This window comes from Macrotis lagotis, chromosome X (assembly GCF_037893015.1).
Source record: "Macrotis lagotis isolate mMagLag1 chromosome X, bilby.v1.9.chrom.fasta, whole genome shotgun sequence".
Classification (NCBI taxonomy): domain Eukaryota; kingdom Metazoa; phylum Chordata; class Mammalia; order Peramelemorphia; family Peramelidae; genus Macrotis; species Macrotis lagotis.
The window spans coordinates 98,039,143-98,111,231 of NC_133666.1; the positions used below are offsets into that span (position 1 = coordinate 98,039,143).

The window sequence follows — 72,089 nt, forward strand, 5'->3', positions numbered from 1 at the left end:
GGCTTTCAGATACTCCTTATCTTTTTTAAGGAAAGCTCCATTTATTCCTTTGCTCTCTAGTGTTTTTAATAAGAATGGGTTCTGAACTTTTTCAAAATATTTTTAGCATCTTTTGAGATAATCATATGATTTCTATTGGTTTTGTTACTGATATGACCAATAATGCTGATTGTTTTCCTAATATTCAACCATTCCTGCATTCCTGGTATAACTCATACCCAATCATAGTGTATTAAACTCATGAAAAATTGCTGCAATGTATTTGCTAATATTTTATTTTGAATTTTTGCATCTATATATCAAGGAAATTAAGCCACACTTTTCTTTCTCTATTTTGGCTGCTCCTGGTGTGATAGAAGGAATATGCCAGAACTCTATTTTTTCAAATAGTTTATATAGGATTGGAATTGATTGTTCTTTAAATGTTTGGTAGAATTGACTTGTAAATTCATCTAACCCTGGAAATTATTTTCTTAGGGAGTTCATTGATGGCCCATTCAATTTCTTTTTTTCTAAAATGGGATTATTTAAGTATGTTTATTTCCTCTTCTGGGAAATTTATATTTTTGTAGATATTCTATCATATCAATTAGATTGTCAGATTTATTACCATACAGTTGAACAAAATAATTTTGAATTATTACTTTAATTTCCTCCTCATGAATGATGAGTTCATTCTTTTTATTTTTGATACTTTTAATCAAATTAACCAAAGGTTTAATCTATTGTATTGGTTTCTTCATAAAACCGACTCCTAGTTTTATTAATTCAATTGTTTTCTTGTTTTCAGTTTCATTAATCTCTCCTTTGATTTTCACAATTTCCAATTTATTATTTAATTAGGGATTTTTAATTTTTTCTTTTAATATACTTTTCATTTCATACTCAATTCATTCATTTCCTCTTTCTCTATTTTATTAAAGCAAACATTTAGAAATATAAAATATTGACATCCAGCCAAGATGGCGGAGAGAAGACAGGCACAGTTCTAAAGTCTCCTGATCTTTCCTCATCTATGATAAGAAACAAACCTCTTAACAGAAATCTGACCCACAAAACCCAGAAAGAAAAGCCAGGAGAAAAAACATCTATCTCAGGATCTGTCTTCTGCAACTGTGGGTGAGTCTGGGCGCAGAGGGCGGATCAGCCTTGGATCAGCCTGATAAAGGACTGGATTGGAGCCTGAGTGCCAGGCCTGCTCGATCAGTGGCAGGGCTAGACCGTGGGGGCTTGGGTCTATTAGGGAGCAAAGGCATTGGTGTTGGTGCTGACCCTTTGGAGCTTGCCAGTGCAAAAGAGCTGCGGACACCATCCCTGGGCTCCTCGGGTCTGAGGAAATCTGAGTCCATGCCTCCATTGGCTGAGGCCTTTTCCCAGAACAAACACAATTACAGATTACTTCTTCCCCAGGCACAGGTGTGTGAGCACAAGAACCATCCCAGCTGACAATAGGGAGAGGGTTGACCTCATCCCAGGGTAAAGCCCACCATTGATTGAAGGCAAAAGTATTTAACAGATTCAATCACTCCTTCAGGTTAAGGGAGTAGGCATCAATCTAGGTCACAGACACTCCAGAAATTATACTCAATGAGTAAAGCCTCTAGGGATCCCAACACCAAGCTTCTGTGAACCAGCTCTTCCCCAAACTCAGGGTCTTAGCAAAATGAAGAAAGGTCAAGACTCTAATTCAGAGAGACCTAGAACCTCTGAGGAGAATATTATCAGGTCTTCAGCACAGAAAGACTTCCTTGAAGAAATAGGGAAGGAGTTTAAAAATCAATTGGAAAATTTGGAAAAAGAAACCCAAGAGAAGATTAACACCTTGCAACAAGAAAACAAATCATTGGTAAATACAATTGGACAAATACAAAATGAGAATAATTCTCTCAGATCTTCAATTGGACAAATGCAAAATGAGACTAAGTCTCTCAGATCCTCAATTGGGCAGATGGAAAGCTCTTTCAAAAGTAGAATTGACCAAGTGGAAAAGGAGTTGCCAAGGTAAATGAAGAAAACTCTTCCTTAAAAAAGAATGGAGTCTGTGGAAACTAATGACTCCATGAGACAGCAAGAGCCTGTTAAACAAAATCAAAAATAGAAAAAATAGAAATATAAAATATTCCCTAATGATCTCTTTGGCTGAATCCCACAAGTTTTGGTATGCTGTCTCATTATTGTCATTGTCCTAGAAGAAATGATTGATTCTATGATTTGTTGTTTGACTCATTCATTCTTTAAAATTAGGTTATTTAGTTTCCAGTTAATTTTAAGTCTATTACTTTATAGCATTTAATTGCTTCACTTAGCTGTTATGGGATATTCTCCAAATCTGAGGAGTACCACCTTCAAGGAACCAGGCACAGAGTCTGTATTCAGTAAATGTGTTGATCATTGAAACACCTGAGTTAAACTTAAGATTCATATTGTTGGGATTTCTGGACCAAATAGTAAAAATAATAGTATTAATATGTGTAATTGACTTTACATATAACATCCTCATAAAATCCCTTGGGAATTATGTGCTATCTTTGTTCCCATTTTACAGGTGTGAAAACTGAGCTCAGTAGTGATCAAATAACTTGCCCAGGGCCACACAAGCTAATAATCATCTGAGGCGAGTTTTGAACTCAGTTTTTTCCAGATTTCAGGTCCAGCATGCTACCCATTTTTTAACATGATTTTCTCTTGATAGTATGTTAGTGATGTGCCATCACAGTAATAAATAAAATACCCATATATGTAAAAAACACATATATAATATGTATATATGTTTATACATATATACTTATATATACATATATATGTATGTATATATGTATATATATATATATCAATTTATATGAATAGAGCAACGCAAACAGAGTAAGCAAAAATATGGTCAGGTAGCTAGAACAATGAACCTGGTGTCAGAAAAGCCTGAGTTCAAATGCAATATCAGATACTTATCAGCTGTAAAGTGGAGATAATAGTTATAACTTAGCTCCCCAGTTCTTGTGAGAATAGAAGTGGATAATATTGGTAAAGTGCTAAGCACCATAGCTGGTCAATAGATACAAGTTCCTTTTCCTCTTTTCCCCTTCAATTTGTTTTGGATGAACCCTGCTAAACTGATACTGAATGCGGAAATAAGGCTACATTAAGTTAATTGAAGCATCAAATGTTTAAAGATGTAACAGGTTCCCAAGTTCTCCTCTTCCTCCTTACGTCTCCAAAAGCATTCTTACATGTAGTCAAAATAAGTAGCTACCTATGTGGTGTGATTTAAGAGGTTTTCAAAGATTTTGTCTACCCCCAAATGGCTTCTCCATTGATTTTCCACAGTATCTATCTGAAAATCCCACCACTACTCAGCCCTTTGAATTTTCATTTTCTCTTCCAAAAAAACAAACAAAAATTCACTTTGATGAGACCATTGAAAGTTAACTGGATTGGGCACCAGAAGACTTGAGGTCTAGTACCAACCAGGCCACCTATATGATTTTAACTATATCACTTCCCCTCCCTGGAAATAGGCTTCCTCCTTTTTAAAATGTGGAGCCTGACAGCTAAGTAATCAAGAGGATTCTAGTTCTAAAATTCTAGGACCACATTAGCATGATATGAATTTTTTGATGAGTAGAAAGCAGTACTCTAGGAGTACTGAATCACTGAATCAGAGAATCAGAATTTTAGATCTGGAATGGGCCTCACATTTCATCTTGAGTAGCTCCATTTCACCATTTTCACCCAAAGTAAGATGTGAATTATCAAGAACATAATGATGTTTGTCCTTTGTTCTTAAAGAGAATCATGACATTAAAGAGGTGATGCCATGACAAGCACATGAATTGGATTTGAGTGAGGTTCTGTACCAAGTCACTTGCCTTACTTTCTCCTCCAGAGCCATCGTGGGACCAGTTGGCCAGATATGAATCAGGATGAGTGGAGATTGACCTAGATGCAAGGCAGTCAGGGATAAGTGATTTGCCCATGGTCATATAGCTCATAAGTTAATTAAGTCAGATTTGAACCCCCATCCTCCTGATTCCAAGACCAATGCTCTATCTACTGCACCACCTAGCTAAACTAAAATGCAAAGTACATATAACTGAAATAGAAAAAAGGTGAATACATTAATCATTTTGTAGGATCATAGAAAAATGCTTGAAGAATTCTCAAAAAAAGGTTAAACTAAACCTCCTTTGACCCTAGGAATATTATCATAGATAATAAATGATTTTGACAAAGATCCTAGGAGATTTAGCTAATCCAATCCATGACTGCACCTAAAATAACTCCATCATGTGGTAGAATCTATCTCTGGGAATCTTACATTCTATTCCTCAATATTCTAAAATTACACTCTATCCATGATCTCAAAGTATGTACTTGCTCATAACCTAACCAACCATTCATTTTCTATGTAGTTCCTGCCAATCTTCTCTCATAGATCTCCCAGAGAGGATTCACCCAATTCACTAAAGACCTTCCTCTAGGTCTTGGACATCCTGTAAGTAGCAGCACAGCACTCAGGCAGTACATCTGTTATCTCTCATTCTAGGGGCAGGACCACTGTCTTTAGTAATTACAGTTTCCCTGAAAGGTAACCTTTATGCCACTTTTTTAGGAATATATGGACATTGAAAATATGCTGTAACTCATTTGCACATGCCATGCTCCTTTGATCTTTGGAGCAACTGCAAAGTTTGAGCTTCAGACTCTAAGATGCACATGGATACATCCCTAGAATTTTTTTTTTTGTTTTTTGAAAGGCATTAGGGTTAAATGACTTGCCCAGCTAAGTAATTATTAGGTGTCCGAGGCTGTATTTGAACTCTGGATTCCAGGGCCAGTGCTCTATCCACTGTGCCACTTTGATGCCCCCCACTCTATCTTTTTTTATCAGCCCCCAGACATTTCATTACTAGCTGTGTGATCTAGGGCAAGTTACTTAACCCTGATTGTCCCACATCCAGGACCATCTCCAGTCATCCTGATTCATATCTGACCACTAGAACTAGATGGCTCTGCTCTGGAGGAGAAAGTGAGACTGGTGACTTAGCAAAGCACCCCCCCCCACTCAAATTCAATGGTCTTCTTTGAAAATGAAGGACAAACATTATTATTATTATTATTATATTGTATTTCAATTTTAGATACTTCTGAAGCTAGTTTGACTTTCTTGATTTAATGTTGTGTACAAATAATATCTCATTTATTCTCACAAAAATCTTGGGAATCAATACTATTACTATGTCCATTTTACAGATAAGGAAACTGAGGCATATAGAGGGTAAATGCCCAGGGTCACACAGCTAATAAGTGTTTGAAGTTGGATTTGAACTCAGATCTTCTTGACTCCAGGGCTAATTCTCTGTTCAGGGTATCATAACTGCCTCTCCACAATTATTCAGTACCCCCTTGATCACTTGAAATTACAATATTGTTTCTTCTGTATTGCTGCTCAATTTCCTCTTATCTTAGTTCTTTTGAGGTGACTGAACTCTTTGGTAAAACATGATTTACATTCACACCCCTCACTTCCCTGATTTCAGTTTTAGTCTCTAGAGATATAAAGCATCTTCAGTTGTTTTTCCAATGCTGAATTAACAGTATTAAAAAAAAACCTCCTACAACTTATTAGAACTCATTAGAGTCTATAGAATTTAGTACAAAGTACTCAGTGAGTTCAGAGTCCTCACAAGCTTTTTCTTAACTTTTAAAGTGAAGTGGGTGTATATTAAGGACACTAGTCATGATTATAAAGCTTAAAGAGCTTTAAACACCAGGAATTAGGTAAATTTTACATCTACACATTTTGCAGGGAAATCATTAAATTAAAAATCTTAATTATAATGAACCCGGGATAAAGACCTGTCTTTCTCTCTGTCTCTGTCTCTGTCTCTGTCTCTCTCTCTCTCTCTCTCTCTCTCTCTCTCTCTCTCTCTCTCTCTCAATACCTTCAAGGGATAGGACTGGTCCAATAAGCCTCAGGGTAGGGACCGTGATTTACCTCCATGAAGACTGAGGTTATACCATAGGTATAATGAGATTTGGTAGTCATAGGGCTGTATCTTTTTAAAAGCTAGAGGAGTGTGATAGTTGAACCAGTGATAAGACAAGTGCCTCTCTTGGCTTTGTGTCTAAGGTAGGAGGTACATCTTTGACATGCTTTCTGATGCTTTCTTATTTTCACCTTATGTCCAAACCAAGTCCATATGGTCTTGGTATTTGTATATAATTTTTTTGTTCAAAGAAAAGATGAGAGCAACATTCAAGTCTTTGGTCAACCAAAATTCATTCCCTCCATACACTCACACCATGACATTTAATAAAGGGCAAAATATGTAGAGAAAATGGTATTTCAAATCATAAGTAGTATTGTGATACAGGAATGGTATAAAGGAAGATTGCATGGGAGTCAAAAAAGTTTTTCTCATCCTTATTGCATTACTCAGTATCTGGGTGAATTATTTAGTTTTTCTGTATCTCAATTTATTCACCTATAAAATTAGATACTTGGACAAGTTCCTTCCTGTTCTGAAATTCTATGATTTTACCTTGAGGATATTGAGATGCAGAATAATCACATTTTATCATTTAAATCTCATAACAACTCCATGAGGTAGGTACCATACTTATTATTATTACCATTTTATAGAAGAGGAAACTGAGGCCTAGAAAGGCTAAATGACTTGCCTTTGGTGACCCAACTAGTGTCAGTGACAGAATCTGAACCCAGGTATTCCAGTACTCTTTCTACTTTGTCAAATGAAAAACAAAAGTGATGTCTCCATTTGGGAGAATGAAGCTTTTATTTACAGCAAAAATATGTCATAGATGAGTTAGGAACTAAACAGGATATTTTTAGCCCTAGCAAGTAGATTAAGCAGAAATAGCCATATAAAGAGTCCAAGTTTCTCTGAGTAGGTAGTGGCAGGGAAACCAAAATTCCGAAACCAAAGGCAAATTAAAAAAAAAAGCAACCAATAACAAAAAAATTTAATAAAAGGCTAATAATAATGAGTATATTCATAATAAACTTTTAGAACACAGTAGAGAAGCATAATCTGTTGAGGAATATTGCAACATAATTTCCATTGAGGGAATCATTCATTCATTTATTCATCACCAAACACTAATTAAGTACCTACTATGTGAAAGGTCCTGTATCATACAAAGATGAATGAAAGTACCCTTATTATATAGTTGATTGATAGTTTGGGGGATAAGACAATACAATTTAGAATACGATAAGTACATAAAGAGATGCAGATGAAATAATAAATAAAGCACTGACCTTTGAGATAGGAAGATCTTCATTTAGGTACTACTTCTGACTCATCCTAACTCTGTTACCCTGGACAAGTAACTTAACCCCTTAGTGCTAACAGGGAGTATGAATTGCAAAACAACTGTCAAACTGTATTGGTTGAGCTTCCTCACCTGAGTTCTCGCCAAAGGTGAAATAACTGGTTCTGATTCCATCCTGCTTGCTTTCCCATCCCCACCTCCCTGCCAAGAAAGTGTATAAGAAGGTTAAAATGATCTATGAAGTTTGATCAGGGAGAAATAACTCCTTATGTCCAAGAGTATTTTTTTTGCATTTCAGCCTGTTATGCTCTATTTTTCCATTCTTCTTTTGGATGAATTCATCACTCATGTATCCATCTAGACCATGGTTGTGTAGAAACAAATCTTGCTTAATTTTTATTAAGTTGCCATTGGCTCCCAAATAAGAAATCAGCAATGTCTGTGTTTGCTTCAGCAATTGTCTGTTCTTTTCCCTTCATTCAGCAACTATAAAATATCCTAACACTTGATGTTTTCTCTTCAGTTGCTATACAAAAAAATTCAAACTCTAGTCATCCAGTAGGGCAGTCTTTCAAAGGGATGGTTCATTAAAGGATCAGCTGTCTAATGACACTTTTAGCAATCTGACCGGCCAAACAAGAGTGTGCTCTTTAGTCCAAAAGACATGTAAAAGAAGATAATTTTGTTTCTCTGCCTGGACTGTACTTATGGTAATATTCTATTGATCTTTATCTTAATATGGAAAATATTTTTGTCTGTTATTCCATCTTTAATTTTTATTTGATAATTCTTTGACTTTTAAATCTATTTTACTAGCATGATTATCTTCTTGTATATAGCCCATGCATAAGAAGATATTTGGGAACTTCTCAAAACTGAATTTTCCTGATTGGAGCCCTCTCATCCCCTTGATAGAATACTTTTTTCCTATTAACTTGTCACAACTGCTCGCAAGATGTCTGTTCTCTGGCAGCTAGATGGTAACTGACCCCCAGTTCAGAAGATGAGTTCAAATCCAGCCTCAGAATCTTACTGATTGTATGACTCTCAGCAAACCACTTAACCTCAATCTGTTCCAGTTTCCCCTTTCTGAAACCTGGAGATAACAATAGCACCTACAAAATTGCCATTAGGATTAAATGAGATAAAATTCTTCATAGATGTTAATAACTGATTGAATAATTTCTCTCAGTAAAACTGGGCTCTATATCACATTATATGCATCCAACTCTTTTCTGGATCTTTTAAATATTTTTATAATGTTTGTGTTTTAAAAATCAAGCTCTAGGGGTGGCAGAGTCAAGATAGTGGAATGAAGGCAGGAATTCTCAGAAATGTGTTCCCCCCAAAATTCCAAAAGCCCCCAAATTATGACTCTAGCCAAAATTTGGAGAGGCAGAACCCACAGAAAGATTGAGTGGTACAATTTCCCAATCCAAGATAATTTAGAAGTTCCATAGGAAAGGTCTGTTCCACCAGGACTGGAGGTTGGAAAAAGCCACAGTGCAGCCACAGCTGCAGCACAGCACAGCCAGGCTGGGTGACTGGGTCCATGGCAGAGACCTATTTGCAGACCTGCGGTGAGAACCTGCTGTGGGAGCCAGGCAGAGCTACCCAACACATGCAAGGCTCTCAGCCCATAGAAGGTAGGGGGGTCAGGGGAGACTGAAGAGGTCACTCTACTCTCCCTGGGGCAGGACCCAGCTGTTTGCCCATCCAGGTTGCAGTCTGGGCCCTTACAACACCAACACAGCCAAGCAGGGACCATGCTCACAGCTCCAGGGCAGAGGGGAGGGCCTGAACACAGGCAAGAGAGCAGTCAGAGCCTCTCATAAAACCTTGGAGGAATTAAGATACCTCTGGATTGTCCCCCACCCTGACCCCTGCCCAAAGCCTTGGAAGTGTGGTAAATCAGTCACAGGCTGAGGAAATGAGCAAATAAAAGAATAAGAAGAATGTGATCATAGAAAATTACTTTGGTCCCATGGAAGACCATAATACATACTCAGATGATGACAAAATCAAAGCTTCATCCAAAACCTCCGAGAGAAATAGAAAATGGGCTCAGGTTATGGATGAACTCAAAAAAAGAGTTTGAAAAGCAATTAAGGGAGGTAGAGGAAAAATTGGGAGGGAAAAATGAGAGTGATGAAGATAAATCATGAAAACCAAATCAGCAACTTGGTGAAAGAAATACAAAAGAATACTGAAGAAAATAGCATATTAAAAACCAGTTTAGGTCCAATGGAAAAAGCAACACAAAAGGTAAATGAAGAGAAGAATCGCTTAAAAAGCAGAATTGGCCAACTGGAAAAGGAGATAAAAAAGCTCTCTGGAGAAAATAATTCCTTCAAATGCAGAATGGAACTAAAGGAAGCTTATGACTTTGTGAGAACTCAGGAAGAAATATATATATATATATATATATATATATATATATATATATATATGTATATATACATATATGTATACATATTTCTATACCAAATATATATATATATATTAGTAGTAATTTCTATAAGTAGTACCTATTTCTATACCAAATATATATATATATATATATATATATATATATATATACCAAAAAAAACAAAAATTAGAAGAAAAAATGAAATATGTCATTGGAAAACAACTGACCTTGAAAACAGATCCAGAAGAGATTATTTAAAAGTTATTGGGCTATCTGAATGTTATGACCAGGAAAAGAGTCTAGACTTCATTTTTTCAAGGAAATAATACAGCAAAATTGCCCTGAGATTCTAGAAGCAGAGGATAAAATAGAAATTGAGGGAATTCACCAATCACCTCCTGAAAGAGATCAAAAAAGAAAATCTTTCAGGACTATTATAGCCAAACTCCAAAACTCCCAAGTCAAAGAGAAAATACTAAAAACTGCCAGAAACAAGCAATTCAACTACCATGGCTCTATAGTCAGAATTACACAGGATCTGGCAGTATCTGTTTTAATGGCTCATAGTCTTAGAATAAGAAATTCTGGAAGGCAAAAGATCTTGGTTTACAACCAAGAATCAACTACTCAGTGAAACTGAACATCCTTTCAGGGGAAAAGATGGACTTTCAGGGAAACAGGGGACTTGCAAACTTTCCTATTGAAACAACCAGAGCTGAACAGAAATTCTGATCTCCAAGTACAGGACTTGGGGAAGGGGTGGATGAGAAGGACTAATTATGAGGAACTTAATGATGTTGAACTGCTTGTATTCCTGCATGGGAAGAAGATACTGATAACTCATATGAACTTTCTCACTTATAAGAGAGTCAGAAGGAGAATATAGAGACAAGGTACAGGAAGGAGCTGAATATAATGGAATAATGTAATAAAAAGATGGAGTCAATGGGTGATAAAGGCAAGTACTGGGAGGAACAGAAGGGAGAGGAAAGAAGGGACTATTTCACATAAGAGTGAAGAAAAAGCTTTTTCAATGGAGTGGAAAAGGGAAAGGCAGGGGGCATGAGTGAGCTTTTATTCTCATTAAAAATGGCTCAGAGAGGAAATAACATACATGCTTAATAGGGAATAGAAATCTATCTTATCCTAGAGAAAAATTAGAGGAAAGGGATGGGATAAGGGGGAATGAGGGAAGGGAGGAGTAGGTGATAGAAGAGAGGGAAGATTGTGGGTGAGGGTCTCAGATACAATACACTTTTGGAAAGGGACAAGCTGAAAGGAGATAGAGAATGGAATAAATGAGAGTGGGGCAGGATAGAGTGGATGGAAATACAGCTGGTGATAGCAACTGTGGGAAAACTATTGATCATGAAGATGAGTCTTTCTAACTCCAGGCCCTGAACTATATCTAGCTGCCCTTTTAACAGTAATTGATAATAAAAATACTTAAGTATTTCAATAATGCATTAGCTGTGAAGAAAGTCAGAGTCAGTTAACCAGGAACTACTAACTCTTTCACAAACACTGAAACCAAAATTCAAAAATTCAGCTCTCAAGGATAACAGTCATTTCTCAAGATTTCTTCTTCAGAGAATAAGCATTCAATTCAATTATCTTAAAATGTCTCTTCAGGCTCTTTCTTCTTTACAGTTAAGTAGAAAATTAAGTCTTCTTATTCCTTTCCCTCTGGTCTTCAAAATCTCTCTCTCTAACCAGGAATTAACTCTTTCCAGAATGATAGTGAAACTATAATTCTCCTCAAGTTACAGTTTCCTCTTTAAGATAGAGTAACAGTTTCTAGAGTATTAGTGGAGGGTTATCCATGATTTCATATAGGAATATCCTTCTACCACAAAAATTACATGTGAAAAGTAAAATAATTGTAGCTATCTCTATAGTCAGACCAAGATACTCAGAAGTATCAAACAAATTAAGTATCAAATATAAATTAATGGCAGAGTAGGACAATATCTAATATCTATCATGCTCATTCAATATCCCTTTCCCTATCACTTTCCTGACTTTGTAGAAACCACACCTACCAAGTGTCCTTGGAGAACCACTCAGCATTTTCCTTGCTACTTTCTTAAGTGTCTGCCAGCATACCTTGTGCTTGCAATTGCTCCACCTTTCTGTATCAACCAGCAATAGACCTCAGTTCTGCTTTCCTTTTTTCCCCCACCCTCCTTTCAGGAGGAGGTAGAGTTACAGAGAAGTAGAAAATACTACCTGGAAATGTAGTGCATTGTTAAAGCAGCTATCAGCCAGAGAACAAAAGAACAGAAGAAACTGGGGCAAGGCATAGCATGTATATGTGTGACTATAGCTGGCCTGAAGGAAAGAGACCTATCCCCTCAACAAATCACTTTGTATAAGGACTGAGGCTGTTGAAAACTGAATTCCCTATCATAAGAGGAGGCTAAGATGGCTTTGAAGGATCTGTCATCAAAGGGGAAGGAATCAAAAATTGAGTGATAGGGTCCTATGAGAGGGAAAAAAAACAACAAATTATCAAAGATCTCAGGAAGATGAAAACTCAATGAGCTTGAACTAATCAGATAAACCAATTTAAGAAGATATCAATAGCAGAAAATAATTTGGTCTCCAGATCATGTAAAAGACTTTAGGAAATTGTGAATATGTTTTATGAGCCAAAGGAAAATGAATCCACATCTGTTGACTTAAAGGACCCTGTGGATTTTCAAGAGAGCATGAAATTATGAATTTATAGCATAAATAATTGACAGAATAGAAAAAAAATTAGTCACAATTCTCTCCAAAGAAGTAAGAGAGAGGACAACTGATTGAGAATGCAAATATAAAGAAATGAAGGACAATCTGGAAAAAAAGCAAAAAGATTAACAGAAAACATGATCTCTATATAGTCAAAACATGGATTTTCAAGACAGGATTCACTGATATAAGGTTTTCAGGACTCCCGCAAAACAGGAAAAGCTAGAAAATCTGAATACCATGAAACAAAAACAAAATAAAAAGAAGGAAAAAACAAGAAAACTGCCCAGAATTTCTGAATACATAAAAGAAAATGTCAATCAAAAGAATCCATAAATTATCTCCTAGGAAAAAAGCACATTTGACAACCATTTGGAAACCTAAAGATTACCTCCAAGGGGGAAAAAGTATATATTAAAATTAGGTGATACTCTTTGAAAGTTGTTTTGGCTGAAAAATTCAGCATTCTGTTCTCTAAAATTTACTGGGTTGCTCTTCAGTGGACAGACATATGCTTCATCACTAAGTATCTACCCCAAACCTTTTAAGCTTGTTAGACTTCCAAAACATTCAGTCTTCCAACTGACATCCTACAATTCTTTAGCCTAGAATCTGATATTATTCTACATTTCCAATCTTATCTCACACTACTCCCCTTGATGTAAAATCCAAAATGCAAGACTTATTCCCAGGAAAATTGTAAACTAAAATATTAAAAAGATGTGAAATCTTTTAATTTCAATCACTTAACATATTTTTATTAAGCACTTCCTCCACCCTTTTTAAGAAAAGGAAGCAAAGAACCAATATGGTTTCATCAAAAACAGGTCATAACAAGGTAATATAATTTCCTTTTTTTAAACAATGTTACTATATTGATTAGAGGATATCAGTAATTAATTTGACAAAATCTCATGCTACCCTCATGGAAAATAGGTATTACTATGAAGTTAGAATTGATTTATAGACCAGACACAAAGAATAGTCATTAATGGGTCATTTGAAGGATCCTTAAATGGACTCATCCTAAAATGAATTTAGTGAACTGCAAGCTCAAAAAATGTCAATAGAGTAACATGGCAGAAAAAAGTTAAAGGCTAATATAATTTTGGGCTATATTGAGAATAGTGCCAAGAAAAAGAGAGTCTATAATTCATTCTACTGTGTCCAGAGATCATCTGTAGTATTGTGTTAAATTCTGGAGGTTGCATATGTTAGCTGAGAATGACCAGTGCAGAGTATTCCGAATGGGGAATGACATGAGATAAAGACATATAAGAGCTGATCAAAAAATTAGGGCTGGGGGCAGCTAGGTGGTGCAGTGAATAGAGGATTGGCCCTGGAGTCAGGAGTACCTGAGTTCAAATCTGGCCTCAGACACTTAATAATTACCTAGCTGTGTGGTCTGGGCAAGCCACTTAACCCTGCTTGCCTTGCAAAAAACTAAAAACAAACAAAAACAAAAATTAGGGCTGTTTGCGCAGGAAAAGACTTAGAAAGTGTCTTGATAATGGCCTTCAAATATTTCACAGGCCATCATTTGGAAGAGGGAATGGACTTGTCTTGTTTTGACTTTAGAGAGTAGAATTTGGAACAATGGATGGAAATTTTATGGAAGAATATTTTAGCAGGATGTCAGGAAAATCTTTAAAATTAATTAGGGGCAGCAAGGATGGCACAGTGGATAGAGCACCAGTCCTGGAGTGAAGAGGATCTGAGTTCAAATCTGTCCTCAAAAATTGCCTAGCTCTGTGACCTTGGGCAAGTCACTTAATCCCATGGCCTTAAATTATTTTTTTATATTTATATATTCACTTTTTGTACAAATAATTTTTTATACATTAATAAAACATTCTTGTTTAAGAGTAACAGAATACCCCCTCCCCCACAAAATACAGACTCCCTTGAGCGATAAAGTAAAGGGGAGAGAAAAAATTAAAAATAAAAAAATAATAGTAATAATTGTAGGTATGGCCAGGTGGCGCAATGGACGGAGCCCCAGCCCTGGATCCAGGAGCACCTGAGCCCATATCCAGCCCCATACACCCAACAATCACCCAGCCATGTGACATTCGAGCCACCCCAACCCTACTGCCTTGCAAAAACAAAAAAAACAAAAAAAAATAAAATAAAATAGTAATAATAGTAGGGGTGGCTGGGTGGCGGACAGAGCATTGGCCCTTGAGCCAGGAGCACCTGGGTCCAAATCCCGCCTAAGACACCCAAAGATCACCTTGCTATGTGGACCCAGGCAGGCCACCCAGCCCCATTTTCCCTGCATCCTCCTCCAAATAATAATAATAAAAAGTGTGCTTCAGTCTTTGTTCCAACACCAACAATTCTGTCATGGGTGGATCACATTCTTTATGGTAAGTCCATCACAAAAGTTACTTCCATATTTTTCCACTGTTGCCATTGCTGATCATAACTCCCTTCTTTCATATTTCTCCACTACCATGTACTATATTTCCTCTCTCCTTTCACTCTGACTCTGCTGTAGGGTATCTGAGGGGTGCAGCAGACAGATCCCTGGTCCTGGGGCCAAGAGGCCCTGAGCCCCCTTACCACCCCTTAGGCCCAACATCCACCTGGCCCTATGGTCCTGGACAGGCCATCCAATCCCAGCCCCTTGCAAGAAGTAAAAATGAAAATGTGTTATATCTGAGTACTCTCCCCCCAATGGTCCATCCTCTCCTCCATCACTCACATTCCCCCTTCCCCCTGTCCCCCCCTTTTCTTCTTACTTATAGATGCCTATACCCCATTGACTATATACGCTGTTTCCTCTCCTAGCCACCTCTGATGAGAGCGAAGATTCCCTCATTCCCCCTTGCCTTCCCCCTTCCATATCATTGCAATAGCTCATTGTAATAAAGAAAAAACTTATTATATGAGATATCTTGGTCTATTCCCCCTCTCCTTTTCCTTTCTCCCATTACATTTCCCTTTTTTTCTATTGACTCCATTTTTACACCATATTTTATCTTCGAATTCAGCTTTCTCCTGTGCTTCAACTATAAAAGCTCCCTCTACCTGCTCTATTAACTGAGAAGATTCATATGAGTATTATCAGTGTCATTTTTCTATGCAGGAATACATGCAGTTCATCATCATTAAGTCCCTCATATTCCCCCCTCTCCTCCACTCTCTCTATGCTTCACCTGAGTCCTGTATCTGAAGATCAAACCTTCTGTTCAGCTCTGGCCATTCCAACAGGAACATTTGAAATTCCCCTGGTTCATTGAAAGTCCATCTTTTTCCCTGGAAGAGGATATTCAGCCTTGCTTGGTAGTTGATTCTTGGCTGCATTCTAAGCTCTTTTGCCTTCTAGTATATTATATTCCAAGCCCTACAACCTTTTAATGTAGTTGCTGCTAGGTCCTGTGTGATCCTGACTGCAGCTGCACTATATTTGAATTGTGTCCTTCGGGCTGCTTGTAATATTTTCTCTTTGACTCTTGTTCTGGAATTTGGCTATAATATTCCTAGGAGTTGTTTTTTTGGGGATCTCTTTCTCTGGGGGATCACTGGATTCTCTCCATTTCTATTTTGCCCTCTGCTTCTAGAATTTCATGGCAATTTTCCTGTAGTAATTCTTTGAAAATGATGTCAAGGCTCTCTTCCTGATCATGACTTTCAGGTATTCCAATAATTTTTAAATTATCTTTCCTAAGTATATTTTCCATATCAGTTGTTTTTTCAATGAGATGTTTCACATTTTCTTCTAATTTTTCATTTTTTTGGTTTTGAAGTAATGAATCCTAGTTTCTTGTAAATTCATCAATTTCCCTGAGTTCTATTTTTTGTTTGAAGGATTTATTTTCCTCAGAGAGTTTTCCTATCTCTTTTTCCATCTGGCCAATTTTGCTTTTTAAAGCATTCTTCTCCTCAATAACTTTTTGAACTGTTTTATCCATTTGACCTAAGCTGTTTTTTAGCATGCTATTTTCTTCAGCATTTTTTTGGATTTCCTTGACTACGCTGCTGACTTCATTTTCATGTTTTTCCTGCATCTCTCTCATTTCTTTTCCCAGTTTTTCTTCTTACTCCTTCATTTGATTTTCAAAGTCTTTTTTGAGCTCTGTCATAGCCTGAGCCCAATTTCTGTTTTTCTTGGAGTCTTTAGATGCAGGTGCTTGTGCTTCCTCATCTTCAGACTGAGTATTTTGATCCTTCTTGGGCTCATATGCAAAATATTTCTCAATGGTGTTCCTCTTATTTCTCTGCTTGCTCATTTTCCCAGCCTGAGCCTGGTTTTGGGGTGCTTCCTGAGCTTTTGGGACACTCCCAGAAGGGTCTCAGTGTGTGAGGCTCTGTCCTCCCTCCTGGTCTGTGAATGACCATATGTGCCACCCTCTAACACGGGGCTGAGGTGGGGGGGGGGGGCTACTGTTCTATTGGGGTGGGGGCTAGACTGCGATCAGGATCTGAATGTGTTCAGAGCCCCAGAGTCCTGTTCCAGGGGCAGAGGACAGAGCTCTGCAGTCTCTCTCTCTTCACTCCCCTCCCTAGGTTCAATGGGCTCATGCCCTGGGGGCTCCTGCTTACTGGCTTTGCCTGCTTATGTTTCCTGGATCTGGAATGCTGTGGCCATGCTGCTGGCTGTGTGCCCTGAGGGCTGGGCTTCACATGCTTGCTCTGGCAGAGGTCCCCCGCTGTTCCCCCACTTTGTGCCTGGTGCTTCCCGGGGGTGTAGATCAGGAGACTCCCCTGCTGCTGTGAGCCATGGCTCCCAGCATCCTGGGGCTGCCTCCAGGAGGCTTAAGTTCTTTCACTCTGGAAGGCCACCCCTCTGGTGGGCCGCCCCTCCGACCCAGGGGAGCAGAGCCTTTCTGCTTTTTTCCAGGTTACCTTGAGTAGGAGAACTGCCTCACTGGGTCCCTTTGTGGGTTCTGTGTCTCAAAAGTTTAGTTAGAGTTCTTAGTTTCAAAGTTTTATGAGAGAGCTTCAAAAGAGATTTCCTCTCTAGTCACCATCTTGGCTCCACCCCCACCCCCCCTGCTCCCATGGCCTTAAATTAAAAAAAAAATTCAATTTAAAGCAAAATAGGCTGCCTCAGAAGGTAGTAGGTTCCATTTAACTAAAGGAGAGTCTGTGGTAAAGGGAACTTATTTAAGTACAATCAGGTGAAGTTCAACAATCTAAGGTCTCTCAATCCTGAGATTGTGTAATTCTCTTGGAGGGAGGCCAAAGAATCTCTAGAAAGAGTAAATGATAACAATTGGGGGCAGTGGATGGATTAGGAAAGAAAGATATGGATTCCATAAGGTGGAAAGGCAGAAGATTTGCTTGCTAGGCTTGATAATATTTACATTACAGAGGCAGGTGATGGGATGACCTCTACAGGAAATAGCTAGCAAGTCAGTTTGACCGGTATGGATAGTATCATAAGGGAAATAGTATGAAATAAGACTCCAGAGTTAGCGAGCCAGATTGTGGAGGACTTAAATATCCAGCTGAGAATTTTGAATTATATCCTAGAGTCTGGATCTTCTCCAGCACAGTGGTGAATACTTTTGAGAGCATCTCCCTTTTTTAAGCCTTGTTTGATATTGATTATCAGAGGGTCATCAAATCAGTGTTAATTCTGTTACATCCTCCAAAGAACCCTGAATGATTTTGATATATGGATGGGATATGTCTTGTAATAATGATGATAATGATAATGATAAAGATAATGATAATAATATGACTATAGGCAATGTTTTGCTTTATGCTTTTTATTTTTTAGATTTTTATTTATTTGATTGGATTAAAAAAGAATTTCCATAACATATAATAAAAAGATTGCATATGAGACTGCAAATCTATTATATATCACTCTGTTTCTTTTAAATATATAATAAAGTTATTATGTAAATTTCCTTCTTTCCTTATATATGTGTGTATATATATGTAGATAGATGTATAAATGCCTGAATAAAATAAAATCATTCTATATAATACTTCTATTTATCAGTTCTTGTTCTGGATACAAGAAGTATCCTTTGTAGTTAATTTGGGTATTTATATAGTCAAAATGACTTATTTGATCAAAGTTGTTCTTAAAACAACATTGCTAGGGCAGCTAGGTGGTACAGTGGATAGAGTACCAGCCCTGGAGTCAGGACAACTTGAGTTCAAATCTGGCCTCAGACACTTAATAATTACCTAGCTGTGTGACCTGTGTAACCCCATTGCCTTGAAAAAACAAAAAAAAAAAAGGAAAAAAAAACATTGCTGTTAATGTATACAATATTGTCTTGGTTCTACTCATTTTGCTTTTCATTATTTTGTATAAGTTTTTTAAGATCCTTCAGCTCTTATAGTACAGTAGTATTTCATCACAATTTTATATCACAAATTGTTCAGTCACTCCATAACTGATGGGTAGCCCTACAATTTCCAGGTCTTTGCTAGCACAAGGAGAACTGTTATAAATATTTTAGAAAATATAGGTTCTTTTCCCTTTTTCCTAACCATCTTTGGACATAATTCCAAATTACTCCATAACAATACAAGTTGTTCCCCAATTGGTAAGTGGCCAAAGGATATGAACAAGCAGTTTTTCATTAAAGAAATAAAAACAATTTGATATGTAGGGTAAGTGAGAATGAGGGAGTGAGGATGATTCTGAGGTGTGTAAATGGATGATTAGAAGATAGGACTCTCTACAGAAATAGGAAAAGTTCAGATGAAGGCTCAATTTTTGTGGACAGATCATCCTTTGGACAATGTTGAGTTTGAGATATCTATGGGACCTCAAGTTCTGAGTGCTCAATAGTTGGCTAGTGATGTGGAAGTGGAATTCAGGAAATAGTTTAAGGCTTATTTCATATATATCTTGGAGTCATTAGCATAGAAATGAGAATTAAAGTCAATGAGCAGTTGGAGTCATCAAATGAGAGTGTGGTTCAGAGTCAAGTGCATGATATAAGTAGTAATCAGATAAGTCAAAGGAGAACTCATGCTGAGACATTTAGTATCAAGTTTTCTCTGACTCAATAGCCACAGAAACCATCATTTTGAACATGGATTCCATAGCAAGGAGCTTAGAGCATGAGATCTAGAGACAGGAGTTGGGAATGGGAAGATGTGATGACCCCATTCAACTCCACTAATGAAAGAAACCCAAAAGAACCTCAAAAATTTGAAATACTTTGTTAGAATAAAACTACCAGTAACAGACCAAACTTCCTTTCTTACCAGTAAGCAGCTTGAATATTAACTAGCTGCCAGTTCTCTCTAGGTTTCCCTTAGCATGAATCAGTATCAGTCTCAGCATCTGCATTCCTCCCAATTCTTGGTCCCGCTCAACCCAGGTAAGAATCTTATAGAAACCCACCAGACTTTCCTGATTTGGGATATTCAGTTTCACCCAGGGATTTCTTTTCTTCCTTCCCTCCCTCCCTCTTTTCCTCCCTCTGTCCTTTCTTCCTTCCACCCTCTTCTTCCTTTCCTTCCCTTTCTCCTTTTTTCCTTTTCTTCTGTAAATTACTGGTCTTCTGTAGGAATATTCCTTATATTGTTTTATATCAACTACTCTTTGTGTAATCTGAGTTGGCACAGGTATGTGTTCAGTTTTTTGTGTCTCCCTCTAATTTTCCCTTTAAGTCTATGCTTTTACCTGGACTCACTAGGGACACCTTATGTGCTGCTTAGAGTGATATAAATTCCTAAATTTGTTATTGTTGTTCAGCCATTTAAGTTATGTCTGACTCTTTGTGATCCCATTTGGAATTTTCTTTGCACAAATACTGGAGTGGTTTTCTATTTTCTTCTCCAAATCATTTTACAGATGGGAAAACTGAGGCAAATAGTGTTAAGTGATTTACTCAGAGTTATACAACTAGTGTCTAAATCAAAGCAGAGAGTTCAAATCTCATTTCCAAATTATACCTTTTAAACTAGCTCTTCACTTCTCAAATTCTAATCCCAAAGATAAATCTATGCTATACTCCAAAGTCTTGAACTCACCCTTCATTTGACTGTGGAAAACTGGAGGTTCAAACTGGGATTTCCTTATCTCCTACAAGGAGAGCTTTTAGCATGAGTAGACTCATGCATAGATTCCCCTGTGTTTCAGGCACTAGAGAAGGGAAGAGTCAGGGGTTTTTCAGGCAAAAGGGAGTAAAACAGCAAGCACTAAATGAAATTATAAAATGTAGACTGAAAGAGCTGAGTCAAAGGACAGATAAGTTCATTCTCTCCTTCCTGCTGTTATTAAAATTAACTTTAATGAGTTGCTCTGTACCTTTTTCATGTGAAGACTTCTCTCCCCAAATTAGTAATATCATCTTTATTGTTGTCAGATCTATGTGTTTTTAAAAACTTTCTTCTCTCTTTTATCAGAGATCCTCTATTTTCTCAGCTATAAAAAGGGAAGACTCAACTAAATCATCTTTAAGAGTCCTTCCTGGTCCATCATTTTATCAGTCTACATGGAGAATACATTGGAAAAGAGCACTAGATTTGTAATCAAGAAACCTGGTGTTCAAATCCTGTCTCTAAGCTTCAGTTTCTTCAAGTTTAAAATATGGGAAATAATACTTTTGCCATTGAACTTGAGTTGTTGTTATAAGGAAAGTGCTTTGCAAACATTTAGATGCTATATAAATGTGATCCATTGTTACTTTCTCTTCCCCTTTTGGATTCTATCTACAGAAAGTTACAGTACCCATTTCTATATATTTTTTGCCATCATCATCATTGTACATATCTGCAGAGCTCTTAAAGGATTGTGAAGCACTTTACAGATTCATTTTATCCTCACAACAACCTGGAAAAGTTGGTACTATTATTGAACCCATTTTGAAGGTAAGGGAATCAAAGTTGACAAAGATTAACTGATTAGCTCAGGATCACAAAGCTATAAATGTCTGAGGCTTGACTTGAAATCAAAACTTCCTGTCTGTAGACTCAGGGCTTTTTATAAAAGAGGGTGGCTAGCAGCTCACCCTAATGTACCCACCATTGCCAGAAGTGCTTTGACAGAAGTGCTAGTTACATCTATAGACACTCTGATCCAGTGTCCAAGTTCAGCATGCAGCCTTTATACTACTAGAAAGCTTTGACAATTAGTCAACACCATTTGGAGGCTTTTAGTTGATTGTCACTGAGCCAAGGCTTGTGAGAGCAAATCAAGTTATTAAAGATCTCTGAAAACTTTTTGTAAGGTGAGATGTTTTAGTCACCATATCCAGAACCAGTAGCAGCTCATGTAATTACAGCTGACCCAGCAATCTGCATTGGACATGGTGGAGAGGTTTACATTCTGTTCCAAATTGCTGTCTCAAGTTGCTTGGCAGTTAAAAATTCCAGCTGTGGGGGAATTTTTGGAAACAGATAAACCTTTCCCATCTGGCTTCCTTGTCTTTCTATCCTCTATTGCCTCTCTCTCCTCCTCCTCCTCCTCCTCCTCCTCCTCCTCCTCCTCCTGCTCCCACACATCTTTTATTTTTCTCCATCCTTTCCCTATCTATTTCTCAAGAGGTTTATGAGGCTTAATTAGCTTAGAACTCTAAAGCAGATTTGAGATTCCAGAAGGAAAGAATAATGTCTTGCAACGAATAACAGTTTCTTGGAAACTCAAACCACTTGCAGCTAATTATGTTAGCTGGAGATTTTAACCCTGATAAATGAATTCATGTTGTAAACCTGTCTAGGGGTTCATGTTAAATGGAGCAATTAAGATGGACTAAAATCTATGTCATGGAGTCATAGAATGTTAGTTCTGAAAAGTACTTTAAAGAATATGCAGCCAGATGGTACAGTGGATAGAGCACCAGGCCTGGAGTCAGGAGTATCTGAATTCAAATCCGGCGTCAGACACTTAATAATTGCCTAACTGTATGACCTTGGGCAAGTCATTATTAACCCCATTGCCTTAAATAAATAAATAATTTTAAAAAATTTTAAATTTGGTGTGGCTAGGTGGAGCAGTGGATAGAGCACCAGCCCTGGAGTCAGGAGTACCTGAGTTCAAATCTGGCCTCAGATACTTAATAATTACCTAGCCGTGTGGCCTTGGGCAAGCCACTTAACCCCATTGCCTTGCAAAAAATCTAAAAAAGAATTTTTTTTTAATTTGACAAAGGAAGAAACTGAAGCTAAGAGAAGTAAAGGAAACTCATTGATTGATGATTATTATGTTTTGTATATAGTAAAAGACTAATCTGTGGATCATCCTAGATATTAGGATGTGTGTTGTGATATTTTAATCATTACTGTTTATATGATTTGCTTAGGGTCATATATCCAGAAAGTATTTGGGATCAGATTTGAACTCAGATCTTCCTGTTCCTTCTATCCACTGCACTACCTAGCTATTCCTATATCCCAGAGTGATATTCTATTCTATTTTGGGGGTTCTGGGAAAAAAAGCAAATTTTAACTGTATATGACAGTTGTTTTTAACCAACCTTCCTATTTTTGAACAAAGGGATAAGAATTCTCTCATCAGCCAAGGGATTTCATAGTTAGATGGAAGGAGCACCAAAATCCTGCAATAGAATTGGAAATTTTCCTACCTGGTTGAAGGTGAATCTGTAATTGTAGCTTAGCAATTGAGATCAATTTGAATATACCTATCTAGGTAAATCTCAAGTCATTGCAAGTGTTCTGTGGGTAAAGGCTCTATGTTATATATATACTAGAATCACAAGAGATTGTTAAGGAGGATACAGAATTCTCCAGTAGCTGGCAAGGAAGGCTTAATTTTCAAGGTTTAGAGGTCACATGTACATGGCAGAGATATAATCCCAACTACCAGACATGTTACTAGAAAAAAAGTAGCTATTTGCTCAGGGAATTGCTTGGGATTTTTGACAGTACCTACAGTTTAAAATGAGTATAAACACCAACTGGTAACTTTCCTACACCAATGCAGGAAAATATTTATAAATGATAGTTTAGAATTACTGCTAATACAATGATCTTGGAATCAAGATTGTGGTCCAAATACCACCTCTGATATGTGACCCTGGAAAATCCCTGAATATCTCTGAATATCAGTTTCCTCATTTGTGAGTTGGGAACAATAATATCTACCTTATTATTGTCAATAGAGCACTAGATCTAGAGTCAGAAAAAAAACTCATCTTCCTGAGTTCAGTTCTGGTCTCATAATTTTATGACTCTGAACCAGTCACTTCACTCTTATTTACCTCAGTTTCCTCATCAAGTAGTTGAGATGGAAAAGGAAATGGCAAACTACTGCAATATCTTTGCCAAGAAAACTTCACGAAGGGTCATGAAGAGTTGGATACAACTGAAATGAATGAACAAAAAGAACAAATAATATCTACATCACAAGGCTATCAAAAGGCCTAGATGAGATAACATATATAGTCCTTTGTAAATTTTAAAGTAACAACAAAATGTCAGTTATTATTTTAATTAAAATATATGTTGTGTACAAAGAAACTTTAATCCAAATATTTCCATTTCTCAGTGCACATAACAGCCCTGATAATATTTCAACTTGATGAACCCAGAAAGAAACTTACTACATGATACTAGAGTAGTCTGGAAGAATTAAAAATTCCCAAAGAACAATTTATCCCATGGGACAATAAAGATCAATGTATCCATAAGTTTTTTGGGTTGATTTTGGAACTTTTTGATTCCTCTTCTTTTCTGCTTCCTTATTCCTTGTCCCTGCACCCCCCCCCCCCCGCAGGCACACACACTCACTCATTCGCACATCAAACATCCTGAACACTTTATTTGGAGCATTTTTATATGACTATAAATTATTTTAATTTCTTCTTTTGAAAACTTCCTATTCATGTCCTTTGATTATTTACCAATTAGGGAAAGGTTTGTATTCTTATAAATTTGAATCAATTCTCTATATCTTTGAAAAATGAGGCTTTTGTCAGAGAAACTTTCTATAAAATTTATACCCCTCTCCCCAGTTTCTTGCTTTCTTTTAAATCTTGGCTGCATTTGGTTTAATTGGTACAAGATCTTTTTTAATTTAATGTAACCAAATTTATCCATTTTACATCCTTGTTTGGTCACGAATTCTTCCCTCATCCATAGATCTGACATGTAAAATTTTTCTTGTTCCCTTGGTTTGTTTGTTATATCATCCTTTATTTCTTTTTTCTTTTTGGATCATATTATTTTATTTTTATTTATTTATTTTTACCAACCTTTTTTGGGGCAAAAATTTTAAGTTTTACATCTTTCTCCCACCCTACTCCCTTCCCTACCCCCTCCTCCTGAAAGTAAGCAATTTGATATTGACTTTACATTTATAAGCATGCTAAACATAGATCCATATTGATCATGTTGTATTACCCTTCATTTCTAAAATACTCTTTATTTGTAAATCATGTGCCTGTTTTGATCTTACCTTGATATATAATGTGAAATGTTAGTCCTAGTTTTTGTCAAACTGCTTTCCAATTTTTCTAGAAACTTTTTTTTCAGATAGTAAATTCTGGTACTAAAACTTGACTCTTTGTGTCAATTAAAATTAGACAACTATGGTCATTTACTGAAACACCACTCTATTTCTTAGCCAGGACCATATTGTTTTGATGATTACCACCTTGTAATATAGTTTGAAATATACTACCACTTTAAAATTAAGATGCTGGAGAAGACTTGAGAGTTTCTTAGACAGTAAGAAGATTAATACCTAAAGTAAGTAAGATCAATCAATACCTAAAGAAATTAATTCAGGCATTCACTAGAAGGTCAAAATACTGAAGCTGAAGCTGAAATACTTTGGCCACATAATTAGGAGACGGGGCTTATTGGAAAAGATACAATGCTGGGAAAGACTGAAGCAAAAGAGAAAGGAGGCAAAAGAGAATGAGAAAGATGGAAAATGTCATGTAAACAATGAATATGAACTTGGACAGACTTTGAGACATAGTACAGAATAGAAGGGCCTGGTGTGCTATGGTTCATGAAGAGCTGGATCTAACTGAATGACTGAATAAGAACTAAGCTAGACCACCTTCCTTCAAATATTTTCCCCATTGATTCCCTTTAGGGTAAACTTTTAAAAATGCCATGTTTATCCTTTTTTTCTCACAGAATTTATCATTTTCCAATGACCCCCAAATCGGACCTTTCCTTATATCAATGAAGTACAGTCAAGCAAAACAATAATAACAGCAATGAAAGAAAATGACCGTGACTGGCAGCATATACCTCATCCCATGCCAATGAATCATTACTTCTCTTCATCAAGATAAGTACCTTTCATCAATCCAATGGAGTCAAGATTGTTCATAGTGTAACTCTGAGTCTTGAGATCTTTTATGATATTCTGATTATCATAGACATCTTTCTTTAGTGGCATCTGAATAGCTTGGATAGTGTGCTGGGCCTTGAGTTAGGAACATCTGAGATTAAATGCAGGCTCAGAAACTTAGTAGCTGATTCCAGGCAAGTCTCTTAACTTCTGTCTGCTTTAGTTTCCTCTACTGAAAAATGGGGGTTATTTATTTCACCTACCTTCCAACATTGTTATGAGGATAAAATAAAGCACAATAGGTGGTCTATGGTGGGTATTTAGTAAATGTTTATTTCCTTTCTCTTAATTCTTCTTACTTCATTTTGCACTTTTCTTGTATAGTAGTACAGATGAAGGTTAGGATATTTGACTAATGGTTCTGATCTTACGGCATATAAAAGTTGCTTTGGTTAAAAATTAAATCTCTGCAAGCAAAAGAACATCAAAACCAACTATCTTCTTCCCCAATTCATTCTCCAACTCAAATGCAGATTAATCTTCCTTATTAAACTCTTCAATAGTTTCTATTTCCTACGAAATAAAGATCAAAATCCTATGTCTAGCATTCAAGGGACTTCAAAATGCCATCCTGTTCTTTTTTATCCTTCCAACATTATCTCAAATTATTTCCTTCCAAGTGTGAGATAGTTCCCCCAAACTGGAGCCAAATTACCATCCTTCTTAATATCTAGTATTTTTTTTTTCTTCCTCTAATCATTGTTTTTAACACTCCATGAGTCCAGAATGTTGTCTTCATATCTTTAACTATTAGAAATCTTCCCATCAATTATATACAAAGGGCTATAAAACTGGGTATACTCTTTGATCCAGCAATGCAACTACTAGGTTTGTATTCCAAAGAACAAAAGAAAAGATAAGAACCTATACGTACAAAAATATTTATAGCTTCTGTTTTTGTGATGGCAAAAAATTGGAAATTGAGGAATGTCCATCAACTGGGGGAATGGCTAAACAAGTTGTGATATGTGAGTGTAATGGAACACCACTGTACTTTAAGAAATGAAAAGGATGATTTCAGAAAAAATCTGGAAAGACTCATATGAACTGATGCAAAGTGAAATGAATGGCACCAGGAGAGTACTGAACATGTTACAATAATGCTATACAATGATCCACTGTGAATGACTTAGCTATTCTGATCATTATGATGATGCAAGACAATTCCAAAAGAAATATGATAAAAATACTATCTACTTTCACAGAGACAACTGTTTGGATTCTGAATACAGATTGAAGCATATTTTTCCACTTTATTTTTCTTGCCTTTTTTTGTAACATAACTAATATGGAAATTTGCATGCTCATATGTATAATTGTTTTCATATTTCATGCTTTCTCAATGTGTAAGGGAGGAGCAGAAAGGAGGAAGAGAATTCAGGGCTCAACATTTTTAATGTTAATTATATTAAAAATAAATGAATAACATTTGTTTTTCTCATCCTCATATTTTCATTTTTTATCTTCATATGCCTGTGTTTCCCTACTCTCAAATCATCCCTAAATAGCTGCTACCTTGCCAAAATATTCAATTATGTCATTGAATTGTTTATGACTGTTAATAAATCATAGGGTTAGTAACAGTAATATTAATTTAAGTCTAAGAAAAGGTTTGATATTGAGAGACATGAGATAAAACTTATGAAATGAGAGGTTTCTTTAGTTTAATTATGAATAATTAATGGGAACTTGTACATGTATTTTAATCTTTAGCAAATATCAGAAAGTGGTCCATTGATTGCCTTGGAACCCAAAATAAGAATTGATAAGGTTAGTTCAAACAAAATATAATAATGATAACACAACATAATGCTACAAAATATAATATATTATTTAGTACAATACATTATAATATAAATTCAGATTATAGGCTGAGGGGTGGGAGTTTTGAATAGGGGTTCACTGGTGTATCTCCTCACATCTATATAGGTTGTACATAGAGGTTATCATTCTCTAAAACCTGTTACATTTTTATTTATGCTATTTGTATCATTGCATAAGTCAGTCAATAAGCATTCATTAAGCATCTGCTAAGTGCCAGACATGATGCCAAGCACTGAGTATGCAAAGAAAGGCAAAAGACAGACCCAGATTTCAAAGAGCTCATGGTGTAATGGGGGAAATAGTGAATTTTTCTTCTCCTTATACTCTTCATCAGTTCACACTTATGCTCTTTTTAAATTATGCGATTCACTGCTATTTTCATATAAGCTTTGCATATCTGAATACATTTTATATTCTCCCACCCAACTTCATAAGTACAAAAGGGTAGACTGTACACTCTGTACATTATATACATTTAATATTTATTTGTTGAATGAATGAATGAGTTCAGAATTCAGAAGGACAAAATACTCCCTTCAGTTAAAGAATATAAGGACAACTTTTATATTAGGCTTTTATGCACAGCCCTGAGTATGTGTGACAGGACCAGGGGACTTAGAAGACCAGCCTTGTCTTTCTTTAGACATGTCTTCAGCTCATCTCTGTTGCTGTTGTTCAATCATTTCAGGCCTGTGTGACTATCCATGACCTCACTTGGGTTTTTCTTGTCAAAGAAATGAGTGGTTTGTAATTTCATTCTCCAGTTCACTTTACAGATGAGAAACTGAGGCAATTAAGGTTAAGTGACTTGCCCAGAGTCACACACTAGATGGATTTGAATTTAGGAAAATGCATCTTCCTGATTCTAGGGCCAACACTTTAACCATTGTGATACTTAGCTGGCCAGCTCAACTCCACCCATTCATAAATACATGAGATGTACATTTGGAAAGCTTGACTGCTCTAGTCTGATGCTTCAAAGCTAGTGTATAAATGGGGGACACAATAAAATTCCTCTTTCTCTCCACTATGCTCTCTAGAAATGGGGACTATTAGGTTAAAGTAACAACTTTCCAGAATTCTCTAAGGCCCCAAGGAATATTTTACATGATGAAAATGAATAGAAAATCCTGAAATGGAATGTTCATGCCCTTCCCTTTTCTTCTGCTACAATTCAAATGCTGGTAACTTTTTTCTCTTTCTGGTAGTGTAAAAGAGTGCTAAACTAGGATTTCATGAGGATTGTACTAGTTGACTTTTGAGAGCCCTTCTAGTTCAATAGCTATTATTTTTGTCCTTGCAGCTTTAATCTATGGTTCTACATAATCATAAATCTAGGACCCCTCTGATTGGAGGGAGTGAAGAATTCCTCCAAAAGCCTCCATTTATAGAGGATACTCAAGCCAATTCATTGCCCACATGATTGCACTCCTTTAGATTTTCCCAACATGTCCCAGGACCTTCCCCCTTTCTTTTATGTGCTGTGGAACTTGTCTATCTTTTTCATATTTTTATCTTCAATGCTTAGCAGAATACCTCACACACACATACACACGTACTTAATAAATGTTCATAGATTGACACTGAAATTGTCATTACTACTTTATATCCTCTGGCATAACTGAAAGTCACTTGAGATGAGACTTGTTTTGGCTATTCATCTATTGTACAAATTGCATTGAGTCAATCTTTTCATTCTTCAGATTCTTCATCTGAACTATGAATGGAATCTCAAGAATAAAAGTATATTTGTTTTTCCCTTTTAAACTAACAATGGTTAAGCATTGTATCTTCATAAGCTTATTGTAGAAAGGATATGCTCTTCCAATCCTTTTACAGTGTATTAGTTTCAAATGTCTTCTAAACTTTTAGGATAGTTCAGTACTCCATCCCCTGTGGACAGTTTCCTTGCATACTACCAGCTAAATCACCACTGTCTTTCTGCCATTCCATTGAGTTTTAGTAGATTGTATCTATTAATATAATTGGCTAAATCTTATGAACAGATATTCCCAACACTTATAGCCATGATTCTATTTTGGGAGGAGAAAGGAAATTCATTTAAAGTATTACTTATATAATTATAATTACCAAGATTGGCCCTGGAGAAGAATTTTTTTTAAATGCACCTCCCTATTTTGTAGAGGTGGGAACTGTGAATGATAAATACTGCATACACCATTATTTGTTAGTTTTGCTAAATTGAATCTTTTCCTCTTTTATATTCTTTTAAGAAATGATTTCTCACAGGATAGGTAAGTGGGAGGAATATATTCTGATGTGAAAATTACATAATTTCATAAAAATTTTAAAGATATTAGATATGTTCTTGTCATCTCCCTGCAAGGGTAATACATTTTCATTGAATTCTATTGACTATTCTGATTCTGTTCTTGTCTCCATTTGGTTCTTTTTAGGGGACTCTATTCCCTAGAGCAGTACAGGGTTGTAGGGATCATATATTACCATCCATATACAGAACAGTCATTCTTTCCTCTATCTCTAAACATAAATATTACTTCCATAACTATGCAGGATTTTTCTTCTTACCCCTAGTCATCCTTCATCAACTCATTCTATTCCACCTTTTTCTCTACCCACATACACACACACACACACACACACACACACACACACACACACACATATATGACTAGGCATTGACCTCACTGTCTTTAAAGCATTTTGAAGTGTAAGTACTAAATAAAATTATTATACATCTTAAAAATAACATTCTAGTGCTTTCTGTTAATGTTTCTTAATAAACATTCTTTCTAGGAGCACAATGGAAAGAGCCTCAGCATTTTGACTCTCCACTGATTTGAATAATTTCTTCATGATAGTTATAAAAATATTTTTGGTTCTTTCCCATTTTTCACCTGGTTGCTAGTCTTCTAATTTCATCTTTAAACACCTTTGGAATGACTTTGCTTAGTTGAGTCTCTTGTCAGGAATTCTTTCAATTTATTTTTTAACCTTCACTGCTTCTCAATATTTTGATGATGTGATTCTGCTCACAATGTTCTACCATCTTTCTTTGTAAGAATTTTTTATAATGAGTTTATATCCTAATTCAGTGTCTTCCTTTTCTTCTTCATCTCTTTTCTTACCACTGACATCAAAAGTCTGATAGGTGATGTGGTTTCCAGACTTCTTTTGGTTATTATTGGTTTATTTCATCATGGCAATTGACTTGCATCTATTAAACTTGGATGTAAAATTTTTATTATTACTGTTGATGTACTTTCTTCCATCCATTTCTATTTGGAGAGTATCAATAATATGTTATAATAGGTCAGTTTTCTTTCTTCTTACCCTGTATTAATCTCTGTTCTGTCAAGTCTTTGTTCTGATTGAACACTGAAAATTGATTCAGCAATGGCTTCTTGTTGTTTAGTCATGTCTGACTCTTTGGGATCCTGTCCATGGAGTTTTCTTGGCAAAGATACTGGTATGGTTTGCTATTTCCTTTTCCAGTGGATTAAAGTAAATAGAAGTTAAATGACTTGTCTAGGGTCATACAGCTAATAAGTGTCTGAATATGTATTCGAATTCAGGTCTTAGTGACTCTAGAACTAGTGCTCTATCTACTGAGTCACCTAACTACTTCACAGGTTAAGTGACTTGCCCTAGGTAATATAACAATATGTATATGAGATCAAATTAAAAATTGCAACAACAAGAAAGGCACATTGTGTAGGGAAATAAAGTTGGTCTAGGAGTCAGGAAGACTAGAGTTCAAGTCCTGACTTTTATACAGATAGGCAGACAGACTGTGTGACCCTGGGCAAATCACTTCTTCAATGCCCTGGCCAAACTTTTAAGTTCACAAGATACTGATTTGCATTGAGAGAGGGAGTCTCTTACTAGGAATTCTTGGTATTGATGAAATCATAGGTTCAGTAAAAATCATATATCACTAAAAAATTAAAAATTCAAAACCAGAGATAATACCTTCTGATTACAAAAATAAAATGAGGCACAAAGAAGTAAGATGCATGAGGCTAAAAGTTGTTTGCCACCATCACGGAGAAGGTCAGAGATATTTTTCTTTGCTGATAACATTGTCCTAAGTATATCAGTTCCAAGAACAATGTAGGACTTCCTAAATGAGATCCAAAATTACCTAAAGGAGTCAGGTCAAGCTGGAAAAACTGTGGAGCACATTCATCCCTCAGTACCTAAACCTGGAATAGCTACTACAAAGAGAAAATGAGTTCAATGAGAATTTAACTTGAAGAAGAGAAAGGACTTGTACTATCAAGTAACAAGGAGATAGAGTATTCAACTTGGAGTCAGAAAATCTAAATTTGAATCTTACCTCAAGTCAACAAGTCAAAAATGATTTGTTAAATACCTACTATGTGACAGCCTTAGAACTTAGTACTTATGTAAACCTGGACAAATCACCTAACCTCGTTAAGTCTCAAATACTTCATATGCAAAATGAGGATAACAATAACACCTACCTCCCAGGGTAGTTGTTGTAAAGATTAAATGAAAATACTTTGCAAACCTTGAAGCTTCTATAGATCCTAATTATTATTAATAACTTCAAGATTCTCTTGAAACAAAGGTGAATAACAAGTTAAAAATATTATTTTTCTAATGATGTTATATGACTATTTTCTCTGATGAATGGAATTTTGAGTCCAAAAAACAATGGAGAGGTGCATTGTATACATAGGCAGACTGTAAAGATGTTACAAATGAGAAATTCTGTATAACTTGGGTCTACATTGTTATGGAAGTAGGAAACTCAAGTAAATATCCCAGAATTCATCAGTTTGATAGTGTCTCTTGGTTTTGTTGACTTCTGGGAAGAGGAAGATAGAAAAATTTTCCAACTTGCCTATTACAGAGAAAGTACTACAGAGAGAATTAAGATAGGTCTGAATTTTAGAATCAGTTAGTCTTCCCTTCCTTCCCTTTTTCACATATTCTGTCCTGGGAATTGATAGGAAGCTCACTACTAGTCCCATTTAGTTTCCTGCTTGGTTAGAGGAACAGGAGAGAAGAAGAGTCAGAGATCTAGCTCTCATTCAAAACTGAAGGATGATTGACCAGTAGTTCTTTAATACTGTCTTTATGCTATTAGACTTTTCTCACTCTTGCATTGTCTTATATGTCCTGTCAGATTATAAATAAAGCAAAGGTGTTCAATGACAATTTTTAATCTGGTATGATTAATAACAGTAATGAGTGGAAATTCAGAAAAAGATTTTGAGAGATGGGAGACCCATCTTTGCTTCAACATAGCTAAGGTGGGAGGAAGTGAGGAGAGCAGACCCTGATCCTGTAAGGAAGTCTCACAAACAAGGAAGATACCATTCCTAGATAAGCAGAGATTTATAAGAAACAGGGAGTCCTATGAGCAGCTTTACATGTACACACATATGCATACATCCATACATAAACATATACATACATATTCACTTGACTGAGTTCCCTTAAGGAAATGATGAACCAGGCTTAGAAGGGACCACTATTTTCACCACAGTGCATGGAACTGGGTATTCTTCCTATCTGTTATGCCTAGAGCAGATGCTTCTGCTACCAGTGCTGCTCCTGCCTGATACCTGCTTTGCTTCTTTATAAGTATCTACCTCTTATACATAGGATTTCCCTTTTAAGCTTCACATGTATAGCAGAAGCATGAATGGCATTATCTGAGGAGCATAATACCAGAAAGGAAAAAAAAAGATGGTCCAGTCATATGGCAAGAGTGAGGAACAACTGATTTTTTTAAGTTTGACTTAAGTGGTTATAAAGTATTAGCTATTCATTAGTAAACATCTCTCTCTCTCTCTCATCTCTCTCTCTCTCTCTCTCTCTCTCTCTCTCTCTCTCTCTCTCTCTCCTGAACCCAAAGAGTGAGTGAGACGGAGATCAAAATTTGATAAGTTTGGAGACCTTTAATTTCTCAGGGACTGCTTGGGGATGAAGAGTACCCAAATCAGACAGTACTTGAGTGTTCAGGGGATAAGGTTTCTCTAGTGTTTGGGGGGGGGGGGGCTGAGAGCAAGCAGGATACAGGAGCAAAGACAGCAGTTTTCTTTTCATACTGCTACAAACATATGTAAACATATGGGTCAGTATAGATAGGGGACTAGACAGAGTGGGAAAGGGTCAGGGTCTTTGTGTTATGTCTGAACATGTTTCCTGAGATGGAGAGAGTCACATATTCATGGGCTTCCCACAGGTTTGAGGGAGTGAAATTTACTATCTCATGGTTCCAGCCCATCTGGGGAAGGTGAGGCAGTCCTTGGAGGAAGCAGGAATTTTACAAATATAGCAAGATAATTAGGCTAACAAGGGTGCTTTGTAAATCTTAGACAAATTTATGATATATCTGTGACCCCCAGAGTCAAGCACTTGGGTCCTGTCAGATTATTTTCCGACCTTAAAGGCGCCTAACCAAAGTTGTATTTCTGAGGAGTTACTTGGGGCCCAGAAAGGTGTCAAGGACTCCTTCTATACAGGGATTACATAAATATTGATATTGTACTTCATAATTATATATGTAAATATATATACACACATGCACATATACATAAAGTTTTATATATATTTGTGGGTATTCTTTATATATTTATCTATAATTTAAGTTATATAATTATAGTATATATCTAGCATATGTAGTGTATATAAGTATATTTACTACTATATAACTATCTAATAATTTATAACCATTTATATATAGGCCTTTATATATATAGTTTACATATATATCTACATAGTTATATATATTTACTGCTAGATAACTAATAGTTTACAACCACTTAAGTTATCAGGTGGCACAGTGCATAGGACACAGGGCTTGGGAAACAGAAAATCTCCTCTTCATGGGTTCAAATCTGACCTGAAATACTTACTATCTGGCAAGTAACTTACTCCTGTTTGCCTTAGTTCTTCATCTATAAAATGAGTTGAGAGGGAAATACAAACCACTCTAGTATTTTTATTAAGAAAACCCCAAGTGGGGTCCCAAAAAGTCAGCTGTGACTGAACAATATTAAAATGTTTTATTTTTTAACCCTCTTTCCTTGATTGTAGTTTCATTCAATACATCTTGAAATTTTCCTTTTCCCCCTTTACGTCCTTTCTCCCTTAGGACTGGGCATACTTGTTTCCTTGAAACTTATATTCTTTTCTTAACTTTATCCTTTTGTTTATTTTTTCTTTTCATGATAAATGTGATTAAGCATTGCATTACTGATCTCTATGTGGTTTTGCTAAAATTCAGTATAGAGATGTCTAATGGAACGCCCACGAAGAGAGAGAATTAGATCTTAAAACAGTACAGATTTTGTCTAAGTAATTTTCTGAATGGGAGTTTGGTCCAATAGAAAAAAAATATTGATTCATATTTTTATAACTCCTATCTTGGCAGTCTGGCTAGGATGAAGCTATGATTATCCAACTTGCACTGGATGTGGGGTCATGACTATTTCCCCTCCACTCTATTACCTCCTTATTTTGAAAATAACACTACTCCTTTTGAGAGGAGGAGCCAAGGAAGTGGCTAGGGAAATAGTTGTAATCAAGAGAAGATACCAGGGTGTAGCTGGGAAGGCCTACTTCTTAATTCCACTTTTTTTTAAATTTTTGCAAGGCAATGGGCTTAAGTGACTTGCCCTAGGTCACACAGGCTAAGCAAGCATCAAATGTCTGAGGTAGAATTTGAACTCAGGACCTTCTGACTCCAGGGCCAGTGCTCTATCATCTGTACCATTGAGCTGCCCCCTTAATTCTACTTTTAAGCAGCACATCCTGTTACCACTATAGCATTGCTAAATTAAGCAGTAATGTCCTGCCTTCATCTTATATTCACCTACTTTTGTAAATTTGTCCATATTATCTCTCATATATGTGAAAGAAACTATATCCATAGCTTTGCTTATTGAAGTCTTCTTTCTGCAAAGTCCAGCTTCAATAGCAAGTCCTCTCTCCCAACTGTTGGGAGCCAGGGTCTCTAAACTCCTTGACACAGTCACGGCAAGAAGACTCAAGGCGGTCACACTGCCTGATGGAACAACATTTCCTTCTTCAATATACATAGGGATTCCATGCATACCAATATCTATAGGTCTATTATTGATTGCAATACTTATTCACCCTAATAGTGGAATGACTATAAAGGAAGGATTTCAGAGAAATTCCTTGAATAAAATACTTTGTAAACTCTGTCCAAATTTAACAGGACTGCCTCTCCCTGAGGCATACAAAAGGCTTCAACATTATGTAATCCCTGGAAAACCCAACACTGGGAACACTAACAGCCTTAGTTTCTTGGGAACAAATAAAAACATCACAGAAACCATGGTTTCTACCAACAAGGCCTGAAAGGAAAATTGGTTATTGTAAGAGTTAACGGATGGGTGGACAAGCATAAAGACCCTCACTGTAGATTGTTAAGGGAGTGTATCAAAAAACATTACTTACACAGAAAATATAAAAAACTTTCCATTAAAAGAATTGCTTAATAACTTTAAATGAATTAATAATTATACAGTGTAGTAATAAACAAGATAACAGATAGGTTGAGGTCATCATGGTCTGAGTAGGGATAAAAAATCAATTAACTATATGATTATTAATTAAACTTGTAATCACATGATCAAACTTGTGACCATATGAACTATATGATTGATGATGAAAATTGTACATTTTTGTAACCAATTAAATGATCTTAGCTTGCTTGCTTGATGCATACATGATTCTGAGACTATAAAAAATAAATCCAAACAGCTGACAGTCAGTCAACCTGCTCCTGCCTTTACCCCTGTGTTGACTCAACTCATTTTGCTGACTCTATACCTCCTGTCAGGTTCCAAGGACCCCGCGGAGGCTGGACCCCTGCACCCAACCCCAGTCCAGGATTCCAGAATGATAGTAGTTAGACAGGCACTTATCACTTTGAAGCTTTCATACCATTCTGTTTGCTAGGGTTACTAGAGTTGTAAATTAAGAGAATATTATATATACAGTTTACCTAGATTTTGTCAAAGCATTTGACTAGTTCTGTCTTGAAATCTTGTGCAAAAGATGCAGAGATATGAAATGGAGGAGAGCACAATCAAGCAGCTTCCCATCTCATTGCATGGTTATGTGCAAAAACTAGTCAGTCATTGTGGTTCAACATTATCTTAAAGAAAAATTTCTAGTTTTGTGTCCCAAAAATCTATGCTTGAATCTGTGTCAGTTAACATTCTTACCAGTGAGGTCAGATTTCTGATTAAAATGGCACATTGAAAAGCCATAAAAAGTCCAGTTTTTCCCTATAAATCCTTATAAATATAAATATGTGGAAAAGTCCCTAAAAAGACTGATAAGGAGAGTCAAAAAGAAACAAGTAAGCTCTTCAAACCAATCCATTGTTATTCAGTTTTTCAGTTGTGCTGACTCTTTTGGGTTTGGTTTTTTTTTTTTTGGCAAAGGTAAAGGAATGATTTGCTATTTCCTTCTCCATCTCATTTTATAGGTGAGGAAATTGAGGTAAATAGTTTAAAGTGAGTTGCCCAGGGTCACTAAATGTCTGAGGCCATATTTGAACTCATGAAAATGAGTTTTCCTGGTTCCTGGCCTGGCCTTCTATTTTTGCCTTAAATATCTGCTGCTTTCTCTGTATTACTGCCTTCCTCATGCCTCATCAACCAACCAGTCTGGAACTGTACAAAATGTTGGGTAGAGGGGAAAGCAATTTTGCCAGAGAGACTAGCACAAGTTCAGGTAAATGTGCAATGTGGCAAAAATGGGGAGAGGAGCGATTTCTGAGGAAAACAGGATGAGCTCCTATGAATGGACCTGAAACATGTAACTATTTCAAACAGAAGGGTCACAAGCCAGAAGGAATTCAATTAATAGGGGTACTAAAGCCAAATTTCAGAACTGTATTATCACATCAAAACTGAGAAATGCCACTAGCTCCTATTGATTCCTATTCTGGGAGACAGAGCCCAACCCATGATTTTGCAGAATATATATATATATATATATATATATATATATATATATGCATATATGTATATATATGCATATATATATTTATATATGTATAGGCAGTCCTCATAAGAGACAGAGCCAACTCAGTTACATGGATGTCATTGCTAGGAGAAGCTGTGCTAAGATTAGCATAATGTTAATAATACTTCTGGAACCTGTTATGGCCACAGCAGGAAAGAGAACCAACTCCTCACTGAGGATTGTGCAAGGAAGAAGATTACAGAGACTGACTGAGACAAGAACCCACAGTGGACCATGATAATACATACAAAGTATTTAGGCAAAGTATGGGTTTTAATATAATTAGCAGAAGCAACACACAAACTGCAGAGAGAACAGGACAAACTCATTTTAAGAGTGCTATAGGTGATTGACTGTAGGGGTATGTTGCAGTCAGCTCATGTGAAAGTCAATTGTTAAATTAGGGGCACTTATAACTTGAAAATAAGTGCAAACCACAAATCTTGACTTACTTCATTGTTTTGTTGATGAATCTTCCTGATTTCAAGTCCAATGCCCTATCCACTGCACCACCTGGCTACTCCATTAACTGCAAACTAAACTTAAATATCTCACCTGTGCTTTCCCCCTTCCCAAAGAACAAGTGGCTAAACATTTACCAGCACACCCCTGAGATGAACTGAAACTAAATTCTCAGGCTGAAAATATAAATAAAAGAAGAAAATACTGAACTTCCAACAAAATTAATTCTAATATGGCTCTGGTGAAAATGAATCTTTAGACTTTCAGCCAAAATGTCAGAGAGAAGACAGGCACAGTTCTAAAGTCTCCTGATCTTTCCCCATCTATCTTATGAAACAAACCTCTTAACAGAAATCTAACCCACAAAACCCAGAAAGAAAAGCATTGGATTAATTCAGGCTGGTGAGTCTGGGAGCAGAGAACAGATCATACCTGATCAACCAGATTAGTGGCTGAATTGGAATTGGGGAGTCTGAGGGCCCAAGAGCCAGATCCAATGGATCAACCGTGGGGCTAGACAACAGGGGCTTGAGGCAACTAGGGAGCAGAGGCTTGCTGACCCTCTGAAACTTGTCAACAGGGCTGGGGGGAGAGTTCTGGTGCAGGAGAGCTGCAGACACCATCCCTGGGCTTCTCTGGTCTGAGGAACTCAAAGAGTCCCCCTCCATTGTGGCTGAGGCCTCTTCCCATAACAAACAATTACAGACTACTTCTGCCTCAGGCACAGGTGTGTGAACAGAAGAACCAGCCCAGCTGACAATAGGGAGAGGAATGAACTCAGGCTAGAGTAAAGCCCAACATTGATTGAAGGCTAAAGGATTCCTTAACTCCAACCACTCCCTTCAAGCTAAGGAAGAAGGCACCAATCAAGGTCACAGACACTCCAGAGAAAGCAACCAGCACCTCCTACTGGCCAGCCAGAGAAATTGCACTCAATGAGTAAAGCCTCTAGGGATCCCAAGCCCCTGTGAACCAGGCCCTTCCCAGCTCAAGGTCTTAGCAAAATGAAGACGGGTCAGTGCAAAGGTGGATCCATAGAAAAATTCTTGGAAGGAAAAGGCCTTAACTCAGAGAGACCTAGAACCTCTGAGGAGAATATGATCTGCTCTTCAGCACAGAAAGACTTCTTTGAAGAAATAAGGAAAGAGTTTAAAAATCAACTGGAAAATTTGGGAGAATCAATTAATACCTAGCAACAAGAAAGCAAATCCTTAGAAAATACAATTGGACCAATACAAAATGAGAATAAATCTCTCAGATCCTCAATTGGGCAAATGCAAAAAGAAAATAATTCTCTCAAAACCTCAACTGGTCAAATGGAAAGCTCTTTCAAAAGTAGAATTGACCAACTGGAAAAAGAGTTGCAAAAGGTTAATGAAGAAAACTCCTCTCTAAAAAAAGAATGGAGTCTGCAGAAACTAATGACCCCATGAAACAGCAAGAGTCAGTTAAACAAAACCAAAAAGTAGAAAAAAATAGAATAAAATGTAAAATACCTCATCAGCAATATCACTGACCTTGAGAATAGGTCGAGGAGGGGCAACCTGAGATTATTGGACTTCCTGAAAACATTGAAGAGAAAAAAAAGCCTGGACTTAATATTACAGGATCTAGTGATGGAAAACTGCCCTGATATAATGGAACCAGAGGGCAGAGTAGTTATTGAAAGAATACTTCGATCTCCTCCAGAAAAAGATCCTAAAATGAAAACACCAAGGAATGTTGTGGCCAAATTCCAGAACAATCAGATAAAAGAGCAAATCCTGCAAGCAACCAGAAAGAAACAATTAAAATATCAAGGAGCCACAGTAAAGATTATGCAGGACCTGGCTGCATAAACATTAAGGGATCTAAGGGCCTGGAACAAGATATTTCCAAGAGCAAGGGAGCTTGGAATGCAGCCAAGAATCCACTATCCCACAAAGCTGAGTCTTCTCTTCAAGGGAAAAAGATGGACATTTAACAAAATGGAAGAATTCCAAAAATGCCTGATGAAAGACTAAATAGAAAATTTGGACATCAAACAGGAGGTTCAAGAGACACATGAAAAAGTAAAAACAAAAATGGGGGGTGGTAAAAGAAAAAAAACCCTGCTATCCAATAAGTTGAGACTGGCTATATCGCAGCATGGGGAAAAAGATTCTCATAACTCTTGACAATTGTAACTCTAACAGAGAGAATATACCTATTCAGAAGTGATGGACATTCATGACCTATCCATGAGACTGCTATCCAATGAGATGTAACGGGCTTTAGCCCCACTTGGGAGAAAGACTCTAATAACTCTAAAGAATTTTAACTTTAGGGGGTGGAGCCAAGATGGCGATAAGAAAGGATCGAGTCTTAGGTGCTCTTTGATAAAACTTCTAAACTAAGGACTCTAACTAAGCTTTCGAGAGACAGAACCCACAAAGGTACACAGAGAGGCAGTTCTCCTACTGAAGGTAACCTGGAAAAGAGCAGAAAGGCTCTGCTCCCTGGGGTTGGAGGGGTGGCCCGCCAGAGGAACACCACTGAGAAATACATTATCTATGATCCCAAGAAGGATCAATATACTCAGTCTGAAGATGAGGAAACACAAGCTCCTGCATCTAAAGACTCCCAGAAAAACAGAAACTGGGATCAGGCTATGACAGAGCTCAAAAAAGACTTCGAAAATCAAATGAGGGAGTTGGAAGAAAAACTGGGAAAAGAAATGAGAGAGATGCAGGAAAAACATGAAAATGAAGTCAGCAGCTTAGTCAAGGAAATCCAAAAAAATGCTGTAGAAAATAGCATGCTAAAAATCAGCTTAGGTCAAATGGATAAAACAGTTCAAAAAGATATTGAGGAGAAGAATGCTTTAAAAAGCAAAATTGGCCAGATGGAAAAAGATATAAGAAAACTCTCTGAGGAGAACAAATCCTTCAGACAAAGAAGAGAATTCAGGGAGGTCGATGAATTTACCAGAAATCAGGAATCAATACTTCAAAACCAAAAAAATGAAAAATTAGAAGACAATGTGAAACATCTCATTGAAAAAACAACTGATATGGAAAACACACTTAGGAAAGATAATTTAAAAATCACTGGAATACCTGAAAGTCATGATCAGGAAAAGAGCCTTGACATCATTTTCAAAGAATTACTACAGGAAAATTGCCATGATATTCTAGAAGCAGAGGAGAAAATAGAAATGGAGAGAATCCACTGATCCCGCCGAGAGAGAGATCCCAAAAAACAACCCCTAGGAATATTATAGCCAAGTTCCAGAACTCCCAAGTCAAAGAGAAAATATTACAAGCAGCCAGAAGGACACAGTTCAAATATCGTGGAGCTGCAGTCAGGATCACACAGGACTTAGCAGCAACTACATTGGAAGCTCATAAGGCTTGGAATATAATATACTGGAAGGCAAAAGAGCTTAGAATGCAACCAAGAATCAACTACCCAGCAAGGCTGAATGTCCTCTTCCAGGGAAAAAGATGGATTTTCAATGAACCAGGGGAATTTCACATGTTCCTTTTGGAATAGCTGGAGCTGAACAGAAGGTTTGATCTTCAGATACAGGACTCAGGTGAAGCATAGAGAGAGTGGAGGAGAGGGGAAAATATGAGGGACTTAATGATGATGAACTGCATGTATTCCTGCATAGAAAAATGACACTGATAATACTCATATGAACCTTTTCAGCTAATAGAGCAGGTAGAGGGAACTTTTATAAATAAACTTGAAGCACAGGAGAAAGCTGAATTCGAAGATAAAATATGGTGTAAAAATGGAGTCAATAGAAAAAAGGGAAATGTAATGAGAGAAAGAAAAAGGAGAGGAGGAATAGGCCAAGATATTTCATATAATATTTTTCTTTATTACAATGAGCTATTGCAATGATATGGAAGGGGAGAGGCAAGGGTGAATGAGGGAACCTTTGCTCTCATCAGAGGTGGCTAGAAGAGGAAACAGCATATATACGCAAGACATCTGGAGTAAGAAGGGGGGGGGGAGCAGGGGGAAGGGGTGGGGATGTGAATAAAGGAGGAGAGGATGGACCATGGTGGGAGAGTGGTCAGATATAACACATTTTCTTTTTTACTTCTTGCAAAGGGCTGGGATTGGATGGCCTGTCCAGGACCATAGGGCCAGGTGGATTCTGGGCCTAAGGGGTGATATGGGGGCTCAGGGCCTGGGGATCTGTCTGCTGTGCCACTCAGCTATCTTACAGCAGAGACAGAGTGAAAGGAGAGAGAAAATATAGTACATGGTAGTGGAGAAATATGAAAGGAGGGAGTTGCGATCAGCAATGGCAATGGTGGAAAAATATGGAAGTAACTTTTGTGATGGACTTACCATAAAGAATGTGATCCACCTGTGACAGAGTTGTTGGTGTTGGAACAAAGACTGAAGCACACTTTTTATTATTATTATTTGGAGGAGGATGCAGGGAAAATGGGGCTGGGTGGCCTTCCTGGGGCCACATAGCAAGGTGATCTTTGGGTGTCTTAGGCGAGATTTGGACCCAGGTGCTCCTGGCTCAAGGGCCAATGCTCTGTCCGCCACCCAGCCACCCCTACTATTATTACTATTTTATTTTATTTTGGGTCTTTTTTTTCCCTTCTTTTTGGTTTTTGCAGGGCAGTGGGGATCAGGTGGCTTGCATGTCACACGGCTGGGTGAGTGTTGGGTCTATGGGGCTGGATGTGGGCTTGGGTACTCGTGGCTCCAAGGCTGGTGCTTCATCCATTGTGCCACCTGGCCATACCTACAATTATTACTATTTTGTTTATTTTAATTTTTTTCCTATCCCCTTTACTTTATTGCTCAAGCAATTTTGTATTCATGGGGGGAGGGGATATTTCCTTTACTCATAAACAAGAATATTTTATTAATATAAAAAAATTTGTACAAAATGAGAATAAAAAAACAAAATTAAAAAAAGAATTTTAACTCTATTAGATAGAATGTAATTAGCTAGAATTCAGAATTTTTTATGACTCAGATAGAATGATCTAAAAAACACTACCTCCTTAGAAAGGGGGACAAGAAGGAGACAGGAGGAGGAAAGGGATTGAATTTGGTAAATCTCATTATGCTAAGAGGTACAAAATACCTATGGTAATAGAGGGGAAGAAGAGAGGAGATGAGAAACACCTGAATCTTCTTCTTGTCAGAATGGGCTTAAAGTCAATTTACACATACTTAGTTAACTTAAAAAACATCTATCCTTTCAGGTATAAAAAGACAAAAAGGGGAGGGGGGACAGTAAAAGGGAGGGGGAATGGGGGGAAAAAGGGGAACTAACAAAAGGAATGGAAAGGAAAAGGGAAAAAGGGAAAGGAGAAAGAAGGGGGAGGGGTGATATAGGAAGGGGAAAATACAAACAGAGGGAAGAAGGAATGTAGGGCAATAAAAAATTAGTAATCATAGCTTTGAATGTGAATGGGATGAACTCTCCCTTAAATCATAAGTGAATAGCAGAATAGATTAAAAAACAGAATCCTACAATACGCTCCTTACAAAAATTCATATGAAGCAGAGAGATACATATAGAGTAAAGGTAAAAGGTTAGAGCAAAATTTATTTTGCTTCAGCTGAAGTAAAAAAAGCAGGGGTAGTGATCCCTATCTCAGACAAAGCAGCAGCAAAAATAGCATTAAAAGCGATAAGGAAGGAAACTTTATGCTCCTAAAAGGTACCATAGACAATAAAGTTATTTCAATACTGAATATATATATGTACCCAATGGGACAGCATCCATATTCTTAGAGGAGAAGCTGAAAGACCTACAGGAAGACATAGACAGCAAAACTCTACTAGTGGGAGGGGTGGCTAGTTGGCATAGAGGATAAAGCACCAGCCCTGGAGTCAGGAGTACCTGGGTTCAAATCCAGTCTGAGACACTTAATAATTACCTAGCTGTGTGGCCTTGGGCAATCCACTTAACCTCGTTTGCCTTGCAAAAACCTAAAACAAAAAACAAAAAAACAACTCTACTAGTGGGAGACCTCAAACTCCCACTCTCAGATTTAGATAAATCAAATCATAAAATAAGCAAGAAAGAAGTTAAGGAGGTAAATAGATTGTTAGAAAAACTAGATATGGTAGACTTATAGAAGAAATTGAATGGGGATAGAAAGGAATATACATTTTTCTCTCTGCAGTACATGGCACTTATACAAAAACTGACCATGTACTAGGACATAAAACCCTAATGATCAACTGCAGAAAGGCAGACATAGTGAATACATCTTTCTCAGAACACAAGGCAATAAAAGTTATATGCAATATTGGGCCAGGGTGATAGAGACCCAGAAACAATTGGAAACTGAATAACTTCATTTAATGAGTGGACCAAAAAACAAATTATAGAAAGAATTAACCATTTTATCCTAGATAATGATAATAATGAAACAACATACCAAAAACCTATGGGATTCACTAAAAGCAGCTCTCAGAGGATATATTATAGCTTTAAATGCTTACATGAATAAATTGGAGTAAGAGGAAATCAATGAACTAAACATGCAACTAAAAAATTAGAGAAGAACAAATCAAAAATCCCCAATTAAATACCAAATTAGAAATTCTAAAAATTAAAGGAGAAATTAATAAAAGCAAAAGCAAAAAACTATTGAATTAATAAATAAAACCAAAAGTTGGTATTATGAAAAAACCAATAAAATTGATAAACCTCTGGTCAATTTGATTTAAAAAAGGGAAGAAGAAAAACAAATTGCTAGTATCATAAATGAAAAGGTGAACTCACCACCAATGAGGAGGAAATCAAAGTAATAATTCGAAATTATTTTGCCCAACTCTATGCCAATAAATTTGATAATCTAAGTGAAATGGATGAATATTTACAAAAATATAACTTGCCCAGGATAAATGAAGAGGAGCTGAAAAACTAAACAATACTATCCCAGAAAAAAGAAATTCAACAAGCCATCATTGAACTCCCTAAGAAAAAATCTCCAGGGCCTGATGGATTCACAAGTGAATTCTACCAAACATTTAAGGAACAATTGGTTCCAATTCTATATAAACTCTTTGGGAAAATAGGGAAAGATGGATCTCTGCCTGACTCTTTCTATGAATCCAATATGGTGCTGATACCTAAAACAGGAAGAATTAAAACAGAGAAAGAAAATTATGGACCTATCTCCCTGATGAATATAGATGTAAAAATCTTAAAGTCTTTTCAAAAGGATTACAAGTAATCATTGGGATAATACATTATGATCAAGTAGAATTTATCCCAGGAATGCAGGATTTGTTCAATATTAGGAAAACTGTTAATATACTCAATTATATCAACAACAAACCTATCAGAAATTATATGATCATATTAATAGATGCTGAAAAAGCTTTCGACAAAATACAGCATCCATTCCTACTAAAAACACTAGAGAGTGTAGGAATAAATGGACTGTTCCTTAGAATAATTAGCAGTATCTATCTGAAACCATCAACAAGCATTATATTTAATGAGGAGAGGCTAGAAGCATTCCCAGTAAGATCAGGGGTGAAACAAGGGTGCCCATTATCGCCACTACTATTCAATATGGTATTAGAAATGTTAGCATCAGCAATTAGAGAAGAAAAAGAAATTGAAGGAATTAGATTTGGGAAGGAAAAGACAAAACTCTCACTCTTTGTAGATGACATGATGGTCTACCTAGAGAATCCCAAGAAATCATCCAAAATACTACTAGAAAAAATTAGAAATTTTATCAAAGTTGCAGGTTATAAAATAAACCCTCATAAATCCTCAATTTTTCTATATATGTTTAGCAAGATACAGCAGGAAGAGCTAGAAAGAGAAATCCCATTCAAAGTAACCTCAGACAATATAAAATACCTGGGAGTCTATTTGCCAAGACAGACTCAAGAACTTTTTGAAAACAATTATAAAACACTTCTCACACAAATTAAATCAGATTTAAATAACTGCGCAAATATCAACTGCTCATGGATAGGTACAGCTAATATAATAAAAATGACAATTCTACCAAAACTATACTACCTGTTTAGTGCCCTACCAATCAAAATTCCAAAAAAATTACTTTAATGTGTTAGAAAAAATTGTAGGTAAATTCATATGGAGAAATAAAAAGTCAAGAATTTCTGGGGATTCAATGAAAAAAAGTGCAAAAGAAGGGGGCTTAGCTCTACCTGATCTAGAATTATATTATAAAGCATCAGTCATCAAAAACTGTTTGGTATTGGCTAAGAAATAGAGTGGTGGACCAGTGGAATAGACTAGGTGCAAAAGGCAAGAGATGATTATAGTAATCTGCTGTTCGATAAACCCAAAGAGTCCAGCCATTGGGATAAAAACTCCCTCTTTGATAAAAACTGCTGGGATAATTGGAAGTTAGTATGGAAGAAACTTAGATTAGACCAGCACCTAAAACCCTCTACCAAGATAATATCTAAATGGTTATAGGACTTAGACAAAAAAATAATACTATAAGCAAATTAGAAGATCAAGGACTAGTTTACCTGTCAGACCTATGGAACAGGGAGCAGTTTATGACTAAGGAAGAGTTGGAGATCATCACCAAAAACCAACTAGATCATTTTTTTTGGTTTCTGCAAGGCAAATGGGGTTAAGTGGCTTGCCCAAGGCCACAAAGCTAGGTATTTATTAAGTGTCTGAGACCTGATTTGAACCCAGGTACTCCTGACTCCAGGGCCGGTGCTTTATCCAATGCACCACCTAGCTGCCCCTAGATCATTTTGATTACATTAAATTAAAAAGCTTTTGCACAGATAAAACCACTGTTACCAATATCAAAAGAAATGTAGTAAATTGGGAAACAATCTTTACAACTAATGATTCTGACAAAGGACTCATTTCTAAAATATACAGAGAACTGAGTCATAGTTTTAACACAATAAGCCATTCACCAATTGACAAATGGTTAAAGGATATGCAAAGGCAATTTACAGATGAGGAGATCAAAGCAATCCATAGCCATATGAAAAAATTTCTCTTAGTCATTAATTATTAGAGAAATGCATATTAAAGCTTCACTGAGGTACCACCTCACACCTCTCAGATTGGCTAATATGACCAGAAAGGTTAATGATCATTGTTGGAAGGGTTGTGGGAAATCTGGGACACTATTACACTGTTGGTGGAGCTGTGAACTCATCCAACCCTTCTGGAGAGCTATTTGGAACTACATCCAAAGGGCAACAAAAATGTGCATACCCTTTGACCCAGCAATACCACTACTGGGTCTGTACCCTGAAGAGATGATGAAAAAGGGTAAAAACACCACTTGTACCAAAATATTTATAGCAGCCCTGTTTGTGGTGGCAAATAATTGGAAATAAAGTAAATATCCTTCAATTGGGGAATCACTTAGCAAACTGTGGTATATGTATGTCATGGAACACTCCTGTTCTATTAGAAACCAAGAGGGATGGGATTTCAGGGAAGCCTGGAGGGATTTGTATGAACTGATGCTGAGTGAGATGAGCAGAACCAGAAAAACACTGTATGCCCTAACAGCAACATGGGGGTGATGTTCAACCTTGAAGGACTCACTCATTCCATCAGTGCAACAATCAGGAACAATTTTGGGCTGTCTGTGTCCAGATAAAGAGCTCTGGTGCTTGAACAAAGTTCAAGGACTATTCCCTTCAATTTAGGAAAAAAACAGTTATCTTATTGTCTGATCTTGTTATCTCTTAGACTTCTTGTCTCTTAAGGATATGATTTCTCTCTCATCACACTCAATTTGGATCAATGTACAAAATGGAAACAAAGTGAAGACTGACAGATTGCTTTCCTTTGGGGGGGTGGGGGGAGGGAAGTAAGATTGGGGGGAAAATTTTTAAACTCAAATAATATCTTTAATAAAAAAGAAAGAAAATTAATCTTTAATAGAACAGAGGACATTTGAAACATTCCTGATGAAAAGGCCAAGGCTGAGCAAAATTTTGAAATGCAATTAATTGTAGTCAACAAAAACCTAGAACAGTAAATTAATTGAGAAATTGAAATGGAGTTAAATGTTCCTGAATGGGACTCCTAATAGGGAAAGACGTGACTCCCTGATTCTGTAGTATAGAGGAGAACAGAAAAGAAATCACTGGAGAACACAGTGAGGAAGGAGAAACTTACTATTTTGTATGCGATATATTAGAAAAAATCACATGGAAAAATTAAGGACGGACATCTCATGCCATCCCTCTTAAATAAATTGAATAAAGAACTTTTGAATATTATCTATTCTTTGCCCTCTTCAGAAACACCAATTCCTCAGGACTTTCTTACATCATTAAATCTGCTATGGCTTCACATTCCTCCATTTCCAATTTAAACCTCATAACATTTCATACACTTTGCTGCCCTTCATTCTAAAATTCATTGCCCTCTTTTCTAAAATCATTCATATTTTGCCAAAACTCAACTCAAGGTAATGGCAGGGGACAAAGTCAGTTATTGATTGGGAATCATGTAAGAATGATGCTTAATATCCCTGATGTAAAACTGTTTGTGCCTATCTCCACCCCCAATCACACAAAAAATATAATATCATACCTTTTTAGGTGGTTCTCTAGTTTGTTTTGTATTCCACTGAGCAAAGATAATAAAAATTTCTTACTTATGCTGTTCATTGGAACTTTAGCATAGTTATTTTTTGTGAATTCCTTCTAGTTCCTCTTCTATGAAGTACTTCAACTTTATCCCAAGATGAGGTTTAGAATGAGATTCTACTATTTACTCAGTTATTCCTTCTAGGGTACTTAAATAGCTTTCTTTAGCAATATAAGTCAATGGCCCCCTCATGACCCAAGAATAAGCAAGGGTAATATTTATAATGTTAGCACATCTGTCCACTAAATTGCTCCTGATCAGGCCAAAAATGAATGCATTTTTGGGGATGCAGCTTAAACACTAGAGAAATTTAGTCTATTAGCATCTATAGGGACCTACAAGGAATAAGAATTAGACAGGACTCCATCCTAACAGATCCATAAGAGGGGCAATAGTATCATTATGCTCTTTTTTTCTGAGTCAAATGGTGGTATTGGGTAAGGAGAAAAGAAGACTTAGAGAGGGGTGGGAGAGATAGAAGAGAAGGCAGAGCAGTGGATAGACGAAAATACTTGGAAAGTGAAAGTGGGAGAGATAATTTTCAAGTTTTGAAAGAGTGTCATAGAGAAGAATAATTCAACATTCTGTTGAGGGATAGAACTGGGAACAATGATTAGGATTTAGAAAAAGGAAAAGTTGGACTTGATATAAGGGGAAATATCCTAAACATTAAAGCTATCACACAGTTGAGTTGCCTGTTCTGAGAAGTGGTGACTTCCCCATCATTGGAGGTCTGCAAGCAAAGGTTTGATGACCACTTTGGTATTCTGTATAGGAGCAAAATGAAGAGTTATGATTCTTGTTGCTGTCTCTTAGATCAAACCAAGTTCATGTAAATTGAGAGCCTGAAGTGTTGTGCCTTGGAGTGCATAACACTTGAACCTTCCCTAATACATAACTACCCTGAATGTAGTAGACATTTAATTAATGCTTGTTGAATTGAAATATTTTCTGACCTTGACCTCTTCTGGAGTACACCCCATGTTAGGACCTGATAGCCTCTAGCAGTCCAGGATACCAAGCCAGTAGGGAGAATTTTTTGTTTGAATATTTGCCACAATGTCAAAACTTTTCCTTTGCCACTGAGTAATTGCTCCATTGTCTTTTAGGGGTAGTCCATTTCTTTAAGAGGTGATTGGGCTTCTTGAAAACATCACTGTTTTTCTCTCTCTAATCTTATTTTTGTGTTCTTCCATTGAGTTTTAGTAAACTCCTGGTTGGTCAGAGTTTTGATTAAGACCAACGAAACTAATAGAGCTAATAGAATCTTATGCAGGATCTCAGGGACTTGAGGAAGATTTTTTCCACAGGACAAATAAAATTGGAAATGCTAAATGATCTAAATTGGGCGGTTATTCAGAAGTCAGTAGGATAATGACATTTGACTTACTGCCCTGAGCACTTGCTTTCCATTTATTTTTCCCTTATCCATTATTTTTATATTGTTCAAGGAAAAATATTCATTTCCTTTTTTTTCCTGATCCAACTCCTTTATTTTACAAACTTATTTAATTTAATATTTATTTTCATTTTGTACAAATAATGTTTTTATACATTAAATAAAATATTCTTGTTTAAGAGTAAACAAAATACTCCCTCCCCCCCCCCATAAATATAGACTCACTTGAGCGATAAAGTAAAGGGGAGTTGAGCGATAAAGTAAAGGGGAGAGAAAAAAATTACAATTTAAAAAAAAATAATAGGCGGTAATGCAGCAGCCCTGGGTGCCCGGGGCCCCTGGGCCTCCTTCCTGTTGCCTCTGGATCTGGCTCCCACTATGTGTACTTCTGCGAAGGCCCGGAGGCACCCAGGGGTAGTGACTTCAATGTCTGGGTGAATGATGCCCCGGAGCTCTGGAAGACCTGCCTCACACTGGAGAGTCTGCGGGAACATAAAGCCCAGCATAGTCTGGACAGGACTGAGGACTACTCAGCTTGGTTCAGGGTTGCCTGTGATGAGCAAGCAATATCTTTGACCTTGAAGGATGACAACAGTGCTTACCTGACTATGTCCAGGGGATCTGAAATCCTTACTTTTGACCTTTCTAAGGTGCCCAACCCTGAAGCAGCCCCTCGACTCCAGACATTGATGCTGGGTTTGGCAGAGCAAGTATACAAGTTGAAGAGGGAGCTGGCAGCTTTAAATGACGAGACCTCCAGCCCCAGAAAGAAACCCCAGCCAATTGGAGAGGGAGCTGGCAGCTTTAAAGGACGAGACCTCCAGCCCCAGAAAGAAACCCCAGCCAAGTGGACAGCATCTCTTTCTGACAGATCCAGATTCTTGAAGAGGTACCTCAGGCCCTGTGACCAGGAAATGGATACCAGGAGAGTCACTCATCAATCCTGGCTTCAAGATTAAGAAACCAGCCAGTGGAGTGGACTTCGATGATGCCTAATACAAAGTACCTCCTGCATGAGGCACCTGTATCCTGGAGAACAAAGACATCAGGAGCTGCGAGGGTCCAGAGAAGCCAATAGAGCCCAGAGCCCAGCATGAAGGGCAAAGGGAAGGCCAAGTTAAGTTGGCCCTGGAAAAGAGATTTATCAAGTCTGACAGCTGGTTCCCATATCAGCTGCTCTCCTAGAGCAAACTAAAATAAATCTACAAATATTAATTGCCTAAAAAAATAATGGTAATAATTGTAGGTATGTCCAGGTGGCGCAATGGACGGTGCACCAGCCCTGGAGCCATGAGCACCCAAGCCCACATCCATCCCCGTACACCCAACAATCACCCAGCCATGTGATATGCAAGCCACCCAATCCCCACTGCCCTGCAAAAGCCAAAAAAGAAGGAAAAAATACCCAAAATAAAACAAAATAGTAATAATATTAGGGATGGCTGTGTGATGGACAGAGCATTGGCCCTTGAGCCAGGAGCACCTGGGTCCAAATCCGGCCTAAGACACACAAAGATCACCCTGCGATGTGGCCCCAGGCAAGACACCCAGCCTCAGTTGCCCTGCACCACCCCCCCCAAATAATAATAAAAAATGTGCTTGAATCTTTGTTCCAACACCAACAATTCTGTCATGGGTGGATCACATTCTTTATGGTAAGTCCATCACAAAAGTTACTTCCATATTTTTCCACCATTGCCATTGCTGATCGCAACTCCCTCCTTTCATATTTCTCCACTACCATGTACTATATTTTCTCTCTCCTTTCACTCTAACTCTGCTGTAAGGTAGCTGAGTGGCACAGCAGACAGATCCCCAGCTCTGGGGCCAAAAGGCCCTGAGCCCCCATACCACCCCTTAGGCCCAGCATCCACCTGGCCCTATGGTCCTGGACAGGCCATCCAATCCGAGCCCCTTGCAAGAAGTTAAAAAGAAAATGCGTTATATCTGACCATTCTCCCCCCATGGTCCATCCTCTGCTCCATCACTCACATCACCCCCCTTCCCCCTGTCCCCCCCTTTTCTTCTTACTCCAGATGTCTATACCCCCTTGAATACATATTCTGTTTCCTCTTCTAGCCACCTCTGATGAGACCGAAGATTCCCTCATTCCCCCTTGCCTTCCCCCCTTCCATATCATTGCAATAGCTCATTGTGATAAAGACGAATCTCATTATATGAAATATCTTGGCCTATTCCCCCTCTCCCTTTTCTTTCTCCCATTACATTTCCATTTTTTCTATTGACTCCATTTTTACACCATATTTTATCTTCAAATTCAGCTTTCTCCTGTGCTTTAACTATAAAAGCTCCTTCTACCTTCTCTATTAACTGAGAAGGATCATATGAGTATTATCAGTGTCATTTTTCTATGCATGAATACATGTAGTTCATCATCAAGTCCCTCATATTTTCTCCTTCTCCTCCAGTCTCCATGCTTCACCTGAGTCCTGTATTTGAAGATCAAACCTTCTGTTCAGCTCTAGCCATTCCAACAGGAACATTTGAAATTCCCCTGGTTCATTGAAAGTCCATCTTTTTCCCTGGAAGAGGACATTCAGCCTTGCTGGGTAGTTGATTCTTGGCTGCATTCTAAGCTCTTTTGCCTTCTGGTATATCATATTCCAAGCCCTATGAGCTTCCAATGTAGTTGCTGCTAAGTCCTGTGTGATCCTGACTGCAGCTCCACAATATTTGAACTGTGTCCTTCTGGCTGCTTGTAATATTTTCTCTTTGACTTGGGAGTTCTGGAATTTGGCTATAATATTCCTAGGGGTTGGTTTTGGGGGGATCTCTTTCTCAGGGGGATCGGTGGATTCTCTCCATTTCTATTTTGCCCTCTGCTTCTAGAATATCAGGGAAATTTTCCTGTAGTAATTCTTTGAAAATGATGTCAAGGCTCTTTTCCTGATCATGACATTAAGGTATTCCAATAATTTTAAATTATCTTTCCTAAGTCTGTTTTTCATATCAGTTGTTTTTTCAATGAGATGTTTCACATTTTCTTCTAATTTTTCATTTTTCTTTTGGTTTTGAAGTATTGAGTCCTGGTTTCTGGCAAATTCATCAATCTCCCTGAGTTCTATTCTTTGTCTGAAGGATTTGTTCTCCTCAGAGAGTTTTCTTATCTCTTTTTCCATCTGGCCAATTTCCCTTTTTAAAGCATTCTTCTCCTCAATAACTTTTTGAACTGTTTTATCCATTTGACCTAAGCTGGTTTTTAGCATGCTATTTTCTTCAGCATTTTTTTGGATTTCCTTGACTAGGCTGCTGACTTCATTTTCATGTTTTTCCTGCATCTCTCTCATTTCTTTTCCCAGTTTTTCTTCTAACTCCCTCATTTGATTTTCAAAGTCTTTTTTGAGCTCTGTTATAGCCTGATCCCAATTTCTGTTTTTTCTTGGAGTCTTTAGATTCAGGAGCTTGTGCTTCCTCATCTTCAGACTGAGTATTTTGATCCTTCTTGGGCTCATATGCAAAATTTTTCTCAATGGTATTCCTCTTGTTTCTCTGCTTGCTCATTTTCCCAGCCTGAGCCTGTTTTTGGAGTGCTTCCTGAGCTTTTTGGGACACTCCCAGAAGGGTCTCAGTGTGTGAGGCTCTGTCCTCCCTCCTGGTCTGTGAATGACCATATGTGCCCCCCCCCCGCCACGGGGCTGAGGTGGAGGGGGCCCCTGCTGTTCTATGGGGAGGCCTAGATTGCAATCAGCATCTGAATATGGTCAGAGACCCAGAGACCTGTTCCAGGGGCAGAGGATAGAGCTCTGCAGTCTCTCTCTTCACTCCGCTCCCTAGGTTCAATGGGCTCATGCCCTGGGGGCTCCTGCTTACCGGCTCTGTCTGCTTCTGTTTCCTGCACTGGCCATGTGCTCTCTGTGTGCCCTGAGGGCTCAGCTTCACATGCTTGCTCTTGCAGAGGTCCCCTGCTGTTTCCCCAATTTGTGCCCAGTGATCCCCGGGGCATAGGTCAGGAAACTCCCCTGCTGCTGTGAGCTGAGGCTCCCAGCACCCTGGGGCTGCCTCCAGGAGGCTGAAGTTCATTCTGGCAGGCTGCCTCTCTGACCCCCCAGGAGCAGAGCCTTTCCTCTCATTTCCCTTTAATTTCAAGCCTTGTTTTGGTTTGCCTTGATCCTCAATTATTTTATTACTTTTGGTACAACAAGATACAGATATCTTAAATTTAATTCATCATTTTTTACGTTAAAGATTCCATCAAGTATGGTACATTTTTTAGGAAACTGTGGCTAAATATATTAGTGATAACACAGATGGTTCTATCTCATTGGCATTCCCCTCAATGTCCTTTTGCTCTAGGTCTTCTGATACTTTTTATGCACATGGACTTAATATTATTGAAAAAAAATGAGGTCTCCAGAAAATCCAGTCACTGGATGCTAAAAGAAAGATGATTGGGCTTTCACATGTAGGTTAAGAGGTAACATCCTTAAACCCTCTAAACTAAGGACTAGTCTGAATCCATGGTGACTTTGCCAAGGTAAAGATATACTGAGATATATTGACCAAAGCCAGATGCTTCTCATTTTAATTACTTTCCCATTTCCCTCCACCCCAATCCCTAAAAAATTTCAAAATTTTTCTTTTTTTTGCTTCATTTTTTATAAAAATGGGGGTAAAGTGAGAAATGAAGAACAGTGATTATTGATGGAGATGTTCTATCAGCAAGTTGGCTAAATGCTTTAAAATGTTTCTTACACCATTCTTGAGAAAAAAAAAACCTTTTTATACCATTCTCACAAGTAAAAGTTCATATTATGCTTTATTTCTAAACAATATACTTCTAAGAACATAGTTAAGAACATTGTTGATTTGCTCATTTAGATAGAATTTCACATTATGAAACCAAAGTCCTGTAGATTTAGATCTGAAAGGGGAATTAAATGGGAATTAAATGACTTGCCCAAGATACCAACTGGCTGGAATTGAACCTAGGTGTGTTTCAGTTCCATTTTCCATTTTACCACAATGATAAAAGTCAGAAGACTTGTGGAGGATTCCTAAAGAGAAATGAAGTACAATTGAACTGAGCAGCTACATGGCACAATAGATAGCATACCAGGCCTAGGATCAGGAAGACAAAATTCAAATCTGTCACCCCAGAAAATCACTTCACCCTGAGGTCACAGAGAGCTGGACACAACTGAAATGATGCTACAATACAAGTGAAGCATTTCAGTTTTAATTTACTCTTACTTTACTATCTGAATTCAGTTTTTGTTGTTGTTCATGAGTTTGTACCATTCTTGTGAGCTTATTTATCACATTTCATTTTTCTTTCATTTTTAAAATTTTGAACTTAAACTTCCATGTGAGGGTGGTACATGAAACTGCATGCATCTATTATGATATTCTATTTTGTATAATTGAGTGCTCTCATCATGCTATTTTATAAGCTCTTTGAGGCCAAGGACCATGGCCTGTGAAATCTCTGTATCTCTTGATTAATGCACCTACCAGGCCCTCAATCAATGTTTATTAATTTGATTAAAAGTGAAGACTCCAAAAATATGTGAACTGTTAAAAATTCCTTCATTGCAAACCTCAAAATATGGTTGAAAAAGAAAGCTACCATGCCCTAGTGCCTCATTCTAATTTAAAAAAAAGGAGTTTCCCTGGGAAATGGCTGCCTGCCAAAGACATCTGGGAAGCATCTCCAAAAGAGAAGAAATGCACACCTTTCATTAAATTTAATAGTCTGAAGTTACAATGTAGAATATAATATTCTTGTTAGAAAAAAAGTCAGTATATTGAAAAATTGAACAATGCAGGAGTTGTCTCTGTTCATGGATATTAAATGTCTTTTAGAAACTTTAAGAAATACAGAAACCTTCCCTTTTGCTGACTTGCAAGTAGCAAACACATCAGCAGTACATAGCTTAATGTATTTCCACAAATCCCTGATGAGAAGCAGTTACAGAGACTGAGATTTGAATTCTCCCACTGCAATTGGCTGGTGGCCCAGATTATAACCTCTCAGCCAAGTAATGCCAAGCCTCCCTAACTCTGAGAACATCCAAACAAGTATATTTACATATAAATGTCTTTCATGACCTTTGAAAAGCCTCTTGAAGGGTTACCGGGGCAAGATGGTGGAGAGAAGACAGGCACAGTTCTAAAGTCTCCTGATCTTTCCCCATCTATCATATGAAACAAACCTTTTAACAGAAATCTGACCCACAAAACCCAGAAAGAAAAGCCAGGAGAAAGAACATCTACCTCAGGATTTGTCTCCCACAGCAGACTTGGGTGAATTCAGGCAGGTGAGTCTGGTCCCAGAGGATGGATCAGCCAGATTAGTGGCTTAATTGGAGCCAGGGAGTCTGAGGGCCAGAGAGACAGACTTGCTCGATCAGTGGTGGGGAGAGACCACGGGAGCTTCAGTCAACTAGGGAGCAGAGGCACTGGTATTGATGCTGATGCTCTGGAACTTGCTGACAGGGCTGGTGCAGGAGAGCTGCAGACATCATTGCTGGGCTCCTCTGGTCTGAGGAACTCTGAGTCCACACCTACATTGTGGCTGAGGCCTCTTCCCAAAACAAACAATTGCAGACTACTTCTGCTTCAGGAACAGGTGTGTGAGCAAAAGAACCAGCCCAGCTCACAATAGGGAGAGGAATGACCTCACCCCAGGGTAAAGCCCACCATTGATTGAAGGCAAAAGGTTTCAATAGCTTCAACCTCTCCCTTCAAACTAAGGGAGAAGGCCTCAATCAAGGTCACAGACACTCTAGAGAAAGAAACCAGCACCTCCTACTGGCCAGCCAGAGAAATTGCACTCAGTGAGTAAAGCCTCTAGAAATTCCAAGCCCCTGTGAACCAGCCCCTCCCCCAACTCAAGGTCTTAGCAAAATGAAGAAGGGTCAGTGCAAAGGTGGAAAAATTCTTGGAAGGAAAAGACCTTAACTCAGAGAGACCTAGAACCTGTGAGAAGAATATGATCTGGTCTTCAGCACAGAAAGATTTCCTTGAAGAAATAAGAAAGGAGTTTAAAAATCAACTGGAAAATTTGGGAGAGACAATTAATACCTTGCAACAAGAAAACAAATCCTTAGAAAATACAATTGGACAAATACAAAATGAGAATAAATCTCTCAGATCACCAATTGGACAAATACAAAATGAGAATAATTCTCTCAAAACCTCAATTGGTCAAATGGAAAGCTCTTTCAAAAAGTAGAATTGACCAATTGGAAAAGGAGTTGCAAAAGGTTAATGAAGAAAACTCCTCCCTAAAAAACAGAATGGAGTCTGCAGAAACTAATGACTCCATGAGACAGCAAGAGCCAGTTAAACATAATTTTAAAAATAGGAAAAAATAGAAGAAAATGTAAAATACCTCAGCAGCAAAAGCACTGACCTCGAGAATAGGTCGAGGAGGGGCAACCTGAGAATTATTGGACTTCCTGAAAACATCGAAGATTTACCAGGGAATAACAAATTCTAACTTTTTTTGGTCAGATGTTTTGTTGGGACCATGGAAGATATAACACATTGCCTAGCATGACAACAGCAAATAATATAGAGAGTAATTTTGTCAATTTCTTAAGGTTTATATTACATATAAATTATATATAAATAAAAATAAAAATTTATATTGCACAATATAGACATGAAAAGACAAGAAAGTTAGTTCATGTCAGAATAGATATATTTACACATTTTAAAGTAGGAAACCTATTTTAATGTACTTGTGTCAAAATTAACATAAATGCAGATTACTGGTACTTTTGTGTTTTCTTTTTTTCTTTGTCCATGGAGCAGAAGTAGTTCATAGATTCATGTAATGAATATTTTCAGATCCAGAAGTTCCATATTTCCCCCTAGATTTTAGTATTCTTGACTTTGCCTCTTTATTACCACTGTGGTCTCCAGTATGCACACCTGTTCCTGACACTTCAAACTTTCACCATCAAGGAAGAATTCTAAGATTCCCTTGTTAGGTTTTGGAAATCTATATTGCAGGGAAATGTCTGCCAGATAGTTCTCATAGCCATTGGTCAATAAACCAACCTCAAGAACCCACAAAGACTGTGGTATTAATTCCTGAAAGTAGCTTTACTAAGAAGATGATATTAAATCAATTCTGAAAATACAACTATTAATAAAAAAAAACCACTATGTAACACAAGAGTTTACAAACAGTTTTACATATATACTTTTACTTGATCCTCACAATGACCTTGTTATATGGCTAGTGTATATATTATTTTCCCCATCATACAGATGAAGAAATTAAGTCATTGAGTGGTTAAATGACCTGTGCAAGATCAGAAAGTTAGGTGACCAGCAGAGCTAGGAGTAAATCCAAGGTCTTTTAATTCCAGTCATTTATCACTCTGTGGCTTAATTTTTTCATCTGTATGATGGGAATAAGAATATATCAAACATATATACAAATGTAAATGTCAGAGGGAAGGATTCTTTCCCTTTATCCCTTGCAAACTGAATTTTCCCAGTGTAATGTCACAGAAAAGCATATTTTTATTCCTAAAACTTGCAAAAGTCTGAAACTTGACATGTGACTTTTATTTCAAAGGGGAAAAAGTCTTCTTACTGTTATGAATCAAAGAACATAATGTTTTCAAAGATGCTCTGATTGCAATTTTTTAGATGAGGACAGAGCATTGGACTTGGAATCAGAAAATCATTCAATTTTGACCTCAGCCACTCATGGTCTATATAACCCCAGACAAGTCATTTAATTTCTTGGAGCCTTAAGTGAATCTAAGGAGGCAATGAGTATAAAGTGCTATAAAAATATTAGTTATGATGATGAAACATGTTTTATATTATGGTATAGGTTCCTTCCTGTTCAAATTTGACAATGAGTAAGCTACATGCATTAATTACATAAATATCACATATGTAATATACATTATATACAGACATGTAATATATACATTACACATACTATATAGATTATTGACAGAGGTTTGTTCTTGTTCTTGGTTATTCTTCATTCTTGAAGAAGACCATGACATCATGTAGGTGATACTATGACATACAAGTGAGTTGGATTTAATTGAGGGGGTTGCTTCACTTTCTCCTCCAAAGCCATCTAGGTCCAATGCCCAGATATGGATCAGGACAACTTAGAGTTGTCACTGGATGCTGTGAGAAACCTTGACTTTTTAAGATGAGGTCTTTTCCAGGTCAACTGGAAAAACTCAGTCATTAAAGTCAGGTAAGAGAGAGATGAGGCAAAGATGAAGAATAACCACTTCCAAAAAAAAAAGGAAAGCAATTCTTGGGAGGGTAAGCCCCTGAGTGATTAAAGCAGGTGAGAAGGAAAAGAAGCAAGGAATCATTTTTTTTGTATAGACCAAGAAAAATAAATTAAGGAGGGGAAGACCATCAGGTTTCTGAACTTAAAGAGTAACAATTTCTATTTTAATTCACTCTGAAACAATCAGGGCTCAAACAATGGCCAAGTGGGCTTAGCTTGAGACAGACAGACAAACAATTTTCCCATGATTAGTCAACAGATTTGTTCCCACATCAACTTTTATTAAATTCCTAAAGAAAGTTAACCTTCTTTAGTTTCAGTTCTGATAGGAGCTAAATTTATTAACGTGAAAAAATCATTTAATCTCCCCTGGGTCTCAGTTTCTTCATTTTTTTAAAAGTGAAAAAATTGGTCTTGATGTCTACCGTGGTTCCTCCTAGCTCTAATTCTATAATTCTGATATTCTTAAAAAGCATTAAAAAGAGGATGCTCAGATATTTATTATCTGGGTATAAGTTTGCTTCAGAGAAAAAACAGCATGTAAATCTCTGTTATGCCCCATAATTATTATAATTTAAATATGAACACCATTAAAATGTATTCACTTTATTTCTTTGAGTATTCAAACACAGGAATTTTATTTTATTTTTTAAAGTTTATTAATGACTTTTGTTTTTACATTACAGTCATTTCTTGAATGCTATACTTGTAATAAAGAAAATAGCTGTAAAGCAAAACTTGCTTACACTCTATATCATCTGGTGAGGCAGCTAGATAGCTTGGTGGATAGAGCACAGGGTCTTGAGTCAGCAAGACCTGAGTTCAAATTTGACCTCAGACCCTTACTAATTGTGTGCTGGGCAACTCACTTAATCTCTGTTTACCTTAATCTACTGGAGAAGGAAATGACAAACCATTCAAGTCTCTTAGCCAAGAAAATCCCATGGATAGTGCTGGCATACTATGGTTCACAGGGTCACAAAGAATCAGATATGATGGAACACCAACAGTATTAACAACTCATCTTGGTAGCATTCCATACTTCTAAAATTCCTATAAATTTCTGGCCTTGTATGGTGTTACACATCTATAAATCCTGCTTCTGAGTGAGTTTAAGACTGATGAGTTACTTTAGGGTGGGTGTTCTGAATTGTAATAGGGCTAAAGATGATTGAGTATCTTCACTGAGTCTGACACCATTATAATGAGGGAGAAGGGCAACACTAGTAAGATTGACACCACTTCAGTGAAAGGAAGAAGTTGATGGCAGGTGGGGGTCCCAATTAATGAGCCCCCTCCACAAAATACAGATCTGTTCAGAGTATCCTTCCTGAAGCCTTGCTAGAACTAGGAATTCTAGCTTTGACTTAATTATTGACACTGTTTGCCCTACCTCAGCCCTAGGCCCCTCTACTGCCTCTGTTTTTGCCCAAGGTCTTTTTGTCTTCTGGTTGTCTGTTATCAGTTCCCACTGCTTTTATTTCACTCAAGGATTTTACTCAAGGATCTGCCTAGACACTTAATCACTAAGTGTCCTAAGATTTTCTTTGATCCCCAAAAGCCCTCCTTAACAAATATATTTATAACTCAATTATTGGTTCTGTTGCTTATAAGTTTCCCTTGGTGGTGCCAACGTCTGACATCCAGATCTACTTCAAACAGACTTAATTATTTAAATGAGATCTTTTTTTCACTCTTCTTCCTTTTCTCCCTACATATGTCAGATCCCTCTTTGCTAGAGAACCTCACTTTTCTAGTCCATTGGATCTATCAGTAAATAAATCCCCTCTTTGGCTAAATAGCATATACATATACATACATATGAATTCTTTCTTTAGACTTACTACACTGACTGGTTTTCTTCCTCTACTGAGTGACATTAACTAGTTTCTTTTCTGGAGCCATAACTGATGGCTATAATTACATAGCTTTGTTTTGTTTTAGTGTATTTAAAAAATTATACTATTATATTGTTTATATTTTCCCCTGCTTCTGCTTGTTTCATTATGTCTCATTTCATACAAATCTTCCAATGTTTCTTTGGATTTCTCACATTTATTACACACATATTATTACACACATAAGGTATAATAATAATCTATTACATTCATATGTTACAATTTATTCAGTCATTCCTCAATTAATGGACATATGTTTTGTTTCCAGTCCTTTGTTAATATAACATGTATGTTAATATAAATATATGTATGTAAGTATGCATGTATTTGGTTCCTTTTCATCCCCTCTCCTTTTTCCTTTTACCTCTTTGGTACATATAATCAACAGTGAAGTCAAAAAATATTTAGTGATTTATCAGAAATAATTGCAAATAGTTTTCCAAAATTTGGGGTCCAATTCATAGTTTCATCAAAAATGTATTGTAGTACCTATCTTCACTGATGCTGAGCAAGATGAGCAGAACCAGAAAAACAGTGTACACCCTAACAGCAATATGAGGGTGACGATCAACCTTGATGGACTTACTCATTCCATCAGTACAACAATCAGGGACAATTTGGGGTTGTCTATGATGGAGAATACCATCTGTATCCAGAGAAAGCACTATGGAGTTTGAACAAAGACCAAGGACTATTACCTTTAATTTAGACAAAAAAAAACCCTGATATCTTATTGTCTGATCTTGCTATCTCTTATACTTTATGTTTCTTCCTTAAGGGTATGATTTTTCTCTCATCACATTCAATCTGGATCAATGTATACCATGGAAACAATGTAAAGACTGGTAAATTGCCTTCTGTGGGGGGTGGGGGAAGGGAAGTAAGATTAGAGGGAATATTGTAAAACTCAAAATAAATAAAATCTTAAAAAAATAAAGTACTTATCTTCCCAGTTACCCCCCCTTTTTAACTGCCATTCTGTTTATTTTTATCACCTATTTATCAAGGTAGCATTCTCCATGTTTGATCCTTTTAAATTTTTTTACAATGTCATTATAATATAAATTGTTTGATCTTTTTAAAATTTTCACCTTACTGCAATAGTCTTGTTGTAAAAATAAACATAACCCCTCCCCCCACAACGATACATAAGTCTCCAGGAAAATATATAGAGAAAAAATATACTTCAGTTTGTGTTCAGATACCATCAGTTCCATCTCTAAGATGGCATATTTTTTTATTGGCATATTTTCATCTAGTTTACATCTTTAAATACTGCCAAATTGGTACACTCTCCCTTTCCCATGGCATCTGGCGGGGGGGGATATCAAGATCGAATTCACCGGGAGGGGCATAAATAATTTGAGAAATGATACAGCTTTGGATGATACTTTGGCTCATGAGGAGAACTGTGTGTCCTTGAAAGATTCGTGAAAAGGGAGTAAAATGATTATAATTATAATATATATATATATAATACAATTATAATTTGATGTAATTTGAGACAATGCTGCTTATCAAGCAATCAAACAAATTACCTGTGATGATACCTTAACAACAAGATGAGTTTACCAAGCAATCAAACTGTGATTATTGATACCTGATTAACAGTACTAGAGCAATAAATAATAAGGGAAGAGTCACAAAGATTTATAATTTTAGAAGGAAAGAAGGGAGAATGTGAATGCTGAGTAAATTCTATTCAATAGATTTAGCCCAGAGAGGGAATAAGATACATTCCCCCTTGGGTTTAAAAATCTACCCCAATGTAAAGGGAAAGGGGAAAAATAATGGAAGAAACTACTGATAAAAGGGAAGGCAAAGGTATAAGTGAAAATAAACTGAAAGTTAAATTTTTAAAAGAAAAATCAAAGGGGAAAGATAGTAAACTTTTGGTAGGATGAATAAGAGAAAAGGAAAGAGAAAACTATAAATGGAGAAAGATAGCATGGAAGGAAATACAGAATTAGTAAGCAACTGTAAATGTAAATGGGATGAACTGTCCCATAAAATGTAAATGAATAGCAGAGTGGATTAAAAAACAGAATCCTACAATATGTTGTTTACAAGAAACACACTTGAAGCAGAGAGATACACACAGTGTAAGGGTAAAAGATTGGAGCAAAATATATTATGCCTCAGTTGAAGTAAAAAAAGGGGGGTAGTGATCCTAATCTCAGATAAAGTAAAAGCAAAAATCAATCTCATTAAAAGGAATAAAGAAGGAAACTATATCTTCTTAAAAGTTACCATTGGTAATGAAGCAATATCATTACTAAACACATATGCACCTAGTGATATAACATCCGAATTCCTAGAGGAAAAGCTGAGTTAATTAGAAGGAAACATAGATAGCAAAACTTTAATACTGGGATACCTCAATCTCCATCTCTCAGAACCAGATAAATCTAACAACAAAATAAAAAAGGAGATTAAGAAAGTGAATGAAATCTTAGAAAAATTACATATGATAAACTTCTGGAGAAAAACTAATGGGAATAAAAGAATATCTTTTTCTTTCAAATGCAGAAAGGCAGAAATAATAAATATACACTTCTCAAACCATGATGCAATAAAAATTATATGTAATAAAGGGTCATGGGAAAAAAAAAGCAAAAACAAATAAAAAAATTAAATAACTTTGTCTTAAATAATGTGTGAATCAAAGAGCAAATAATAGAAATTAAAAAATAATTATAACCAAAAAATGATAATAATGAGATAGCATTCCAAAATTTATGGGATGCAGCTGAGGCAGTTTTGAGGGGAAACTCTATATCTCTAAATGCCTATATGAATAAAATAGAGAAAGAGAGGGTCAATGAATTGGGTATGCTACTTAAAAAGCTAGAAAAGAACAAATTAAAGATTCCCAATTAAATACCAAATTAGAAATTCTTAAAATCAAGGGAGAAAGTAATAAAATTGAAAGCAAGAAAGTCATTGATCTCATAAATAAAACTAAGTGTTGGTTTTTATGAAAAATAAATAAAATAGACAAACTTTGGGGTAGCCCAATTTAAAAAAATGAGAAGAGTAAACTAAGCACCAGTGAGGAGGAAATTAAAGAGATAATTCCAAGCTACTTTGCTGAAATGTATACCAATAACCTGTATAACCTGAGTGAAATGGATGAATAATTACAAAAATACAAACTGTCCAGATAAACAGAAGAGGAAATAAATTTTTCAAATAACCCCATTTCAGAAAAAGAAATTGAAGAAACCATCAATAAGCTTCCTAAGAAAAAGACTCCAGGTCCAGATGAATTTATAAGTGAATTATTTTTTTAGGTTTTTGCTAGGCAATGGGGTTAAGTGGCTTGCCCAAAGCCACACAGCTAGGTAATTATTAAATTAGCTAGGAGGCCAGATTTGAACTCAGGTACTTCTGACTCCAGGGCCGGTGCTCTAGTCACTGCACCACACAAGTGAATTCTACCAAACATTTTAGGAACAATTAATTTAAGAACAATTAATTCCTATTCTACATAAACTATTTCTAAAAATAGAAGAGGAAGGAGTTCTGCCAAACCCCCATTATGACACCATCATGCTGGTGATACCTAAACCAGGAAGAAACAAAACAAAGAAAATTATAGACCAATCTCTCTAATTAATATTGATGCAAAAATCTTAAATAAAATTTTAGCAATTTTAGTGAAATAAAATTTAGCAAAAAAAATGAACTTTAGAAAGTTATAATACACCATGATCAGGAAGGATTAATACCTGGAAGGCAGGGATGGTTCAACATTAGGAAACCACTCAACATAAACAAGCATTATCAATAACAAACCAACAGAAATCATATGATTATCTCAATAGATGCTTTAAAAGCCTTTGATAAAATACAGCATTAATTCCTATTAAAAACACTAGAAAGTTTAGGACTTAATGGGGTTTTTCATAAAATAATAAATATTATCTAACTAAAACCATTAATAAATATTATATGTAATGGAAATAAGCTCAGAGCATTTCCAATAAGATCAAGGATGAAACAAGGATGCCCATTATCACCATTACTATTCAATATAGTATTAGAAATGCTAGCTTTAGCTTTTTCCCCCACTTTTTTCCCCACTCCCACTCCCTTTCTCCATCCCCCTTCCCCTTTTCCCCTTTTAAATACTTGAAAGGTTTAATGTTTTTTAAGTTAACTAATTATATGTAAATTGACTTTAAGCCAAGTCTGATGAGAAGAAGATTCAGTTGTTTCTCATTACATAGGTATTTTGTACCTCTTATTTTTATGTTTGCATTTTCCCAATTGAGGATCTGAGAGAATTATTCTCATTTTATATTTGTCCAATTGATGATGTGAGAGATTTATTCTCATTTTGTATTTGTCCAATTGTATTTTCTAAGGATTTGTTTTCTTGTTACCAGGTATTAATTGTCTCTCCCAAATTTTCCAGTTGATTTTTAAACTCCTTCCTTATTTCTTCAAGGAAGTCTTTCTGTGCTGAAGACCAGATCATATTCTCCTCAGAGGTTCTAGGTCTCTCTGAGTTAGGATCTTTTCCTTCCAAAAATTTTTTCCACCTTTGCACTGACCCTTCTTCATTTTGCTAAGACCTTGAGTTGGGGGAGGGGCTGGTTAACAGGGGCTTGGGATTGCTAGAGGCTTTACTCACTGAGTGCAATTTCTCTGGCTGGCCAGTAGGAGGTGCTGGTTTCTTTCTCTAGAGTGTCTGTGACCTTGATTGAGGCCTTCTCCCTTAGTTTGAAGGGAGAGGTTGAAGCTATTGATACCTTTTGCCTTCAATCAATGGTGGGCTTTACCCTGGGGTGAGATCATTCCTCTCCCTATTGTGAGCTGGGCTGGTTCTTTTGCTCACACACCTGTTCCTGAGGCAGAAGTAGTCTGCAATTGTTTGTCCTGGAAAGAGGCCTCAGTCACAATGTAGGTGTGGATTCAGAGTTCCTCAGACCAGAGGAGCCCAGGGATGGTGTCTGCAGCTCTCCTGCACCAGAACTCTCCCCCCAGCCCTGTCAGCAAGCTCCAGAGCATCAGCACCAATACCAGTGCCTCTGCTCCATGGCTGACTGAAACCCCCGTGGTCTTGCCCCACCACTGATCCAGCAGGTCCATCTCTCTGGCCCTCAGACTCCATGGCTCCAATTCAGCTGCTAATCTGGCTGATGGGAGCTGATCCACCCTCTAGGCCCAGACTCACCCACCCACATTTTCTCAAGGCTGCTGTGGGAGACAAATCCTGAGGTAGATGTTCTTTCTCCTGGCTTTCCTTTCTGGGTTTTGTGGGTCGGATTTCTGTTCAGAGGCTTGCTTCATGTGATAGATGGGGAAAGATCAGGAGACTCTAGAACTGTGCCTGTCTTCTCACTGCCATCTTGGCCAGAAGTCCCTAGCTTTAGCAATAAGAGAAAAAGAAATAGAAGGAATCAGAATGGTAATGAGGAAGCAAAACTTTCACTCTTTGAAGATGATATACTTAGAGAACCCAAGAAAATATCTAAAGAGCTCCTTGAAACAATTAACAAATTCAGTGAAATAGCAGAATATAAAATAAGCCCACATAAATCATCAGCATTTCTGTATAGGAACAACAAAGCCCAAGAGGAAGAGATAGATAGAAAGAGAAATTCCATTTAAAATAACTGTAGAGGGCCAAGATGGCGGAGAGAAGACAGGCACAGTTCTAGAGTCTCCTGATCTTTCCCCATCTATCACATGAAACAAGCCTCTGAAAAGAAATCCGACCCACAAAACCCAGAAAGGAAAGCCAGGAGAAAGAATATCTACCTCAGGATTTGTCTCAGGCAGCAGCATTGGCCGAATTCAGGCAGGTAAGTCTGGGCTCAGAGGGAAAATCAGCCCCAATCAGCGAGATTAGCAGGTGAAGTGGAACTGGGAGTCTGAGGGCCCGAGAGCCGGACCTGCTGGATCAGGGGTGGGGCTAGACAGTGGGGCTGGAGTCGGCTAGGGAGCAGAGGCCCTGGTGTTGGAACTGTCCCCCTGGAGCTAGCGGACAGGGCTGGGGGGAAAGTTCTGGAGCAGGAGAGCTGTGGACCTGTGGACTCCATCCCTAGGCTCCTCTGGTCTGAGGAACTCAGTCCCATTACAACTCAGACCTCCTCCCAAACAAACAAATGCAAACTAATTATGCCTCAGGCCCAGGTGTGTGAACAGAAGAACCAGCCCAGCTGACAAATGACCTTAGGCCAGGGTAAAGCCCACCACTGATTGAAGGCAGAAGAATTCAATAGCTCCAACTTTTCCCTTCAAGCAAAGGGAGAAGGCCTTAATCAAGGTCACAGACACTCCAGAGAAAGCAACCACCACCTCCTACTGGCCAGCTAGAGAAACTGCACTCAGTGAGTAAAGCCTTTAGCAATCCCAAGCCCTTGTGAACCAGCCCCTCCCCAACCCAGGTCTTAGGAAAATGAAGAAGGGTCAGCAGCAAGGTGGAGCCATAGAAAAATTCTTGGAAGGGAAAGACCCTAACTCAGAGAGACCTGGAACCTCTGAGGAGAATATGATCTGGTCTTCAGCACAGAAAGACTTCCTTGAAGAAATAAGGAAGGAGCTTAAAAAGTTGGGAGAGACAATTAATACCTTGCAACAAGAAAACAAAACCTTAGAAAGTACAATTAGACAAATATAAAAGGAGAATAAATCACTCACATCATCAATTGGACAAATACAAAATAAGAATAATTCTCTCAGATCCTCAATTGGGCAAATGCAAAAAGAAAATAATTCTCTCAAAACATCAATTGGTCAAATGGAAAGCTCTTTCAAAAGTAGAATTGACCAATTGGAAAAAGAGTTGCAAATGGTTAATGAAGAAAACTCCTCCCCCCAAAAAAGAATGGAGTCTACAGAAACTAATGACCCCATGAGATAGCAAGAGTCAGTTAAACAAAATCAAAAAATAGAAAAAATAGAAGAAAATGTAAAATACCTCATCAACAAAACCACTGACCTTGAGAATAGATCAAAGAGGGGCAACCTGAAAATTATAGGACTACCCGAAAACATAGAAGAGAAAAAAAAGCCTAGACTTAATATTACAGGATCTAGTGATGGAAAACTGCCCTGATATCATGCAATCGGAGGCCAAAGTAGTTATTGAAAGAGTACATCTATCCCCACCAGAAAAAAACAATCCTAAAATGAAAACACCAAGGAATATTGTGGCCAAAGTCCAGAACTATCAGATAAAAGAGAAAATCCTACAAGCAGCCAGAAAGAAACAATTTAAATATCAAGGAGCCACAGTAAGGATTACACAGGACCTGGCTGAATCAACATTAAGGGATCGAAGGGCCTGGAATGAGATACTTCGAAGAGCAAGGGAGCTTGGAATGCAGCCAAGAATCCACTATCTTGCAAATCTGAGCCTTCTCTTCTAGGGAAAAAGATGGACATTTAACAAAATGGAAGAATTCCAAAAATTTCGGGTGAAAAGACCAGAGCTAAACAGAAATTTGGACATCAAACAGGAGGTTCAAGAGACACATGAAAAGATAGAAAGGGGGGGCAGTAAAAAGAAAAAAAATACTATCCAGTAAGTTGAAACTGGCTATATCCCAGGATGGGGGCAAAAAGATTCTCATAAATCTTGAGAATTGTAACACTAACAGAGAGAATATACCTAGCCAGAAATGATGGGCATTCATGACCAATCTATGAGACTGCTATCTAATGGGATGTAACTGGCCTTAACCCCACTTCAGAGAAAGACTCTAATAACTCTCAGGAATTTTGACTCTATTCAATGGAATATACTGAACTAGAAGGGATAGACACTCAGAATTTTCTATGACTTAGATAGAATGATCTAAAAAACACTACCTCCTTAAAAGGGGGGACAGGAAAGAGACAGGAGGAGGGAGGGGATTGAATGGGGTAAATCTCATTACACTAAGAGGTACAAAAAACCTATGGTTATAGAGGGGAAGAAGGGAGCAGATGAGAAAAACCTGAATCTTCTTCTCATCAGACTTGGCTTAAAGTCAACCTACGCATACTCAGTTAACTTATAAAACATCCAACCTTTCAAGTATTAGAAGGGGAAACAGGGAGAGCGGATGGAGAAAGGGAAGGGGGGGCAAAGGGGGAAATAACAAAAGGAAGGGAAGAGAAAAGGGAAAAGGGAAAGGGGAAAGAAAGGGGAGGGGTGATATAGGAGGGCAAACACACTGAAGGGGGTGGTATTCAGAAACAAAATACTGGGGAATATGGATAAAGGAGGGGAAGGGGGAAAATACAAACCGAGGGAAGACAGCATGGAGGGCAATAAAGAATTAGTAATCATAACCTTGAATGTGAATGGGATGAACTCTCTCTTAAAACGTAAGCAAATAGCAGAGTGTATTAAAAACCAGAATCCTACAATATGCTGCTTACAAGAAACTCACCTGAAGCAGAGAGATACATATAGAGTAAAGGTAAAAGGTTGGATCAAAATATATTTTGCTTCAGCTGAAGTAAAAAAAGCAGGGGTAGCAATCCTTATCTCAGAAAAAGCAGCAGCAAAAATAGATAGTATTAAAAGAGATAAGGAAGGAAACTTTATCTTCCTAAAAGGTACCATAGACAATAAAGTCATTTCAATACTGAATATATATGCACCCAGTGGGACAGCACCCAAATTCTTAGAGGAGAAACTGAAAGAACTACAGGAAGACATAGACAGCAAAACTCTACTAGTGGGAGACCTCAACCTCCCACTCTCAGATCTAGATAAATTGAATCATAAAACAAACAAAAAAGAAGTTAAGAAGGTAAATAGATTGTTAGAAAAATTAGATATGGTAGACTTCTGGAGGAAACTGAACAGGGATAGAAAGGAATATACCTTTTTCTCTGAAGTACATGGAACTTATACAAAAATTGACCATGTACTAGGACATAAAAACCTAATAATGATCAACTGCAGAAAGGCAGAAATAGTGAATATATCTTTCTCAGATCACAATGCAATAAAAGTCATATGCAATACTGGGCCAAGGAGATATAGACCCAGAACAAATTGGAAACTGAATAACCTCACTTTAAAAAATGAGTGGACCAAAAAACAAATTATAGAAAGAATTAACCATTTTATCCTAGATAATGAAAATAATGAAACAATATACCAAAACCTGTGGGATTCATTCAAAGCGACTCTCAGGGGATATATTACAGCTCTACATGCTTACATGAATGACTTGGAGAAAGAGGAAATCAATGAACTAAACATGCAACTAAAAAAATTAGAGAAAGAACAAATCAAAAATCCCCAATTAAATACTAAATTAGAAATTCTAAAAATTAAAGGAGAAATTAATAAAATTGAAAGCAAAAAACTATTGAATTAATAAATAAAACCAAAAGTTGGTATTATGAAAAAACAGTAAAATTGATAAATCTCTGCTCAATTTCATTAAAAAAGGAAGAAGAAAACCAAATTGCTAGTATCACAAATGAAAAAGATGAACTCACTACCAATGAGGAGGAAATTAAAGTAATAATTTGAAATTATTTTGCCATACTCTATGCAAATAAATTTGATAATCTAAGTGAAATGGATGAATATTTACAAAAATAGAAGTTGCCCAGGTTAAATGAAGAAGAGATTAAATACTTAAACAATCCTATCTCAGAAAAAGAAATTCAACAAGCCATCATTGAACTCCCTAAAAAAAAAATCTCCAGGACCTAATGGATTCACAAGTGAATTCTACCAAACATTTGAGGAACAATTGGTTCCAATTCTATATAAAGTCTTTAGAAAAATATGGAAAGATGGAACTCTGCCTAACTCTTTCTATGAAACCAATATGGTGCTGTTACCTAAACCAGGAAGAGTTAAAATAGAGAAAGAAAATTGTAGACTTATTTCCCTGATGAATATAGATGCAAAAATCTTAAATACAATCTTAGCAAAAAGATTACAACAAGTTATCACTAGGATAATACATTATGATCAAGTAGGATTTATTCTAGGAATGCAGGGTTGGTTCAATATTAGGAAAACTATAAGTATACTCAATTATATCAACAATAAATCTATCAGAAATCATATGATCATATCAATAGATGCTGAAAAAGCTTTTGACAAAATGCAGCATCCATTCCTATTAAAAACCACTAGAGAGTGTAGGAATAAATGGACTGTTTCTATCTGAAACCATCAACAAGCATTATATTCAATGGGGAGTGGCTAGAGGCATTCCCAATAAGATCAGGGGTGAAACAAGGGTGCCCATTATCACCACTACTATTCAATATTGCATTAGAAATGTTAGCGTCAGCAATTAGAGAAGAAAAAAGAAATTGAAGGAATTAGAATTGGGAAGGAAGAGACAAAAACTCTCATTCTTTGCAGATAACATGATGGTCTACCTAGAGAATCCCAAGAAATCATCCAAAAAACTACTGGAAAAAATTAGCAATTTTATCAGAGTTGCAGGTTATAAAATAAACCCTCATAAATCCTCAATTTTTCTATATATGTCTAGCAAGATACATCAGGAAGAGCTAGAAAGAGAAATCCCATTCAAAGTAACCTCAGACAATATAAAATACTTGGGAGTCTATTTGCCAAGACAGACTCAGAATCGTTTTGAAAACAATTACAAAACACTTCTCACACAAGTTAAATCAGATTTAAATAACTGCGCAAATATCAACTGCTCATGGATTGGTACAGCTAATATAATAAAAATGACAATTCTACCAAAGCTAAACTACCTGTTTAGTGCCCTACCAATCAAAATTCCAAAAAAATTACTTTAATGAGTTAGAAAAACTTGTAGGTAAATTCATATGGAGAAATAAAAAGTCAAGAATTTCTGGGGATTCAATGAAAAAAAGTTCAAAAGAAGGGGGCTTAGTCCTACCTGATCTAAAATTATATTATAAAGCATCAGTCAATCAAAAACTGTTTGGTATTGGCTAAGAAATAAAGTGGTGGACCAGTGGAATAGACTAGGTGCAAAAG

At 37.0% G+C, this 72,089-nt stretch overlaps 1 pseudogene; it reads left to right on the forward strand.

The window, feature by feature from the left end:
• Nucleotides 1-8,845: 8,845 nt before the first annotated feature.
• Nucleotides 8,846-50,986, forward strand: LOC141498777 (protein PAXX pseudogene; annotated as a pseudogene).
• Nucleotides 50,987-72,089: the final 21,103 nt, after the last annotated feature.